The sequence below is a fragment of the Ptychodera flava genome, chromosome 3, assembly GCF_041260155.1.
Source record: "Ptychodera flava strain L36383 chromosome 3, AS_Pfla_20210202, whole genome shotgun sequence".
Classification (NCBI taxonomy): Eukaryota; Metazoa; Hemichordata; class Enteropneusta; family Ptychoderidae; genus Ptychodera; species Ptychodera flava.
The window spans coordinates 10,075,687-10,136,634 of NC_091930.1; the positions used below are offsets into that span (position 1 = coordinate 10,075,687).

Here is a 60,948-nt window from a genome sequence, read left to right on the forward strand (position 1 = left end):
TTTAGAATCATGCTAAATTTTCACTTGAATATCAGAAACTGTGATCATTCCCATCAACACAAAAACTCGTGTGCGAAAATGGCAAGATAGCATTGATGTATTCATGAGATGCTGTTAAAAATTTTTCACAAGTCATGAACTATTTTTTTTTATTTATTGCAGTGTAATAAGGATTAGCTATGAATATGATTTGGATTGTAGGTCATTCTGTGATCTAAAGTAATTGGGGAATTTTTTTCAGACATTTTACAGTATTTTCTAACTTTTGACTGTGGATTGCATATCACTTCTAGATGCTCCAGGTTTTGACTATCTTAATTCACCAGAAACCTGTGATCCAGGCTAGCAACAAACCAATATTTGTACACTGTTTGAAATGATACTGATGGAGATTTGATTGTATTATCACATTGTGCTGTGTATATGTTAAAAGCAGTGTTTCTTATAGGAATGACCATATTCTGTTAGAAAGCTTCATGTGAGATTCGGCTTTCACACTTCCTCAGACATACATTGTTTTAATGAAAATTTTGAAGATGAAATGGCCTTTTTCATCTTTTCAACAATCGTAACTTGAATATTTTATTCACACAGAATGGATTTGATATATTTGATGGTGGCTAGTCAAGGAGTGGTAGCACAAGAGATTACAGAATTCTATCAGGTACAAATTTCAATGTCAGTATACTTGTATGTCATGCTTCCGTAGCATGTTAATATACCGGTATGTACAAAACCAGCATAAAAGCTACAGAGTAAAATCACGATCTTCCTCAACCCTTTGAGAGCTATACTTTTCCAAGCAAAATTTTGGTGCAACATTTTACCAATTTTTTTGGAATTTTTTGGATAACTTTTGACCAAATGGACATCACATTTCATTTGCTGCAGCACTTAATCAAAATTTTGGCAAAATTCTGAAAAAAATGTGATTTGGTATTTTTATGAAGGCAACAAAACTTCACACAAAAACTCAAAGGGTTAAGGAAATTTTAACTTGTTCGAAATAAATAATAAAATCGGGGTCCATTGTGCAAAGATTTGTCCTAGGGAGCTGTCATTATTTACGGCCTAGGAGGGCTGGAGGTACCCCCCCCCACCAACCATGATGAATTTGAGTAATCCCCCTCTCTAACTCAGAAATTTTTACAGACCCCTCCTACTTATTTAGAAAACTTAAATACCAACACAGTACATGTATTTGTAAAATTTACAAAAATACAGCAATAGTAAAGACCTTTCAAATCCTGAAGTACCCTGCTAGATTATCATCGGTTATCTCAAAATCTCATTGTACCATCTCTGAAAAAGGTGAAACCAACAAAATGAAATTAAAAGTGAAAACAAAATACAGATAAAGAGCTTATGCTATAACCAGTGCTAGATTATCATGGGCTATCTCATGATAGTTGAAAAAGGTGAATTTTACCAAAAAAATGAAATTCAAAATGACAACAAAATACAGATATACTGGTAAAAGCTCACACTATATAACCAGTATCCAACCATATAGCATTTTTTAATTTGGATTGGTATCATAGCAGGGTTTTCACTAAGATATCTGAATGCATGGGCAGAATTTGAAAGTACAGGGGGTGGGGAGAATACGTGAGAGGCTGAGGGGGGAAAGCGTATGTCAGAGGCAGCTTTCCCCTGTATTATGGAAAACTTTGAGAAATTGATGTGTGCAATGGTGTAGTCAGGTGCAATCTGAGAGGTATTTATTAGTCCCGCAGACATAGTCCAGGGGGGACTATTAGATTGGGTTCCATCCGTGTGTCCGTGCATCCGCAGCTGTAACTCAAAGGTGCAAGACCCAATTTTATTCAAACTTGGTACAAGAACAATGTACTCTGGAATACATACACACGTCAATTTGTTTTGCAATAAGATCCAATATGGCCGCCTGGCAGCCATGCATGTTTAGAGCTTTACTCAGACATGCACAGACTTGTTTTGTTCAAACTTGGCAAAAGAACAATGTAATGTTACATACAATGTACATATGCATGTCAATTTTTGTTGCTATACGCCCAAATATGGTTGCCTGGTGGCCAATTTGTTGCATTTTATTGGCGCTATTATGCAGACATGCCAAAACTGATTTTGTTCAAACTTGGCACAAGAACAATCTATTGTGACATACATATGCATGACGGGACGCTCGCATCTAAGAAACTGTGCACTTTTGGGGCTCTTTCTGCACTGATAATATGCAATCCAAAGTAGTTATATCAGATATAATCAGACATTACATAACGCTTAGTCAACAACTTCAGATACCAATAGCTTGGCCGGTACTACTTTATGCCAAGGTATTGTACAGTGAAGCGGCACAAACTCAGTCTTGTGTAAACCTTGACAACAGTATTATCATTGCAGGACATCGGAATCTGTTCCTACTTTTATCAATTTGAACTCACATATGGCTTGTAGTATATTTATAGGTCCTATTCTGTGAAAATTAGGGTACAATGTTCAAAGAAGTCCAAAGCAAACGATTATCTGTATGAGTGAAGTGTGTAAGGCAGAGATGTGTTCCCTGTACACCCACTTAATCGCTATCTCTAATCACATATTGCAAACAGCTTACGAGATTGCAAATAACTTTAATTAGGAGCTCCATACCCCTTGAAACCCCTATTTCAAGGGTGAATGTGCATTGAATATGCATTGTTTTTTAGACGGAAAAGTCCCCTAATGGCATGTCAATTTTTGTCGCGACACGATCCAATATGGCCACCTCATGGCCATTTAATTGCGCTTTTTTCATGTTTAGAGCCTTTACTCAGACATGCACAGACTTGTTTTGTTTAAACTTGGCAAAAAGGACAATGTAATACCCGTATTACATACATATGCGTGTCATATTTTGTTGCTATATGCCCCAATATGGCCGCCTAGTGGCCAATTTGTTGCGTTTTATTTCGTGTTTCGCGCTATTACGCAAACATGCCAAAACTGATTTTGTTCAAACTTGGCACAAGGACAATGTACCTGTATCATGCATATCCACATTGATTTGATTTTGTGATATGATCCAATATGGCCGCAATGCGGCCATTTTGTTATGTTTTTGTAAATGTACCGTGCCATAACTCAAGCACATCTCAACCGATTTCATTCAAAGTTGGTACAAAGATATTGGCCTATGTCATGCATATCAACATTGATTTGATTTTGTGATATGATCCATTATGGCCATTTTGTTACAATTTTTTCATGTCCTTAGCAATAACTCAGACATGTATCATCGGATTTTATTCAAAGTGGTACAAGGACATTGACCTATGCCAAAAATACGGATGTCAATAAGTTTCACAATCCGATGCAACATGGCTGCCTTGTGGCCATTTTCTTTTGATTTTGTAATGTCCTGAGCCATAATTTGGATATGTATCAACTGATTTTTTTTTCAAAGTTGGTACAAGGACATTGACCTATCATGTCATAAATATGCATGTCTATTGGTTTCACAGTCCAGTGCAATATAATGGCTGCCTGGTGGCCATTTTGTCAATTTGTTTAATGGCATGTAGCAGTATCATGTCAATTATTGAATTTTCGTAATTAGTTTGATATATCAAGAAATACTGCATCAAATTTCATGAAACTTGGTATAGATGTTAAAGAGGCACTCCCACTTGGTAACATTTATAAAACACATTTTTTTAATGCCAACGGTCGATATTTGACGTGGCGACTCCGCGTGGATCGCGAGATATCGATAAAAACATGTCATTTCCCGAGCGTATTTTTCACATCCCGAAGTTTTACGATCGTTTCTGGTTATGACCCGAAATCCCCCGAAAGTGTGTTGTTGTGCTGATTGACGACATTCTAAGGAGTCCAAAAACGTTCGAATGACACAATTAATTTACCTCCTACTGCGATGACTTTATATACATCATTATCAATGCCTTTACCTCTGGTAATTCTTTTTTAAAACTTCTCCTTAGTTTTTGTCGTTTTCATTATTCTCAATCAGTTGTATTAAATTTTCAAACAATACCACATAGATATCAGTTTTTACGTGTAAAATATTAGTTGCCTCTGATGACTACATTTTGTCGTCTGCCACACAGTTACGCGTGGTTCGATACATAGCGGCCGCCGCGTGTGGTATGCGCGCATACCACGCGGCGGCCACTATGCATACTATGTATCAACCGCACCTATCTGTGCTAGTCACCTATGCGAATTCTGGTGGAATCAGCAAACTTTGCTTTTCGTTTTTTGCAGAGTCAGTAGGACTCGGCTTTCTCCCATGGAACATGACCGCTCACCGACGCGAGTGGTACTGCTGTGGTACAGCAGCGTCAGCGTAGACTCGTACTCCATAGCTTAGTTGACAATGGCCCCAGTGCTGAACATTCTATGTTCGGAAGCTGAATTCAGGTGGGCCACCGGAATTCAATCTTTACTTTTTTGAGGACATGTTTAATCGATATCTCTTGATCCGTGCACAGTCGCCATGTCAAATATCGACCGTTGGCATTAAAAAAATGTGTTTTAAAAATGTTACCAAGTGGGAGTGCCTCTTTAAGCTCACATTGCTTTAACAGTGAAAAAGACATTTATCAGTGTCAAGTTAATTTGTAATTGCATATGCAATGAACTTTCCTAATTAGAGTGATATATCCACAAAAAATGCGTTAAATTTGATGAACCATGGTACAGATTTTGATCTCACAGTGTTGTAAATACAAATCAATGACACTTTGTGGTTGGCACGATACATTTAAGGCAGGGATGAGCCAATGTCTAAATTCAAAAACACACTGACCCCTATTGGGCATGTCAAAAATATGGTGACCCCCAATCAGCAAAGTCAAAAACAGGGTGACACCCCCCTATAAGTCCAGGCCGAAGAAACTGACCAGTCCCTTACCCTTTGCCAACAGTTTGTTGTGTGGTCTAATATAGCCATTTTGCAGTCATTTTCAGCTACTATAGACTATAGTCTAAAGAGCTATTTGGATGGGTATCCGTCCGGCATCAGTCTGTATGTATGTATGTATGTATGTATGTATGTATGTATGTATGTATGTATGTATGTATGTATGTATGTATGTATGTATGTATGTATGTATGTATGTATGTATGTATGTATGTATGTATGTATGTATGTATGTATGTATGTATGTATGTATGTATGTATGTATGTATGTATGTATGTATGTATGTATGTATGTATGTATGTATGTATGTATGTATGTATGTATGTATGTATGTATGTATGTATGTATGTATGTATGTATGTATGTATGTATGTATGTATATGTATGTATGTATGTATGTATGTATGTATGTATGTATGTATGTATGTATGTATGTATGTATGTATGTATGTATGTATGTATGTATGTATGTATGTATGTATGTATGTATGTATGTATGTATGTATGTATGTATGTATGTATGTATGTATGTATGTATGTATGTATGTATGTATGTATGTATGTATGTATGTATGTATGTATGTATGTATGTATGTATGTTGATGTATGTATGTATGTATGTATGTATGTATGTATGTATGTATGTATGTATGTATGTATGTATGTATGTATGTATGTATGTATGTCCGTTTGTGAGGCGTCCGTCCACTCAAATATCTTGAGAACCGCAATACTTACTGATTTGATATTTGTTGTGTAGATGAAAAATATGATTTTGAGAAACTTTTTTTTTTAATTTTTTGATATTGTTCAAAATAGGCAAATTAATGCAAAAAAGGCGTTTTTGGTAAAAAATCTTCTTCTTCTTAATCGCTAGTCAGAGACCTTTGTTATTTGGTATACAGGTCCCTTGGGATAACCTAACTTGGATTTGTTCAAATTGTGATGAAATATGCAGATCTGTATTTTTAAGGAATTTTTTGTCATTTTTGGTCAAAAAAATTTGACTTACATTGTATGTAATTCTTGTACTGTATAAACCTATCAATTCACCCAGAAAAAATAATTAATATGATTTTAAATAATTGAATTAATTAGGAAATCATCAAAGCCAAAATAATTTTAGTGTAGAATTATCAGAAAGTTCAACTCTTTTTTGACAGTTCAAAGTGAAATGCTTACCATCTGGAGGATTAAAACATATAAAGGCAACTTTCCTGAATCCCAACTTTGACATAATCTGAACCGTCATTTATTGTGCCCTGTATGTTATCTAAAAGAAATAGCTCAAAATAGTTTGTCATGATAGGATGTTCAAATAAATAGATATAGAGAAAGTTCTAATTTCCATTTATGGTTGACTTGGTATGGATAAAATAAAATTACTTTTTGAGGAAAAAAATAGAGTGGTCAATTAAAAGAGTGGTCAAAGTGATAGGGTTTTTATGGTAAAGCTGGGCTGTAAGATTCCTCATGTGCTATTTATAGCAATTATGCAATCTGTGTAAACAGTGCAATGAAAGTGTTACATGATTCTTTATAATGCTTTTGATGACCTTGAACTTCTTAAGTTTCAAACATTTGTCTCTTCAGTGTGCTTTCTCTGAGTACGTACAGTCTCAACTTATTCAACAGAACTTACTTACCATGTTAATTTGAAAGTTAAAATGTGCTTGGTTAATAGGATAAAAAGAGTGATAAAAAGATAATCAGCTTAATATTCTTTAAAACCTGACAGATATGCTCTTTTTATGATGGAAATCTTGATTTAAGCAAGTCTTGTTCTTAATTAGAATGTAATTAACTCTCGTTTATTAGCTATCATAGACTAATAGTCTATAGAAGCTATTGGGGTGGGTATCTGTCTGGCGTGCACTGTCAGTATATGTATGTTTGTGAGGCGTCTGTCCACTCAAATATCTTGTGAACTGCAGTACCTACTGATTTGATATTTGTTGTGTGGATAAAATATATGATTTTGAGAAACTCTTTTTATTAATTTTTGATATCGTTGAAAATGTGAATCTTCTTCTTCATAACCACTGGTCAGACAGCTTTGTTATTTGGTATACAGGTCCCTAGGGATAACCCAACTTAGATTTGTTCAAATTGTGATGAAATATGCAAATCTGTATTTTTGCGGAATTTTTTTTCCCATTTTTGGTCAGGCCATCCTGTAATGAGCTATCAAAGATATCCATCTTCTTCATCAATACATGTGTCACAAAGGTTATGCTTTATATAACACAGCAGAGCTCTGTCAACTGTTGAGTCGCTTGTTTTTTCAAAACCGCTGGTCAGCCAGCTTTAATATTTAGTGTACAGGTCCCTAGGATGACCTTAGTGAGATAATTTCATACAGTCAGGAAATACTTAATTTTGTATCCATGTCTATAGTAGCTTCAGGGACTTTGGCCCTATGTTTGTAATTTTGTCTTTCCAGACCCACTACTAGAAATTCTTAGAAGAGTTTCAGGAAAACTTGGTACTAGCGCAAGGCACCTGGAAGTAAAGATGCACATGTGATTTTTGCCAATATGGCCACCTGGAGGCAATTTTGTTTTGATTTTCGTCAGGCTGGAGCTATTCCTCAGATATGATAAGACCTGTGCTCAAAGGCAAGATACTATGACATACAACTCTGACTATAAGTGTCTGTGCTTATCAGTCACACATAGTAATTGCTAGATTATTTGAATTCAGTTACATTTTTACTTCAGATGATACGCTGTCTCTCACGAAATATATTACAAACACTATGTTTCCCCCAGCAGCTCCAGGTAAAGACATAGACAACAATGTTTTATGCAATGTTTAGTTTTGTTCTTGCTATACTGCACTTTCCGAAGTGTGTTGTTTGCAATAAAGTGATTAAAGTGTAATCAAATCACCATAATTACACTTGATGATATTTAAACTAGTTGTTACTTGAACAATCTAGAACACAGTTTATTTTCTCCTCTTTTAAAACGATGATGAAAATGACAGATTTGGACTTACAACAGAATGTGGCAGTGTACAATGTTCAATGTTATTGTTGGTGAATTCAGTCATCAACTATAGCATTCGACAAAATCAACATAGAGGCTGTGTTGACAAATTGAACATTCGGTATTTCCATGTGATTTAAGGATGGAACAAGAAACTTTGTAGAAGAAAACAATAGTACCATAAATACATAAAAATTGAAATAATACTTGAGCTCTTAATTTGCATCACTTGCGATGAACCATGCAGTCTAAATAATTCAAAGGCTCAAATACTCCCAATGTAATGTTAAAGAATGCCAACTGTCTATTTCAATTTATCATAATTCATCATTATTAAGCTGAGAAAAATAAGGAGTTTTTCTCATCCTGGCGCGAGTCGATTCAGACCAGCCGCGTCAACCTTTTTCTGCTTACGGGGCAATAAAATGAAAAAAATAAACGCAAAAATACGCGACGATGGCGCGTAACACGGGGCTGTATAAAACAGAACTGTAAACAAAATAACTGACACTAACATTCCGTTCAAAACTGTACACTTATGTCACTGTTATACTAGCTGTCAAAACTGCGTATTGCTGCACTAAAAGTCAAACCGCAGAACATGTTGCTATACAGAATACTAAAGCAACACTGTTGTGCATTTATCTGTGCGTGCATTCCTATGTTGTTTTCATGTTTTTGCACGTTATTGTTGGTTGAAGAATGAAACAAAATTGGAAATAAAAAACCGCGTCACTGCATCGTTTTTGCAATATGTCTAGGATGAGAAACAAACTTTTTATTTTATTGGTCTTACATATGTATTATTTTCAGTCTGATTTATATTTTAGTACTAGTTTTTTAATATTCACTGTTGTGTATCACTTTACTGAATCAGATACATTGATTTCACGAAATAAATGAAAGAAATTCGGCAAATGATGTTGAATTATTGCCCCAAGGGTAGTTTGTTCCATATAAAACTTATGGCCACATGGCAGTACCGACAAGTCACTTTAGGCAGTATGTATTTAAGACAACAAGAAAGTATAGTTGCATTAATTTAGAAGTCAGCTCAATGAATTGTATATACTTTAGCACAGTAGAGTATCTTTTTTTCTCTCTATTCAATGTCACAGTTTGGTGAACCCACTAATCACGATTATCATTATTTTCAATTTTATTGTCTTTATTGTAGTATCATTCTCATTTTGATACATAGTCATTGACATCATATCACTGTATCAATATAGCTTTCATCACCCTAAGTTTCCCTAGTAATATTATACAATTTCTTCTGAATTCTCAAATTTTATGCTAAGATTTTCATCGTTGTTATTATCATCATCTTTGCCATCATCACCACAATAAACATGATCATCATTATCATCATGATCATCAGCAACATTTTGGCTTGAATATTCTGTCCACTGAGAAATTCATGGAAATAGCTTTGTATCAGCCCCAGTCTTATTTTGTATTTTGTAGAGTGACCTTGCTCAGCTAACAATGTATAGCTTTCATTCGCTAAAATGACTTGTGTGAACTTGTATAAGCTATATACTAATAGATAGATAGATAGATAGATAGATAGATAGATAGATAGATAGATAGATAGATAGATAGATAGATAGATAGATAGATAGATAGATAGATAGATAGATAGATAGATAGATGATAGATAGATAGATAGATAGATAGATAGATAGATAGATAGATAGATAGATAGATAGATAGATAGATAGATAGATAGATAGATAGATACCAAAAGAGTTTGGATTATCTGATCGAAACAAAACTTATATATTTTACAGTGACAAGCTTTCGCCTTGTTTATCATATATAACGTGAACATTAGACAGTTTCACGCTAGAACATGTATCATCTTGTAACTATCACCAGACAAATATTGACCATTTTCGTGCAAAGTCAACAAAGTTTTATCCAATTTATAGCGTTAGTACAGAGTACTGTCCTTTGCATGCTCCTGGAAAACATGTGCACCACACGTACAGAACTTGAGACATGTTCAATGGGTCCGTTGAAACTGTTTCGCAGTGAACGTGCAGAGGCAGCCACAGAATGCACTGCCTTGAAATGGTAAATCTTATGGAACAGGTGTACCATGTATCTTTTTTAGCACAAGGGCAATTTTATTCTTCTAAATTATAGATCTACAATATTTATTACACCTCGCGTTTTATCTAGTTACCGTGATTTGCAGAGCCTCAATCACGTGATATAGAACAACAAATGATAAAACAAGGCTTTGCAATATTACCCTGTCGCGTGCACTGATATTGCCCGCTACTACGTTCTGGAATACTGCGCGCGGTTTCTGTGTGTATCGAATCATTGCCTACATTCCTGCGGAGCAATGGCGTTTGTAACTTAAGGTACAAGACGTTAGTTTGACTTCTTGAATTTGACAATATTTTCTACATTATTTAACAAGCATTATTAACGGCAGGGGGAAGAGAAAATGGGAGGGCACAAAAACCCACGATGTTCGGGGGCCTTGAAAATTCCAGAGAACCATAGGGGGGCCTCAACGTTTCACTCAATGCATATCATACCAATAAATTCTGAACAGGACAGAAAACAAATCTTTCATTGACCATTTTTATGCAATCCAACAAAACAGCTGTGTTTTAGTATGACTGGTGATCATTTAAAGTTTCTTGTACACAATAGTTTTCACCATAGACAACGATACATAGTTAGTACAATGACACTTTTGGGAAATTCTGAAATCAAATTTCTTGTACACAATTGCCCTTTTAATCATCATGTTCTAGTGAAATGCATTCATACATTCATATCAGTTTGCAAAGATACATAAATGCACAGATATTGCCAGTTTGTATTTAAACAAAATCATAGTTTTTACCATATAGAACTATGTATAGTGAAACAGCATTTTTGGGTGAGATTCAAAAATCAATTTTTTGTCAATGTACACCATTGCCTTCACAATCATCATATTCTAGTGATTATATCCATATCAATTTTCAGAGATACTTAAATGCAGATATTGCCATTAAAATAATTTTTTATAGTTTTCGCCGTAGACAATCATGTACATTATAGTGAAATGACACTTTTGGGTGAAATTCCGCAATCAATCTTTTTGTACACAATTGCACTCTTAATCACCATATTCTAGTGAAGTACATTCATATCAGTTTCCAAAGATACATTAATGCACAGGTATTGCCAGTTTGGTTTTTGAAAAGATATTGTTCATAGTTTGTGCCAGAGAAAACCGTGTATAGTGAAATAACACTTTTGGGTGAAATTCCAAAATCCACTTTTTTCACATATAGTTTTCTGATCATCATATCATAGCAAAGTACATTCATATCAATTGTCAAACACATATAAAAGCACAGACATATCTAGGTTTGTTTGGGACACCACCGTTCATAGTATGAACAATAGACTACCACACACAGTAAAAAGGACACTTTTAGGCGAAACTCAGTTATCAATTTTTAGCTCCGCTGTCAGTGACGCCGAGCTTATCAAAATAGGCTGATTTTCCGTTGTTGTCCGTCGTCTGTCGACAATTGCCTTCTCCTCTGAAACCGCAAGTCCGATTGCTTTGAAATTTGATATGCGGTTCACTAGGGATGATGTCACGTGAGTTTGTTCAAATCATGGTGAAATCTGCATGTGTGTAGTTTCGGAGCATTTTTGTTGTTTTTGATAAAAAATCTCCCTCTCTGAAATTTCATGTCCGATTGCTTTGAAATTTGACATGCAGTTTACTGAGGGTGTCGTCAGTTTGATTTGTTCAATTGTGGTGAAATTTGCATATTTGTATTTTAAGGCAATTTTTGTATTTTCTGGTCAAAAAATCTTTAAAAATCTACTTCAAAACTACACGTCAGATCGATTTGATATTTGATACATAGGTTTCTAGGGATGATGTATTTTAGATTTGTTCAAATTAGGCAGAAATATGCAAATTCGTATTTTTAAGGCAATTTTTGTCATTTTTGGTGAAAAAATTTGTTTCACCAAAACCCTTGTCTGACAGCTTGATATTTGGTATACAGGTTAATAGGGATACATTCAAATTATGATGAAATCTACAATTTTGTATTTTGGGGCAATTTTTGGTCTGATGAAATCTGCAAGTTTAGTTTTTAGGGCAATTTTTGCCATTTTTGGTCAAAAAATTTGATTCTCAAAAAACTACTAATCTGATGGCTTTGTTTGACAAATCTTTAGGGATGATCTTCATGTGATAAGTTCAAATTATGATGAAATCTTCAATTGCGTAATTATGCAGCTATTTTTGCCATTTTTTGTCTTGCCACTGAATGAGCTATCGAAGATTTCCACCTTCTTCATCAACACTTGTATCCTGTATATATCGGCCGCTCGTTTAGTATACAAATGCGCTTGAAATTATTGTACCACTGTAGGTACATTTATGTTGAAAATAAGATAATACTAGTTTATTTCATATGTGTATATGGCTTTATAAGCTTCTGTTGTGTGTCTGTGCAGTACATCCATACATCCATAGACATCTTTATATATATATATATATATATATATATATATATATATATATATATATATATATATATATATATATATATATATATATATTATATATATATATATACAATTGGGGTACCAACATTTACTTGCAAATGGAGGGGGCTGAGACGGTACCCTCTAACATTATGGGGTCACAAAAAAGCTGATAGCACATTTTCTCCTCATGCCCCCACTGCTGTTGATAATGCTGTTTCTTTTATACAAGGAAAGCTTAAAGAACATTCTCTTCGTGTTATACTTTAAGTTGACCTTCAACTTAATCTAGCTTTTCGATCGTGCAAGAAATAGAACAGTGGCGAGTCTCGACACGGGACTACATTGTGTGCAAAGTTTCGAAAACAAAAGTGTTTGTTCGGTGTAATAAAAACACACTGGCAATGGCGAGATCACGATTTGTTGCCTGCCCTTGGGCTGGTGCTCATGAGGGTAACAGTGATGATACCAATGCCTTCTGAACTCGGGCATCATCAATGTTACCATCATGAGTACCACCTCTTTGACGGGCAATATATCTTCATCTTTCCATTGCTATTGTTTTTATTGAAATATTATAGCTTAAACATGGGATTAATGCCCCAAGGGTAGGTGACCATTTGCTCGACGTAAGGAGGGCAAATGGTCTCCTGCCCAAGGGTACCTGAACCCTTGCCTGAGCTATGATGTTTTTGTTGCATGCCTCTCATACATAGTTTTCATGGCAAATTTTTGGGCTTACATACTAATAACAATCATATGCTTTATTTCCATGTTAGACAAAAATCTCATGAAAAAATTAGAATGTATTTCATCTTTGATTGGTGCACAGATATATTTAAAATCATTGTAAATGAGTTTTGGTGAATTTTTCTCAGAATTTTTTTAAATTCGTTTTTTCTGTGCAAACCAGAGAATTTATGATTTTTAAATTCCGAAATTGTCAAGTTGAAAATGTAGTTCTGGTTCACTCTGGAAAATGTAGTTCTAGTTCACTCTCAGTCAAGTGATGGCTATGCGGCCCGCGACGTCATCAACTATGTTCGATATATGAGGCATGTAACAATAATCTGAATGTGATGGTTAAGATACACCAACGAGGAAATTAACAATATTACCAAAAATTTAAACCAACCTTTCTCAACTCGTCTCACATCCAGGTACACTTTCTTTGTTTCTTCAGGGATTTCTGCTTCACGGACAATATGATCTGCATACGCTGATAACTTCTCAGCTTTCATTACCACTTCAGGATGGTTGATCTCCAAGTCTCGGGCCTCCGACTTCACATCTACAAACTCACTGAAAATAGTATTTAATTTACGTTCCTCTACTCTGTCTCCCTCAGCCACCACCGATTGTAAAATTTCCCTTCCTCGACCCCTGTCTCTATTTTGTGATCTTATCAACCCACTACTTATCGTAAGTTCGTTGACCTTTGCCTCAAGGTCTTCATTCTTCTCCGTTATTTCTTCATCCGTTAGCAAATGCACATTAGTCACTTCTGTGAAGTAAGAGCAATTTGTAAGTTGTTTTTCCTGAAATTATGAGTGGAATCTGTTTCAAGACGGGATTTAGAAGACTATGAGATGATTCAATTTTGTTGGTGCTTGTATGTATGTATGCATGCATGCATGCATGCATGCATGCATGTAGGTAGGTATGTATGATGTGTGTATGTATGATATTGTGTGTGTGTGCATGCATGTATGCAAATGTTTATCCATCTGTTTGTGAACTTAGCCATCCCTCTGTCCATCCGGCCATCAATTAATAAATCCATCCATCTATCTGTCCCTCTATATATCTATTCATATATCTAAGTTTGTCTGTCTGTGTGTCTATCTTTTATCTATATATTCATGTACTCAATGCTCTAATCTTCGTACTCGATGTTTACATATTTAAGTATGTATATAATTAGGGACATTTTAATGTCTGCGTCCGTAAGTGTGAGAGTATAAATCATCATGATTTGTCATGAGGTTCTGCTTCTCTCTGTCTTTCTCACTTGCCTTTTGCAGAATCCTGTAAACGTTGCTGGTGATCCAACTGTCGTTTCTTTGCCTTTTCTTGCAAAAGCTTGTCAAGCGTATTTATCTGTGCCTCAGTCACCTTGTCTCCCTCCATTTCAAATTCTTTCAGAAGGTCTCTGGCTCTGTTTACTCTGGTGGGTATATTGTCAACATCAATCTCCTGTGACTCCATAGATCGACTTTTGTCAGTATCTTGTTCTTGCTCAATTGTCTCAGAAGGTAGTCCTGCATTCATATGAAAAGACATTCACAGAGCTGTAAATACCAAAACTGCACAATTTTGTTGAGAATCGATGAATTTATATTATCGCTGAAATATCATAGATTACGGAATTTTAAGGAAGGAAAACACGTTGACATAAATAATCGTCAAAGAAGCACTCAATTCAAACAGGAAGTTATATTGCACAATCAGATGAAATTCCTGACAGTGAAAATGCCTACAACCGGTAAGTTACTGTTCGAAATGGCGATCTATGATATTTGCTACGGATTATTTTTAGACTACTGCTGCGAAAGTTATCCCTTACTGTAGGATACAAGATTACCTGCATTGTCCAAAGTTGGCCACCATCGTTTGAGGTAAAAAGAAATATTCATGGCAAAATAATATGAGCTAGTTCTGCATGCTCATATGAGTTCAAATTGATAAACAATCTAAATAAAATTAAATCAAATACTTAGATATGAGATGCATTCTGAGCATTAATGAAAAGTTTGAAGACCCATACACAACAATTAAATTAAAAACGCCTGTTGACTTATGTACCATCAATAAGAGCCCCTGAAATATATGAGCCATTCTTTAATGAAAGTATTTTAAATGTTGTTTGGAGGGCTGATACAAGGTGCGAATGTAGAGGTTATGTCTTATGGTAATAATGACTGTTTACCATATATCTTGATTATCTCCTTCCTGCACATCAAATACTCCTCATAGTCTATGGTTACATCAATCGCGAGGTAATACGCCCCAATTTTATCGAGAAGTTCATCTGATAGGAATTCATCTTCCATCAGATCTTGTAGTTTCCCATTCTCATATTGTACCACCAGGCATTCTAGTGCATCAATCGACTTACAGGACATTGTATATGAAATACTTCCATCCCCAATGCCCTTCACGTTCATCTCATCATGTTGTCCATCAAGCGACTGACCGACTTCTTCCGTCTTCTTCTTGACTTCATCACTTTTATAAAAGTCCTTCTCAACATCCTGGACTGTTCTTCCTCTCTCTGGAACTACTTCGGTCACTGTCATCTTCACTTTCATGTCACCTGCAAAGGTAAGAGGAAATTTATACGCTGGCTATGTTAATAAAAGACGACGAGCAGGGTCTAATGACAACAAAACACTAACAAACATAATTATACACGCAGGCGTAGCAAGAAAAATGATATTTAAGAGTACTAAATATAATATTCCTTGAACGAATACAATTACTCCGTCAGGTTTTAAATTCACTCTTACCTTCATCACGTTCTTGCGATTTCCTTTTCCTTGGACTCATATTCGATTCGTTTCTAACCGCTTGCTTTTCTTTGTCCTCTTTACGACCTGTAAAAGTACGAATAACATCAGACATTTTAATATATATCTGCTTGTTCCATCAAATATAATATTTATAGCCGTGTGATCTCGATACTTTTTCTTCTCTAAACTCAAAAGCATTTTTAGATTTAGAATACACATAATGACGATATCACGATATGATGCGGTGGCCAGATACTCGTGTGACTCAGAAAAGTTGTCACTTAATTACCGACGTTGGTGACATTTGCAGTCCATTGTTAAATTACAAACAGCAATGTTAACCTGTCACTTAAGTCATTTACTCTCCTTGAAATATTTGGGTTAATTTGTTTCTAAAGTAACGTTTAGGGTTTTTCAATTACTTCGTAGTAGGAGAAAACATGTGAATAGTTAATACCCTCTTGCTGTTCCTCTGGTGACTGCTGTCTTTGTAAGGTAACGCCATGTATGACCTCTGCATCTTCTTTCACCACTTTAAGGAATGTTTCATTGATGTTTTCCAGCTCTTGCCTAACTGTATTCCACACTTCCTCCTTAATTTTCTTGGCTTTATTGAGGGCGACATTGTACTTGCAGAGGAATCTCATGATACCTTCCCTTAACGCGACAGACTCGTCCATATCGACAACAAGCCAACTTTCATAGTGACCCATACATTGCTTAATTAAGTCATGGCTAAGAGAACCCCAGGGGATAATAACAGGAACAGCAGCGCACATTGCTGCTAGTGTTAAATTGACATAATGTGTAGATGATGGAGGAACAAGAACAAGGTGGCACTGACAAAGCTCATCCTTAAGTCCTTTGTCTGAAGGCATTCGCGCAAACACAACATCTAATTTAGAATGTAAATTCAAACGATTTCGAAGTTCAGATTCACATCGCTTTGGAACTCCTAAAATTTTCCAAGTCGGTGGTGATTTCATGTGTTTATAATAGGACTTAGCCATCGAGTTCATAGCCTGTACAACAACGCTGTTCCTTTTAAGATTTCCTAGCTCATATTCTTGGAACACGGACAGTATTTGGAAGCTTTCGTCCTCCTCGAGGGCTTCTGGAGAAGGAAGTTGAAAGTCATTTTTATCTACCATTGGTGATAATCTGAAGTGTTTTATGTTTTTGGTTGCCGAGCGGTACAATTTCTTGTACTTTCTGAAGACACTTCCTCCAACAGAAAAGACAGAGTTGGCATCTTGTCCTTCTTTTGTTAAGTCTTCCAAACGAATGTCAAGGTCAGAGTCACAGCAATTAGCAATGATAGGGGTGACACGATTACTGTCAAATAGATTTATCAAGTAGAATGCTGCTCTCGGGAAGAGGTCTCGTTCAATTTCAAAGGCCGCCTCTGATGTTACCATTCCGATTCCAAAAACGAATCTGACATTTGCCAACTCTTTCAAATCTGTGAAGTAGTGTTTGTGGTGATACAACCAATCGGAATCAGGTGTGTCATTTCTGGCTTTGAATTTTCGAGTCGGTGATGGCACTATGAGCTCAACGCCAATTGCTTTGGCTTCCTTGATTTCTGCTTCTGTTGCCGTGAGGGCGGTGCAGTAGACAGATAAACCCATTTGACGAAGTAGACGGGTTAAGAGGTGAACTGAATCAGTCACTCCTCCCTGGATTGAACCTCCCCAACTGTGGTTGACTATCAACGCCTTATTTCCCATATTCTTTCTGGAAAAAAACAAAAACAAAAACGCAATGCATAGGCAATACTGACGTTTGGGAACGAATAGCTGAACGATCGCTTGTGAAAATTAGATAAGTAAGAGACTGTGCTGATGCTTATTACCAGGGAAAAGGTCAAAAGTTGAATGTATTACTCGTCAGTCATATTATTAAGGCATCTTCATGTATAATGATGCATTTAGCGTCTTAAAAGCAGTCATTGCATAGCAAACGCTATTGCCTTCGACAGTGTCTTTCTATTGATGTAATCTTTGACACGGCTCTTCAGCGTTATAATGCCTGTGTTCTGACTGTTTGCCATGGTGGAGAATCCGTAATACCGGCAGACGACAAAATCAAGTTCTGTTATTAACGTAAAACTTCCTGCGTCCTTAGACTTCCAAGGATATTTGGTGAGTTGCATTTTAAATTGCAAGTTCATGGTTTATCTGGTTTCATCCACAAGAATAACAATGGAAACACTTCCATGCAAATATACATGAGTGAGCATGCACAAACCAAAGTCTTTTATAACTCACGTGTACAAACACGGGGAAATTTATTCGTGTCGCTATTCATGGTATCTTCTGTGTTTTGTCTTTTGTTCATTCAATATTGGACTATCCGTTATTATATAGGAATATTTTTTTTGGTTAACAACGGCTCTAAATTTTACCTGATCAATATTCAGAGTGTTGTTTCGTTGCTGGCATTACACTTGAATAGTTTCTTGAATTCTTTGATATATTATGCAAATATTGTAATTGTCATGAAGTAGCTATTGTTAGTGTTAGCCTTTCTGTTTGTCCAGTAAATCCTCTCTCTCTGTATTGAAACCAACGAATGGGAGTTTCGGAGCCCAATTTCATTTATTTTTTTCTGAATATATTTCTCTTCTGTGAAATGAATATTAAAGCAAAGTCCACCAGAGTCGCACGACGTGGAGAAGCCAATCACTAAAACGAGGTCAGCAAACATGACGGTTCCACATTAAGGTGAAGCACTACGAATTACGTCAAAATTAGGTTGTGGTGTCATTTTCTTGAAACTTTGCACAAATATTCTTGGAAGTTGTGCAGCGCAAAAATGAAATAAAAAATGGGGGTCACCACGCTCGTTTCCATGGAAACGGAAGTTAAAATGGCGTCGTTAGAAATAAATAAAAATGATATAATTCACTTAAACTAAAGAAAGCAATTATAAAACGCTTAGCAAATGAGTTACTTTCAATAAATACCAAGAATTAAGAGCCATATCTATCGAATGTATAGTTTTCATGATGTTTGTAAAGAAATTTTAACATAAGTATCGATTACAAAATGACGATACCGAAATTATATCACTACATAATTTTCGAACTTTCTTCCTGTCGCTTTGAATGGTGTCATTTTGACCAAAATTGGCGAATAAAATCCTGACATAATACCATTTAGTTTACACTTTTGATAAAAGGGTGTCACCACGCTACTTTTTACAATATCTCCAGGTGAATGGGTAATATGCGCCATGTAAATGGGAGACAAATGTTAATTTTGCGCTCATATTGAATAAAAACCAGCTTCCTAAGGGGTCAAAATATGACAAGGTTAAAGGTCACATGTATTTCTAAGAGACTGGGTCAAAAAATTAGGTAAAAGCGCAATTTCAACAATGACAGGTGATGTTAAATACATGCGCTACAAAATAACCCATTTGCGGCAGGCTGGAGCTAAATCTGCGCAGAAACGTTCAAAAGCGTGTGCGCGTCCGAATTCGTCACCCTTTACCTTAAATGGCACGTACGCTTTGGTAATACCACAGTGTAACCCGATAAGGCTCTTTGAGCACAAGCTGCATTCATACATTCTTCAGTTGTCATGGTACAGCTTAGAGCTAGTCACCTAAAATTACCTGAATTTAATGTACTTACTTTGGCTTGTCTTTCTCGACAGGAGTGTTGGAAGCACTCTGCCAACTTTGGTCAGTATGTGGCCTGATTTCGTCGTCCTTGTTGTCAGGCAGGTGACCTGTTGCGAATGCCGAAGGGCCCATGGCGCGAACGTTTGCAATGGAAGCGTCGGTCTCAGCAGCAATTCGCTGACAATCACGGTCACTGTATTTATCGCCACTTCCATTGCCACTACTGTCAGTACTTCCCCTTCGACTGTAATGTTGTGTACTCGACATGGTGCTAATGAATTCTGGTCCAGGAAAACGCTTTGAACAGTACGACACGGACGGTGGTGAGCTGCTGTGTAGTGTTCTTGGTTGTAGAGAAGTGGCCGACTATAACTACGTCACATTTAGAGGTTACAAATGGCGAGCGAGGGTATGTAAGACCTTTGGGGTGAAAATTAGCATATTTGGCGGGAAATAATCACCGAGTGAAACGAGGTGCCCTCGATGTTAAACAGTAAATAAAAGTTCCCACCTTTGCTATTGGCTTGTTTTGTTGTCGTAAAATTCTGAATTGCCTTTCCAGCATGCGTGTCTCTGATAGATAAGGAAATATTAGTTTCACCTTCAGTTCAGGTTCAGGTTCAGGTTTTGTTAAGGAAGAAAAAATTAGACAAATTCTAGACCCACTGTTCCGCATCATGCCAGTTTTCCCGTTGTTATGACTTACGATGTGCAGTATCATAACTATTCTGTGAATGTGTACTTATGAATTTTTTCGCAGACTTGGGTTTCAATAAAATCATTACATTTTTTTAACTATGAACTATTGATACTCTGTTAAAAATTACAATCTTATGGAGAACGTACATTAGTGTATAAGAGACAGTCTTGGGTTAGGCTCCAGGATAATCTTTCTGACGTCAAGGCATTCTTTATTTGTCCAAGAGAAGGGTCTCCTTCAACCGATTCACTTGGCCAATGACAATGAATTAGTAGAATCAACGTATTTCTTCGTTTCGTTCAATCACTCTGCCACACAACTTTGATTATAAATTGCAAAGTATGGTTGAATAAAGAAAAAAAAAACATACGTGAACCGTATTATGTTTAAGAAACAAGAAACAACTTAAGACAAAGCTCGCAAAGAACATGTACGATTGAGTCAACCATTATGTTAATACAGTTTAATTAATTTTTCTCCAATTTTTTCCGCAGTTTACATAGAAATTTATTTGACCTTTAATGAACGAACCGCCAAACAATAAATGATGTCCTATTCCAGAGGTGCACTGAACAAGAATAAGCATTACTGCCTTCATCAATAAATCAAGCCCAGGCCCGCATTTTAGTATTTTTTAAATAATCGTAGCATGTATATATTGTATTGAAAGTTTGGTAAGCCGTAGCTCTGTATGCCATTTGCGGTGTGCCATTGTAAATGGAACTCGTGAAAATAACCCATATTCGATTTCTGTCCAAAGTAGAGTGCAACTAAAGCTTTATATTTCTCCCACAGTTCAAATGTCTTTAATTACAGTTAAAATTCTTCAACAGTTCAAACATTTTTCACATAGTGAAGCAAGTGTATACGTTCGATTGATATGATTTGTTATCATAAAGTGCACGCGCTTAATATACATTCATACAATTTACATAATATACACTATTTTGGTTGGTATATTCCAAAGCTCTGAGTCTTCATGTGAATAAGGAACACGAAGAGCTACTTGTATTTCGTGGTCCTCAGCTTTCTATACGGTTCCCACAACAGCATTGCAAATCAAGCGATAAGTATAGGTTAATTACAATCTGGTCATTAGTAAAATCAACGAAAGATTGGCACATCGCTCTGTTGATCACTACATCAGTAGCCATGTGTAGAGTTGGAATAATGGCAAAGTTGACGTGCACAGCAGCATTTATGCTCTCCTCCATGAAGACTTCATTTAGTATTTCGGATAGCACTAGAGAACTGGTCAATTTCCTCGGCCGCCGGGTGGCAGTTATTTTGTTGCGGACATCAAAATGTGGTTTACACCCTGATGGAAAATATTTAAACCTTGTGATCCCCATCCTCATGCCAACTATCGAAAACAGGGTGACCCAAAAATGTTGAAAATTTATGTGAAACAGCTCCTTAAAATCTAGGTGATTGGATACGTTGTATGTTCGAACCCGACTGGAAAAACTGTATTTTTGTACCCTGGGCTGATATCTCTGCCGTAGGACAGAATTGTCCAAAAGGTTGTCTTTCGCCCAGTGTAGGCGACGTATTCATTGCTTCGATAGAGTTTGTGTGCGATATGTTGTAGGAGTGAGTGCTTCATGAACTCTACAGCGTGTGGAGGGGAGACAGTCAGGAAAAATGGTGACAACTATAAGCTCGGTTATTGAACCACTCTCTTTTGAGGGTAGGAATTTGGCCGAGCGGCTCTGTCTGATACTTCTCTGCTAGGTGACAGGATACCGTATGTTGTGAACTCTCTCTCTCTCTCTCTCTCTCTCTCTCTCTCTGCGTCGATCCCCGATCATGTACATACCATTATGCGTCTGACTCGGTATCTTAGCGTCAAAAGAGCACACTGACCCCGTCGAGCGTGCCAAAACATAGGAAACCCAATCGCCCCGGCCGAAGAAACTGACCAGTCAATAAGCAATAAATTAACTGAACTTGGATTTGTATTCACATTGTAAAGCTAGCATGAGACAGGCGTCGCAATTTACAGTTTTAATGGATTTTTATGGTCTCTCATATAAATCCAAAGTAATGTCATAAAAGGGAGTTTCTAGCGTTGACTTAAGAAGCCAGTCAGTTCACCCGCTAAGTAAACAGCTCAGTTTTGGACCATTAAGTGTAGTCAAAGAATGGTTATATGCAAATTATGAGAGTCGGTATTGTGCCAACGCTGTCTGTTAGTAAGGCAGGTCAATAGACCCTTTATGGTCTATGGGCAGGTATTGTCGGCCACAGTTTTATGTCCACGTTATAAGTACCGTACAATAAGGGCACCGGTCATGTGAGGTCATGAAATAAGGTGTGTTTGCGTTGACGTCATTGTGACTGATACAGACTCTGCTTCCACTCAGCTGCACTAGAGTTTCACAAAGGGCATACACCGTCGTGTAAACAACTGCGCTTTGTATGCAATGTTCTCATGACTTCTAGGCTAGTGACAATCACAAAGTTCGTTGACATCACACATAGTTTGTAGATGCAGAAAACATCTAGCCCACAATGCTGGATAATCGGATGCATTATCAGTAATGACCTGAGGGTATGACGTCACGAAATTCACTGGTATTGACAAAGCTATAATATATAATTAAGCAATAATGTACCCCTCTCAGCCAAAAATGGATGAAAGCAAACTTTCCACAACATATAACAATCCGTAGCTGCAATAATTGTAGCTTTGGTGGGCTGCAAGTGCTTGGGCCACTGTCGCATGCATCGCGCAAGCTGCACGACAGCGGCCCACGCCGCACGGCCCAGCCAACCAAGTCTGCAATTATTGCAGCTACTGGAGTTGTAAAATTGTGAGAAAAAATGTAGCGTACAGCGTAGTCTGTTATCATGAATGAATACAAATAAATGCAGGCAACGATCAATTAATGAAATTATTTTTCAATGTTCCCCCATTGCCCGGTATTATTGATACCAGAAATATAATAATGTATCCAGAAATACCAAGTTTACAAATATAATGTAAATAAATTTTGCATCTACTTGAATGTGTTAATGTAGGAAAGCCTAAATATAAATATTTTATTGAGATTATTTGTTGCCTGGTATGCTTTTTGCAATACATGGTGGCGAATAAATGAATAAAAGTCAAAGTGCGGACGTTTTACTAGCCATAGTTACATGATCTTCACCCATGACCGCAGACACAATAGACACAACCTAGATGCTAGGGAACAGAGGCGTGTCCTGGCTGCGTTCGTGCGAAAACCAAGTGAAGACTGATTTCTATAATTTTTCATCATCGGCCGTTTTCATTATATTTCGCTTCAGTCCAACACTAAGCTAAGAGTCCATCTTGCCAGCAAAGTCAATCAGCCTATGTTTGGTATATTTAATATATTAGTATTATGTTTGGCTGTTTATTTAAAGTGTTGATAAGCCATGGCATTCACACGAGCATACACAAACACAGCCAGACCGAACCGTACACATTCAAGCTACCCTTTCTGAAGAAGAAACTTCAGTGCAGCAACACGGTAATCAATCACTCCACACGTTTCACCAACCAAAAATGAATTTTAAGCGACAAATAAAAAACGCTTTGTTCGAAACGTAGCGTCAAAGGATCGCAATGTCATGTTAGTCTCTACGCTCCAGTGCGGGTTCAGAGCAGGACGCGTAGATACCGAGTACGTCTCGCCATGGCAAACCAACACTTTACATAAAACAGCCAGACATAATTTACATTATACACAATATCATTCATCAAATGGAAACAACTAAGATATAAACGATATGTGGAGTTGCTTTTCCTTTGTTACTACGGGATGAACGACCAAAGCAACGGGTCAAAATTTGAGCAAATTGTTCTTCTCAGGACTATGATTTCTCGCATAAGGGAGCCGTCATTGTTTACGGCCTGGGGGCCGGAGAAATTTCATCGGATACTCCGCAATTTTGAGAATCCCCCCCCCGCCAACCATGGGACTGATTTGCTTAATCAAAACACTTCAAAAAAAGTCCCCGCTGCCTAAACACTTGTAGATCATAAAAGAAATATTAAAATCTTAGACTTTCAAAATCAGTCCCCGGGGCAAATTCCATTTTAACATAATACCATCACATATCCTCCAAGAAGAATATTTTGGCTCTAACACTAGATAAGATATCCACAAGAATGTGTTTCGTGTTGTTCTGATCGTAATCTGAACGATTTAATCTCATTTTCGTGCCATTTTGTTCACAAGGCCAGTCACGTAGAATCTGACGATGCTGTCAAGTTTCGAATTCGATTTGAATGAATTTTAATAGCTTATTGGCTTGTTTCTCATCACAATATGTTGAATACAATTATCTCCCCATCAGTCTCATGGTAACCTTACATCTCGACAATAAAATGACGTGACAGAAATCTGACGTCAGTAAATTTAATCATTGGAGTGTAACCTAGCCCTAGTAAGTCGAAGCCTCACATACCGTAAATTATAGACCGACCAATCAAAACATTTACAAACATGCAGACGACTCAGAAAATATGACGAAGACTTCAAAATCACTAAGTCTGACGATAACTTTATTCCGTTTATGATGCAAAGAAGACTGCTTAACTTCCTGATAAAATTAGCCTATAGCCTAAGTTAAATGCCTCATCGTAATTTACGACACGCACGTCCCTGGTAACTTGTGGTTTTCCATTCCTCAATATAGGTAAAATGTAAGATAATGTTACGTCTATTGTCAGCATCAAACAACCATGGCAATTCACATACCGTCTCGTTTCATTGGCCGATTCCAAGTGTACATAGCGAGGCCCTTGCGTGTGTACACAATCCAGTCAGGTCCCCACCTGGCTAGGCCATTCTCGAACGAATCTAAGTAAGGTGAGTCGTTGGTGGCGATATACATCATTAGCTGCAATAGAATCAAAATTCCTTGCGGATAAGTAATAAAACAAAATCTGCAGTAAAATACGTTTGAGTTCCCGCACATCAATTTTGGAAATTATGATAGACAAGTCGGGGACTTTTTATTTCATTATTGTAGGGGTGATTTTTTTACAAATTCGCCCAGATTCGTATGACTCTGCTTTAATCCAAAGAAACTCCTGGCCGACATGCTACAGATGTTGTAAGTTTGGCTTCTCCGGTCACCTTACTGTGTCATCTGTTGATGTTACAAACATAAAGTGATCATGATCAAAGGGTATTTTCTACACCAGAACATCATCTTGTAGCCAGTTTAACGTCTAGGCGACAAGTTCATTTTGCTAATTCAATATACAATATTACAATGCACGTACGAAAAATAACGCAGCGGCCACGATTACACACAATATATTATGTCTATCCATCGTTATTCAGCGGCTTACCTGAAGACCGTTTTGAACTCTCTTACGAGAAAACAGGGGACTCTTGTTGGACATTGCGTACTGGTCATAGTAACTTTTAGCCTTGTCCAAGTAGTGAGTGTCGTTGGTAGCCCCAGGTACATCCACAGAGCTGCGTTCGTAAGGTCGTCTTCGTAATCCCCGCTCCTGATGTCGGTGGAGGTTTTTTCAATATCTTTAGGTGAACGAAGTCAAAGGATGTTGATATTCCTTATATCCTTTTGTTAAAAAAATATCTGGTTCGTTTACATATTTCAGCTGATTTTCCAAGGACTACTCAAGATTTTCACTCTGACAGCGAACTCTGACTTCCATTGATATGCTAATAAGAACGTCATGCGTTCGAACGTGAACAGAGAGAGGGCCGGTCAGAGTTCAGGCAGATACAGGTCATTTTATTGAATTACGCTCACCTTGGTTTATTTTGCCGTTCGAAGTCCCGACCCAAGTCGGGTCGTCGTAAGTTACCCATTTCGCTGCCAGGTGGCCCACAGCTATCCGTGGCGGGGTTGACCTTTTGATGACCCGCATAGACGCACGCTACCCCACCAACAGATAGCTGTGTTTCCAAAGCAAGCTGAAAAGTATTAGCGATGGGTATACATGCAACCGTCAAAGCACATCCGACAACCCAAAGGTTTGAGTTATATTGCAGCTTATCCAGGCACTGGCAGTTATATTTGTACGTCAAAATGTAACTATGGGTATTCAGCCTAACACTGCTCTTGGTAGCCGGCGTGTGGTTGTGAACGGGATTTTTTAACCGGTGCATCATCATCACGGCTCACGGCTTCACTGTGACGCTGATCCCCTGTTGTTGTATCGGCGACAGCATGGCAATATGTCGTGGATTCCGACACGGGTTCAATTTCACTGCGCTTCTCGGCCATGTTCTCCATGTTGGGTTGCCAAGAAGTGTCCTTTGATTGACACTCTGAATCATTTTTTTTCACGGACTTGTGGAGCAAAGTTGAAAGAAAGTAGAGGTGTTTGCTTCGACGCCATGCTGTAGGTGAGCTTTCATCAAATTTTGGGAACAGCGAGACACGATGACGATGGACGGTTGGCATTTAATTTGTGGCAACATTTCTGTTATTCACTCATTTTGTGTAGCAAGTTTCAGGAACTATCGCTCGCCTGAAAATTAGCAACGTAGTTCAGTGGTTTCGAAAACATTTTACTCTTTTCCTTTGCGTTTAAAAAACCGCATTACAATGAAAAAAATGCGTTGAGTCAATTTCAATGCGTGATACACGCATTTTTTGCGTAAACCACGCATTTTTTGCGTAAACGCAAACACTGTTATACATACATACATACATACATACATACATACATACATACAGACATACATACATACATACATACATACATACATACATACATACATACATACATACATACATACATACATACATACATACATACATACATACATACATACATACATACATACATACATACATACATACATACATACGCAGGCAGGCAGGCATTCATGCCTTCCTAGCAACCTAGCTATATCTACCTACATACATACTATTACATACATGTATATTTTCCTGGGTTGTGATGTATGCCAAGGTCAACAGCTACAGCTGTCCGTCAATATACTTTCTCGGCATTCCCTTTAAACCGTAGACAGTAGTTTTCTACTGTCTATGTTTAAACATTGTAACTGACAATACAGTACGAAATTGTACTTTTAGTATTTACTATTAGTTATTTATTTATTTTAGTGACAAATATCGCGGCAAAAGCTAAATGCCTGTTGCCTTTTTGTGCTCCAACTGCGTTCAGCAATGGAAGGCCCTTCAGTCACCGTACCTCATACACAATATTTCTAACGATATTTGTACTCCAGGGCCGGGTTACGAAGACGAACTCACAAACGCCGCTCTCTGGATGTACCTGGCCACCAACGAGACGAGTTACCTGGACGACGCAAAGAATTTTTCGATGAGTTTAACCTGAAGAAGACCAACGCCCTGTTCACGAGAAACAGGGTTACAATCGCCCTCCGGGCGCGAGTGATATGCGCTGAGGAGAGTTTATAAAACAAAGAGGGAACCGACAAAGAAGTTTGTAAAGGTATTCACAAGTAGATTCTTAGCGGGCATCATCACCGGCGGGCAGAGAAATTTTACACCACTGTGGAAAGCCTGGCGAGCGAGCATGGCGCAGTGTTGGTTGGTTAGAGAACGCAAAATGGTTCGGTTTGGAAAGGACTTTTGCGTATTATAAAATGGCAAGTGTTGACTTTTTGTGGCAGGGGGTTAAATTGAGAGGGGGAAACTTGTAACTTGGAGGGAAGGGAGCATAATTGAGAGAGGGGAAAACTGGTAACCTGGAGGGAATATCTTTAGATCACATTGCAGAGTTGGAAATATTTTGGAAAAGTAAATTCAATAAGCAAACCTTTGGTCATTTTTTTTTCAAAATGTACTGGATAGTTTCACAAAGAAATATACATTGCAATCATGTTTTTATTTTTATCCATAGTTAATGATGTACCTGACCACGAACGACGATCAATACTTGGAACCATTTGTGGATGGTCTTTCCCGATGGGAACGAGATAAGTGTACTTACACCAGGAAGGGGCTGGCGATGTATACTTGGAACAGACCAATGAAAAGAGCCGGTATGTTGATTTTCTTATCGTGTTTTAGCCACCAAGGACGACTAGCCCGTAACGACGATGACGACGACGACGTCGACGGCGCCGACAACGATAATGATTAGGACGATGAAAACATATTGACTTTACAAGTGATGTTCATGATGATGATGATGATGATGATGATGATGATGATGATGATGATGATGATGATGATGATGATGATGATGATGATGATGATGAAATCGATGACGGCGCCAACGACGACGAAGATGGTCGGATGGCGCTCTCAGACAGATACTCGGCCTCTCAGAGTTTTAAAATACTTTTCTGATCTACCATTTGTGGTGGCCCATTTTGAAGCTCTGAAAGTAAATTAAGTTGTGTAATTTGGTTTATTTGGTACAAATCTTGCATCACCACCATTTAAATGTACTCGGCCCTTCTATTCCAGGGGACATCAGCTTCCTGGCTCTGACTGCTGCTAAACACGGAATTCACACCGAAGAGTACTTCGACTTTGCACGTGGTCAAATCCACTACATGCTCGGAGATGGAGGCAGAAACTACCTGACCGGCTTCGGACGATATCCCCCCGTCCGACCGCATCACACAGGGCGCGTAAGTGGGAGATATATTTGCCTAATATTGGAATGTGCGAAATTCATGTTGAAAATTAAGTTGCAATTAAGCTTATATCGACTCAAGTATCAGCCTACAATGCAGCGTACTGTGCATGTAAACTTACTATTGTTAAACATCCAAAAATCCTCATAAGTCGTACATTTCCATGTAACAAATTTCATACAAGTTACCTCTATGACCTGTAGTCGCTTCACTGTTTAACAATAATGTACCATTTAAAAATTTAAACAGTTTTATTTAAATTGTCTATCTCAGACTTCTCTAAATTCTCTGTGACTTATATTCTAGCTGACTGTCTGTCTTTCTATTTACTTTCTTCTGTTAGTCCATTCACCTTTACAAACTCTCTCTCTCTCTCTCTCTCTCTCTCTCTCTCTCCTCTCTCTCTCTCTCTCTCTCTCTCTCTCTCTCTCTCTCTCTCTCTCTCTCTCTCTCTCTACCTCTACCTCTCTCTCTACCTCTACCTCTACCTCTCAACCTAACAATTGCACCCGGCCCGTCATTCTATACATCAAGGCATCGACCCGTGCGTTGTTGACATATATCCACTAATATTGTTGTTAATTTCTTAAGGTAGAACGCACCTCGGGGACAGACATTCGGACTCTCAAACTTTTACATGATGATGATGATGATGATGATGATGATGAAATTGATGACGGCGCCAACGACGACGAAGATGGTTGGATGGCGCTCTCAGACAGATACGCGGCCTCTCAGAGTTTTAAAATACTTTTCTGATCTTCCATTTGTGGTGGGCCATTTTGAACCTCTGAAAGTAAATTAAGTTGTGTAATTTGGTTTATTTGGTACAAATCTTGCATCACCACCATTTAAATGTACTCGGCCCTTCTATTCCAGGGGACATCAGCTTCCTGGCTCTGACTGCTGCTAAACACGGAATTCACACCGAAGAGTACTTCGACTTTGCACGTGGTCAAATCCACTACATGCTCGGAGATGGAGGCAGAAACTACCTGACCGGCTTCGGACGATATCCCCCCGTCCGACCGCATCACAGGGGCGCGTAAGTGGGAGATATATTTGCCTAATATTGGAATGTGCGAAATTCATGTTGAAAATTAAGTTGCATTAAGCTTATATCGACTCAAGTATCAGCCTACAATGCAGCGTACTGTGCATGTAAACTTACTATTGTTAAACATCCAAAAATCCTCATAAGTCGTACATTTCCATGTAACAAATTTCATACAAGTTACCTCTATGACCTGTAGTCGCTTCACTGTTTAACAATAATTTACCATTAAAAAATTTAAATTTTTATTTAAATTGTCTATCTCAGTCTGTCTCTAAATTCTCTCTAACTTATATTCTAGCTGACTGTCTGTCTTTCTATATACTTCCTTCTGTTAGTCCATTCACCTGTACCAGACTCTCTCTCTCTCTCTCTCTCTCTCTCTCTCTCTCTCTCTCTCTCTCTCTCTCTCTCTCTCTCTCTCTCTCTCTCTCTCTCTCTCTCTCTCTCTCTACCTCTCTCTCTACCTCTACCTCTACCTCTCAACCTAACAATTGCACCCGGCCCGTCATTCTATACATCAAGGCATCGACCCGTGCGTTGTTGACATATATCCACTAATATTGTTGTTAATTTCTTAAGGTAGAACGCACCTCGGGGACAGACATTCGGACTCTCAAACTTTTACAATTCTCTTCTGATATACCACATGTGGGGGGTTCATTTTAAAGCTCTTGGTGAAAGAAAACTTTTCACCGGCTTAGTTTTTTGAAATTCGAAAATTTTTATTTTTCGCCATAGAGTTAACACAGGGATGGCGGCCATTTTGAATTTCTAATATCGGTAAATCTTGGGTTATTTGTTTCTCTAGTACCAAAATTTGCACGGTGACCCCCTATTTTATTCTTGATTTTGAAAGAGAATGATTGAAAGTTTCACTTAGGAAAATTTGAGCAAAAGTTTAAGTCTTTCACTTTCGAGGTGCATATTACCTTAAGCTTGCTTCATTGACCAATTACAGTCGCCATGTATTGCAATTAATACTGAATAAAGTGACGTGTAAAACACCAAAAGTGTTACAATTCATTTCAATTTTCCCCTCGAACGAAGATCCTGTCTCGATTTACCCGCACCGTGTGGTAAGCAAGAACGTGACTCGCCTGGCCCCAGTCCACAGACGTTGTACGGAGGGTGGTAGGCGGACCGGACGAGAGGCACTGCTATTTCGACCACCGAAGGAACTGGATGCAGAATGAAGCTGGTATTAACGTGGCATCGTTCAATTGACTGAACACATGCAACATTTTCAAGATGCAACGTCAGTATCACTACTCAATGTGAGTAGTGATACTGACGTTTTGACAGTCTAGATGAGGAATATCAAATTTGGATATAGTTGGACTGATTTTATGAGATAAAACTATGCATGATGATTTAGACTCTCTCACAGCCCCTCGTCCGCTACGCAGCTCTATCCACAACCATATGGTGATGCGCCCTCAACGGTTTTTTAGCAAGTGAGTCTCACCGAGCCAGCTTGGTTACAGCGTAGTGGAACCGGCTTCGCCGGCTTAAATGCCGAGGGCGGTATTATGGTCTGAGGTGAAGCCGGCGAGGGGCTGTGAGAGAGTCTAATGATGATCAAGCGAGACACATCTCCTTTCATACAGATTTTTTCATGTTACATAGTAAAAAGTACCTTTCGATGCATTGGCGTTCATCATTATAATACAAACAAATGAATACACATAGACAAAACACATGAAAACCGCCGGTAAGATTAATATTCTGCAGTTTTATTTCTTTTAACACTAAAAGGGAAACAGAGAGTAGAAATCTGCAACAGAAATTAACAGACATTACATTATGTGTCAAATAATCTCAACACTCCCACAACGGATCTTAAATACTTGTTCATTACAGTATTTATCCACTTTGTACTAAACTTTGAAATGAAAGACATTTACAACGTAACTTTATATACATATTTTATGCACTAATATTTTTTCGAATAAATAGTGTTTTACCTGCCAAGTACTCAGGGTCACTGTGCAACCAGGAATCGACATCAGTCCATTCTGTATGTACCTGTTGGCCATCTTCATAGTTTGGCGGTCCATAAAAAGGAAATATTCATCGATGACGGGCAGTAATCTGAGTTTTCCTAAATATTATGTATTCATTAATTACCACAAAAGCCCTAAACAAACCCTAAAAAACAAAACAAAGATAACTTCGACAGAATCTAAGAACACTATGACCTTCGACTGCAAGATCTGCACCATTTTTATTTGAAAAATGAATTTATTCCAACATTTATAAGATAGAAAGTCAAATCTACATAACTCTAAATAGGCAGTAAAGTACAGTTCCACCCTGTCAAAAAACAATGATTCAATGAATAAAAACATTCCAGGAAATAAAAGGTGATTATCCGTGTGTCTGAAGTCAGTACACTGTGGTCAAAAACAAGTACATGTGATTTCTGTCTTATCAATTTCTTGACTTGGCAAGTCTATACAGGTTTGTATTACAACAACTTTTACCAGCAGAGTGGCTATGACAGTTAATTGCTATGCTGTGGTTTAAGTTAGGTGCAAACTATAAGACATGGCTTAGCATATACTTTACACATTGATCCATGTATCATTACAAAAACATATGATACTAGACACAGCTGTTATTGCATGATGTATCGGTATCAAAGTAAGATCAATCTATTTGAATAATACATTTATTGCACTAATATAAGCAGCTTTCTAATAAAGGTTTAGAAAGTGAATACCTATGGGGTATGGCTTTGCTTTGCTCTGCCTATACCCTATACATGCACCAATATTACGTAAAACATTTGACAGTTGACTGAAATTATTTTAAGTTTATTCCATGGTTGGTGTGTCTTAAGGAAAGAGCATATTTCAGAAATATAACTTTGAAGTTTCTATATAAACAGTTTCATAATACACTGTATATATATTTGAGAAACAATTGCACTGTGTGATGCAGGTATACTGATTAAATAGGCCTATACAACACAAAACATGAAGCCCTTGATGTTCCTCTCAACACAAAGTATTATATTTATATGTACAGACACTGACTAATATATTGCTCATAGTTCAACTTAATTCTAGTCTAAGATTAGATAGACTTAAATTAATATATCCACTGTGATTCCACACCCGGTAATGCTCATTGTAACATATGTGTATATAAAGGATAAGTAGCTGTAAGTTTTGACAATGGGTTTTCAGGTTTTCGTTGCATGTGTCAGCAAGACTTTCTAGGTGTACTTCCCACAGTGTATTGAAATACCCAGTACTCAGCTTGTTGACATCAACTGTATGTTTGTGTTCTGCAGTGTTGGTGGTCAAATTCAGGTCCAGACTTGAACATTAGTTTTAAACAATAACAATTAATGCACATGGCACACTGACAATTTAATCGACAATACTGGGTATTTCAAAACGTAGGCCTAGTGACTGTAGTCGACATATGGAACATAAATACCGAAAACTATCAAACGATAGAGTTATTGAAGGTTTCACAGAAAGAAACAAATACGTAGATATCAAAATAAAAAAAATCCTCTAGAAATAATGGGAGGAGAGCTGTGATGAAACTTTTATCACCCTGCCCGAGATGTGGGGGTGGGGGTGGGGGTAGTGGTTCATATTTGTTTTCTTTTTTAAGTAAGTAGGGGTTCTGTTATTTTGATGGAGGTACAAGGCGAATTTACCGACCACAAACCCGGGTATAATAACTGAACATTAGTTTTTTGGTCAAATCTTACCAGGCTTGAAACCATCCTTGACTTTATATTCATCATCTCATAAATTAGGTACACTGTATTCATCCATGAGGATAAATAGCATTTGAGTTTCATAACATAGGATTGTAGGGTAAACTTTATCATCCTTTAAACAGTAGCTAAATTCTTAGATTCCAAATTTTGCAGTTCATATTTTAAATATTCCTCTTTTTTGAAAAAGATATATTCCAACAAAAATGGCAAATGAAGTCAAAACGACATGCAGAGTTGACGCAAAATATTCTCTGATAGCGTTATTGGTCATAGCGCCCTCTTGTGATTCGATGTTGAACTGGCCATTCAGTTGAAAGATGGCGACCTGTCTTCATGGTCGCAGTCCGCGCTCCCCATGAAATCCATGAAAACTGCGGATATTATACTCGCTTTGAAGTAATCAAGGCGTCGCTACATACAAGAAAGTCATTGGAATGTCCAGGTATGTTTTCGCACACACATCTCTGTGAAAAATCGTCAATTTTTCGGATAAGTTTTTGCCAACACGGTGCAACGGGCTCTCTGTGTATCACGAACGATCCGAAATCTGCTGCCGGATTTATCATCCAAAACACGTAAATGTAAAAATTTGTTTATTTTTCACATCAGAACGAGCTATTTTAGTCATTTAAGGGATAAATCTTTGGGTTTGATCCAAAATTGATCGAAGAAACCAAAAAATTCAAATTTTACAGCAAGCATTCAACATTTTCAGCCCATCCGTAGCATCGTGTTGTGTAAAACTAGTCTGGAAAGTTGTAGATTTTCACCAGAAATATACCTGCAGACTTGACATGTTATATTGTCATGTCTGCTTCTATGTATGTTTCTGTACACTCATGCACACATCTGTGAAAGTCAACAAATTATTCTGACAAATATTTCACAAAATATTGCAACAGGCTGCTGAAAGAAAAAGTTGAAATTATACTAAAAAATATACAATTGACTGCATTTTACAAAACAGTTTGATATAACAGTCCGTTGAAGTGAGAGGTTGATGTTTGATCCAAAATTACCATTAAATATGCAAATTTTTGAAACGACAGCAAAAAATACACATTTACAGCCTGCCAGTTGCAATGAGTTGTGTAAAATTTGTCAGAAAATTTGTAGATTTTCACTAGAGATATCCCTGCAGAGTTGACATGATGTGGTGTCATGTCTGCTTATATGTACAGTAGTTTAACACAGCCATCATACTGTGTTACAACTAATCTGTATGGATTATCCTTACACAGTGCAATGTAAAGGGGATCCTTTAACTGACCTTGACCTTTATAGCTGAGAAATTCACCATCACAATTGAAGTGAACCACTCTATGCCCACTAGCACTCCAATCACAAACATATATGCCATCTTGTTGGTGATCAAAACACAAACCCCAGGGTCACTCTAAGTGTTCCTTGCCAATGTCTCTTATACTTTGCATCTGGTGATTCAAAACATGAACACATTTCCTGCCAATGCCATCATCTGATACAAAAATACATTTCTTATTCACAATCAGATCCAAGGGACCACTGACTTGTCCTTCTTCAGTTCTTGCAATGTGTTCACCAGATTTATTATATTTTCTCACATATCCATTCCAGTCACCAATGAATATAAAACCATCAGGACTCAAGCAGATACCGGTTGGTTCAATTCCTTCTTTGTGTCCAAAACAGTTTAAAATCTTGCTTTGTCCAGAACTCACCACAACTTGACCATTCCCTCGGTCACTCATAAAGTATTGGTCATTGTCTTCATCCACTGTGACATTCCATGGTTTAAATGACTTTGGGAATGCATGGAATTGTAAGATGAGATCACAGCAGAGTTTGATTGGATCAATAACCTGAACTCTATGATTCTCTCTATCACATATAACCCATTGACCGTTCTTCTTGATGTATATTCCATTGGCCCCATTAAATTGTCCTGGCATTGATCCAGACCCAAACACTTCAAGGACACTCCCCTTGACCGGATGGCCTAGGGAAAAACAAAAACGTAAACAAAGGTCAAAGGTCGGGTTGCAAACTACAATTTCTATGAAGTCAAATATTTTCAGATCTCACAAATTTTGACTGAATGCAAACTTCTTTTGTTTACACAAATACATGGAACATTTAAAGGAACAACTGCCTCACATGTTAATGTAACTCACATGTTTCCATGGCAACATATTTGCATTTTATTGATGGAAATGTGATTTTCAGTCCATAAGGTAAGTCATTGTATTGCTAATCAGCTCATGTTTTACAAATTGAGTTGCCAGCTTTATGAACGTTTTTTGTTGTTGTTTTTTTTACCAAAGTCAAAGATACATGTTCATGTAAGCCACATGTTTCCATGGAAACATATTTGCATTTATTGATGGAAATGTGGTTTTCAGTCATTAAAGTGAGTAATTTTATTGCTGATTGGCTCTTACTTGAGAGATGATTGCAAGGCTGTAAATTGTTATGTTGTGTTTTGATATCAATCACAGATACATGTTGATGTAACTCACATGTTTCCATGGCAACATATTTGCATTTTATTGTTGGAAATGTGGTTTTCAGTCCATTAAGTGAATAATTTTTTTTGCTGATTAGCTCATGTTTTACAGATGAGTTGGCAGGTTGTAAATTGTTTTGTGTTTTGGCCTCAATGACAATTATAGATACATGTTGATGTAACTCACATGTTTCCATGGCAACATATTTGCATTTTATTGTTGGAAGTGTGGTTTTCAGTCCATAAGGTTGGTATTTGTATTGCTGATTAGCTCATGTTTTACAGAGAGAGTTGCCAGGTCATAAATTGTTGTGTTGTGTTTTGACCTCAATCACAGATACACAATGTTTTTGTATTTCTTTTTTGTTTTCTGTAAGGAACGTATTTTTCCTTTCTTCTGTATTTAATTTTTGTTTTTCTTAATGCCTTCACCGAAATTTCCCTGTAATATCTATCTCCGTCTTTCTAAGTGTGTTTCAGTTTTGAAATACATGTCTGCTCATTAGTCCATTGTTCTGTCTATGCCGTTTTATTTCGTTAGGTTTTCACCCGCTTTACACGTTTTCCTACAGTGTGTAGTGTCATGTTTCTCTACAAATTGATTTTGTAAATAAAATTTTCAAATATAATGATTGCTTCAGATGTCAACTTGTTTGTTTTGTTGTTTGTTGTGTTGGCCATGCTGAAATTATTTGTTTTAGGTATTTTAGGTACTGTGTTTTTCAGTTGTTTTTACTATTAATCCTGGATTAATGTTTACTTGTGGGATTTGTCTGCCATTACTCAATTGTTTATCAGTTTTTAATAATGTAATGTTTTTGTTCTAAATCATAACATAGAAGTTCTATTTCTTTTCCTGATTGGTATCTTTTATTTGTTTGCATACTGTGTGCAATAAACATTTTGTTTGTGCACCATTTCCATGTATGTTTTTGGAAACTTCATTTTGAAGCTTAGGATATTTTGTGTTCACCCTTTGACCTTTGTGATGTAGTAATGTAGTAATACACTTCTTCTCATTGAATGATTCTGAAGGCCATACTAAAATCAGATTTTGTTTAGCATTTTCAATTTCTCTTGCCATATTGGCAACTGTGATCCGGATTTATTTTACATGTATTTCATGAAATGTTGACAGTTTATTTAATTGTTCATTATCGTTCTGTTTGGTTATGCTTGAGGCCACACTCAGATTTTCCACTGATTATAGTTCATTGATTATGTCAAATGTTCTTGAAGATGGTTCGGACCGTAAATGAACATATGTTGACCAATTTTTTTAGTGCTTTTGATTTTTAAATTTGGCCAAACTGAAAATCCATTTCTTTAATTTTCTGGCCCTTTTCATTCTTTCTTTATATGATAATTGTTGCAATTGTTTATGGTTGAATGTCCTCTTTATTATGTTGGCCATTGTGAATAATATTTTTGTTTCACATTTTTCAATTGTTCTCTCAGATCAACACGCCCTCAAAACATGTAATGATGCATTCTGTTGTTCAGTGATTATTTTCTAAAGCTTTGTGAGCTGTCAAAAAAATATAATCACACGTGTAATTTTTGTTGTCTCTTGTAATAAAATGGATTGAGTTTTTGTCCTTTTCTTTAATATTATCCTATACACACTAGTCTTTTGAGCTTGCTGTTTGAGACATTTCATGTATTTATAGATGAATATTTTGATCCTCACAAAATTTTGTTTGGTTGATCATAATTATTGTAAGGCCACAAAGTTCTTCAACTTTAAGACGAAGTTTGCTTATTGGCGATGAGACGTTCAAAAAGTTACTTTGAGCGTGAAAATGACTATGCTAGAAATGACTGACCCATATATGAAAATGTTTGAACATTTCTCATTTCTCATTTTCCTATCCCACAAATTGGTTTCTTTGCCCCATCTTTCCACTGATGAAGAAAATAACCAAAGATTCTTTCTAGATATTCTGATCTTGGACATCAGACTACTGGCAGTGTTATCTCCATGTGAATGTGTTGTAAGGTCTATCTCGCTATCCTAGTGTCACCATACCTTAGTAACTGTTATTGTGTTTCTGTATTTATCTGTCTCTGCTTTCCATCAACACTCTTTTATCTTTCATTTAGTTACAAAACTTTCTTCACCATGCACACACTCTCACACTGAATCAGTGTTTCATCCAGGATGGCATCAACAGGGGTGATTTTCTTCCTTTACCAGAATATTGAGGGGGATTTCACAGTTCCCGTGTTCTTTCTCTGAGATGTGACTGGCACCATTTCATGGGGGAAGGGGGAGTACCAGGGCATACTAACAATAGGGGGAATCCCCCAAACACAGTTGAATACTTTCAGTGTGTCATACGGTTGTTGGTATACATTTCATACTGGTGCATTATGCAAGGTAGAAACATGACAATTTACCAAGCTATCTCAGATAGCTTGGTAAATTGTCATGTTTCTACCTTATATTATAACGCAATATTTATCTGGCTGTTTACATAATGTTGTCAAAATTGTCTCTCTTAGACTATGTATTTCCAAGATTTTCTCTGTCATGGCTGTGGTTTAATTTTATTGTTGGCATTTTTTCCCACTGCAAATGAAGAATGGATTTTATGAGAAATTGGACATTTGCAGAAATATAATGACAAGCCACATCATGTTCTTTATGATGTAAACCATGAATATCTTCTATTGTCATCTTGACACACTGAACCAATCAGATTTAGATTATCCACTACATGCCTGGATTTGTGAATTCTTTCTTAATCATTGTTTTTTCGATGTTTACATTTTATACAGATTATTGAAGATCGTTTTCAGTCAGATTGCTGAAGGCCATAAAAGTGAAATCAGGTTGGCTGACAGAATGAGAGAAAGATATCCCGGACAAAGATCAACAATCCAGCACGGTGAAGTAGTACCTTTGATGCCGGCATTGGCTGTATGACTTACTGAAGATGTCAGAGTTTATGAAGACATGAAGACAGATGAATAATGCAATGGAGATGTCATTCACCAACCCAGATGTGGAAACAGACCCTGAAGATGTCTTTGGGTTCAACTGAGCCTGAAATTTTATATCGTGTACATATTGTACACACAAACCAAACGGCCCTTTTCAGGGCCATCACATCCTCCAAAAAGAGAACTACCGTGTACCAAAAATATTTGTCTTGTATTTATTTATTTATTTATTTATTTATTTATTTATTTATTTATATTAAATTTTTACTCATTTATTTATTTGTTTTGTTTTGTTTTTTCAAGTTATTGCTATTTTCATTTTTTAGCTTTTTTTTGCTTCTTTTTTCATAGTGTGATGCAAGCCAACTGAAACAGGTAAGTTGCAAGTTAGAAGTTATGGTACATGTACCGTACATTGCACATGCCAGAACAGCCCTTGGAACAGAATTTTCCTGTCAACATGCACATTCCGCATGTCAGGTTTTGCATTGATCAACATGCGCCAGATTTTCAGTACCTGCACACTGACTTGGCCATACATGTAGTTTATCAATGAGATATTCCAAGCACCCTCCCATTATTCTATACAGGGTCCTGTTTGTGTTAGATATACATGTACCTACAGATTATTGTTTCATATGAGACATATTAATCTAAAATGACAAACAGCTTCATATATTTCAACTTTCTGTGTTTTTGAATGTCCTAGGCGTTTGTAGTCAGTCTGTCACTGTCAGTGAAGTAATGTTTATTGGATATAAAAATTGAAAGTGTCGTCTGTGTCAGTGAAAACAACCAATAAAAGAAGATTGGTCATTTTCAGTTGCAAGTTAGAATACATGCTATTTGTCATTCAACATGTATGGTGTGCATATTGGTCTGGCAAAGCCTGCATAGTGCATCATACAACCAGGTACTACAAGCTCTGAACAATATCATACCAGTAGATGGTTACATAGAAACTAACACAAAGACAATACCATACATGTGGTATATCAATATACATTTAGGTGACTCGGCTAATTTTATTTCACTGTATGTTTGGAGCAAAATTTTGAAAATATTGTGTGAAAAGTTGGAAGGAAGTCTGATGACTTAGAATGCGTTAGAATCATGTCAAAGTGTCACTTCAATTTCAGAAACTGTGATCATTCCCATCTACACAAAAACTCTTGTGCAAAAATGGCAAGATGGCATTGATGTATCAATGAGATGCTGTTGAAAATTTGTCACAAGTCATAAACTAATTGTCTGTCTTGGGATTTATTGCAGTGTAATAAGGATCTGTTGTGAATATGATTGGGATTGTAAGTCATTCTGTGATATAAAGTCAATTGCTTTCGGAATCATTTGTTCAGACATTTTACAGTATTTTCTAACTTTTGACTGTGGATTGCATTATCACTTCTAGATGCTCCAGGTTTTGACTACCTTAATCCACCAGAAACCTGTGATCCAGGCTAGCAACAAACCATATACCCAGATTATCAAATGAAGTGCAGTGTTTAGATCTAGTTCCCAGTTGACTGGTGTGATTTTCACTGACTGTCCCAAACGTAAAGCCCAGTAAATTGAAATTATTAAGAGGTAGAGGTAGGTTCAGCCTGTATCCTTAATGATATTAAATGTTCAATCAGCAGACTGCCTGACAGCAAGTTACTTAATATGGATGTATGTTAAAGACTGACCACAGACTAAACCTTTAACCAAGACATTGAGGGTGTGCTGTACTTTAAACCACACCCCCTACATAACAGTATTGTTCTCAGCAATGTCCATTATTTCAACAAACTCCTCAATTTGCAGTGTTCCGTCAGAAACCAACGGGCAATTCTATCAGAACCAGTCTATCAGGAGATTTGCAGTGTATATGAGTATGATTCAGGTTTGAGAGATATGAAAAGTTTTGCATCAATTTTATAAAGACAGTGATACTTCCCATCCACTCAGTCCCTGTTCACTACTTGCCTACGGCGTTTTTATTTCAACCTAACCAAACCTCCAAACTCTACATTAAAACCACCTAAACAATGCATGCCTACCACCAGAGTTCAAACCTACAGATATTTGCTTGAGCGCCCTCACGCTAAATCACAAACCACAAAGCGATTTCTGTATACAATGCAAGATACGAGGTACATGAATATTCCACATTGATTAAGGGTCATTAGCATAGAATTTTAATACCGAAACAATGCTCATTAATGTAATCTGCATATTTGAATATCATTATACCTCGCATCTTGCACTAATAGGATTTCTGGCAACATGTTTTGGGAAATCAACGATGGATATTAGGAATGCAAAAACATGACTTTGCTCGCAGTGACCAGGTGACACTTTCAGAATATGCATATCATTATTGATCGCCATTGAATTTTATCTATTGACTTCAAACAATGGACGCAAAGATTGGTTGTTTGTCCAGAACCAAATGGTAACAATCATTGTCTATTTAGGTACGTTGCGACTGGGACAGGCTATATCCAGTTGGCTGTGTGATAACTGTGTCTGTGTGGTTTCAGTCAGATAACTATGCATGGGCAGCATGCCCCTTTAGAGTTTCAGGTTTTCAAACCAGAAATTTCTCGGTGTTGGTGGTTACCAGGTAACTATTACAGAATCCCCAAATTAATGTGGACAAACTTCTACAATCTTAAAGCTCTACCAGACCTATCGGTGTCCATGATCCAGTCAGTCCCTTGTCAACCATGAACACCAAACTGATGACATTTTAAATCACACATTTTTATTTATTTCATCATATGATGTACAGTCAGAGTATACTTTTATGTAATGGCCATGACTTGAAGTGGTGTACAACAAAACTAAAGCACATGTACACCTTGAATGCAGAACTCCTAGCTTACTGTAAGAGTAATTTGTTTTCCTATGAGAAATGGATGTCTTTCACAAACTCAGGACACCTTTATTGACATATGGAAGAAACAAAGACACTTTCTCTGAAGGTCTGAGTCGATGGAACATATTTAGCTCAAACAAAAGTGAAATTCCAGTTTTCTATGAAAACCCCATTCCTAGATCTGCATGCGAAACGTAAAAACAGGAACGACCTTGGCAACACATACTCTTATGATTCCTCTATGACAGACACCCTCCAATATGAGACAGGCAATATTTGTACACTGTTTGGAGTAATGATGATGGAGATTTGACTGTATTCATCACATTGTGCTGTGTATATGTTAAAAGCAGTGTTTCTTATAGGAATGACCATATACTGTTAGAAAGTTTCATGTTAGATGCTGCTTTCACACTTTCCTGAGACGTACAACATTGTTTTAATGGAAATTTTTGAAGATGAAATGGCCTCTTTTCATTTTTTCAAATATCGTAATTTTGAATATTTTATTCACACAGAATGGATTTGATATATTTGATGGTGGCTGGTCAAGGAGTGGTGGCACAAGAGATTACAGAATTCTATCAGGTACAAATTCCAATGTCAGTATACATGTACCGGTATGTCATGCTTTCATAGCATGTTAATATACCGGTATGTACAGTACCAGCATAAAAGCTCTAGAGTAAAATCACGATCTTCTTTAACCCTTTGAGAGCTGTAACTTTACCCAGCAAAATTTTAGTGCTGTAATTTTTCCCGGCAAGATTTTAGTGCAACATTTAATCAATTTTTTTTGAAATTGTTTTAATAATTTTTGACTAAATGGACATCACATTTATTTGCTGCAGTTCTTTATCAAAATTTTCCAGTGAAAAAAGATGTGATTGGGTATTTTTTATGAAGGAAACAAAAATTGACTTTGGCACTCAAAGGGTTAAGGAAATTTTAACTTTTTCGAAATAAATAATAAAACCAGGAGCCATTGTGCAAAGATTTGTCCCAGGAGCCGTCATTATATATATATATAAATATATATATATATATATATATATATATATATATATATATATATATATATATATATATATATATATATATATATATATATATATATATATATATGGGCACTACGGGTCACAAAAAAGCTGATAGAATATTTTCTCTTCTTAAACAACACTCTCCTCGTGATATATACTTTAAGTTTACCTTCAACTTAATCTAGCTTTTTGATCGTGCAAGAAATGGAACAGTGGCGAGTCTCGATACTGGACTACATTGTGTGCAAAGTTTGGAAAACAAAAGTGTTTGTTCGGCGTAATAAATACTCACTGGCACTGGCGAGATCACATTTTGTTGCCTGCCCTTGGGCTGGTGTTCATGAGGGTAACAGTGATGATACCAATGCCTTCTTAGCTCGGGCATCATCAATGTTACCGTCATGAGTCCCATCTCTTTACAGGCAACACATTTTGATCTTTCCATTGGCAGTGTTCTTATTGAAATATTGTAGCTCAAACATGGGATTAAATGCCCCAAGGGTAGGTGACAATATGCTCGACGTAAGGAGGGCAAATGGTCTCCTGGCCCAAGGGTACCTGATCCCTTGCCTGAGCTAGGATGTTTTTATTACATGCGTCTCTTACATAGTTTTCATGCCATATTTTTGGGCTTACCTACAGGTAACAATCACATGCTTTATTTCGATGTTAGACAAAAATCTGCTAAAACATTTTGTCATCTTTGAACGGTGCACAGATATCACTGTAAAGCAATTTATTGATTTTTTTCACATAATTTTTTTAAATGGTATTTTTTATGTAAAACTGTGAATTTATAATAAATTCCGAAATTATCAAGTTGAAAATGTAGTTCTGGTTCACTCTGGAAAATGTATTTCTGGTTCACCCTCAGTCAAGCGATAGCTATGCGGCCCGCGACGTCATCAACAATGTTCGATTTATGAGGCATGTAACAATAATCTGAATGTGACGGTTAAGGTAGAACGCGCCCCGGGGACAAATGTTCGGACTCTTAAACTTTTACAAATTCTTGTCTGATACACGACTTGTGGGGGTTTATTTAAAGCTATTGATGTAAAAAAGCCTTTTATCGGCTTATTTTCCCGAAATTCGAAACTTTTATTTTTCTCTATAGAGTTAGAACAGGGATGGCGGCCATTTTAAATTTTAAATATCTGTAAATCCTGAGTAATTTGTTTCCCTAGTACAAAAATTTGCACGGTTACTCTCGATTTTTATTCTTGATTTTTGAAGAGATTAGTTGAAAGATTACACAAGGAAAGTTTGAGTAAAAGTGTAAGTCTTTTACTTTCGAGGCGCATACTACCTTAAGGTACACCTATGAGGAAATTAACAATATTACAAAAAATTAAACCAACCTTTCTCAACTCGTCTCACATCCAGGTACACTTCTTTTGTGTCTTCGGGGATTTTCGCTTCACGGACAATATGATCTGCATACGCTGATAACTTCTCAGCTTTCATCATCACTTCAGGATGGTTCGTCACCAGGTCTCTTGTCTCCGACTTCACATCTACAAACTCACTGAAAATAGTATTTAATTTTCGTTCCTCTATTCTGTCTCCCTCAGCCACTACCGATTGTAAAATTTCCCTTCCACGACCCCAGTCCCTATTTTGTGATCTTATCAACCCACTACTTATCGTAAGTTCGTTGACCTTTGCCACAAGGTCTTCATTCTTCTCCGTTATTTCTTCATCCGTTAGCAGATGCACATTAGTCACTTCTGTGAAGTAAGAGCAATTTGTAAGTTGTTTTTGCTGGAATACACGAGTAGATTGTTTCAAGACAAAACTTAGAAGAATATAAGATGATTGACTTTTGTATGTATGTATGTATGTATGTATGTATGTATGTATGTATGTATGTATGTATGTATGTATGTATGTATGTATGTATGTATGTATGTATGTATGTATGTATGTATGTATGTATGTATGTATGTATGTATGTATGTATGTATGTATGTATGTATGTATGTATGTATGTATGTATGTATGTATGTATGTATGTATGTATGTATGTATGTATGTATGTATTTACGAAGGTATGTGTGATGTGTGTAAGCATGATATTGTGTGTGCATGCATATATTCAAATCTTTATCCGTCTTGTCAGCCTAGACATCTCTCTGTCCATCCGGCCATCAATTCATCAATCCATCCATCTATCTGTCCGTCTATCTATCTATCTATATATCTATGTTTGTCTGTCTGTGTGTTTATCTGACACGTACTCAATCTTATAGACGAACCCAATGTTTACATATTTAAGTATGTATGTAATTAGGGACATTTTAATGTCTGCGTCCGTAAGTGTGAGAGTATAAATCATCATGATTTGTCATGAGGTTCTGCTTCTTGTGTTTTTCTCACTTGCCTTTTGCAGATTCCTGTAAACTTTGCTGGTGATCCAACAGCCGTCTCTGTTCCTTTTCTTGCAAAAGTTTGTCAAGTGTTTTTATCTGTGTTTCTGTCACCTTGTCTCCTTCCATTTGAAATTCTTTCAGAAGGTCTCTGGCTCTGTTTACTCTGGTGGGTATATTGTCGACAGCAATTTCCTGTGACTCCATAGATAGACTTTTGTCAGTATCTTGTTCTTGTTCATTTGTCTGAGAGGGTTGTCCTGTATTTATATGGAAAGACATTTACGGAGCTGTAAATACCAAAACTGAACAATTTCCTATTCAAACAGGAAGTCATATCGCTCAATCGGGTGAAATATCTGACATTACAAATGCCTATAACCGGTAAGGAGGATACTTTTCAAAATGGCGATTTATGACATTGGCTAGGGATTATTTTCAAACTAATGCTGTGAAGGGTATCGCGTATTGGGTGCAAAAGTACAGGCATTGTCAAAAGTTGGCAGCCATCGTTTGTGTAAAAAGGAATATCAATATGAAATGTAATATGAGCTGGTTCTGCATGCTTAAGTTCAAATGTAGAAACAATATAAACTATTTAGATATCGGATGCAGTCTTAACATTAAAGGGATAGTCGAAGACTCAGACACAACCATTTAATTCAGCAAGTCATCGTTGATGACACAGTCCCCACTTGTTAATGGGTACTTTGATTACAAGTCCTCAGAGAGGATAGAATCCTCTTCATTAATTAGGTCTGTGATACAAATACTTTAATACAGATGGCGCTCAATGGCCAAGAATGAGTTCCATGGTGATGAAAACATAAAACCAATGTAGGCCACCATCCAAAAGTTCATTAAATGAGTCAACTAGGAATTAATCAACAGGATGTTGCAAAACATTTTTGCATCCTATCATAACACTGATAGATTATCACTGGTACCATATTTTATAAAGTTTGATCCAGTGCTTCTGGACATTCACCCTAAAAACAAAAGTTCATCATGTAAATGCAAATTGGCAACTCATTTAATTTATTGGATTGTATCACAAAACAAATCGATGTGCATATGTATGACATAGGTCAATGTCCTTGTACCAACTTTGAATAAAATTGGTTGAGATATGCCTGAGTTATGGCTTCGTACATAAAAATCGTAACAAAATGGCCGCACGGCAGCCATATTGGATCGTATCACAAAACCAATTGACGTGCATATCTATGACATTGGTCAATGTCCTTGTACCAACTTTGAATAAAATCGATTGAAACATCACTGCATGAAAACGCAATAATACAGATAAATTCACATTAATGAGTCGACTGTATTATTGAATAATACACGTGAATTCACACGAATCCACGTGAATACAGGCTTGCTGAATACAAGCAATGGATTATTGACTGTATTCACCTGTATATGCACTCTTCAGCTAAAATACAGGAAATAATCCATGCAAATACAGTAAGTATTATTGGCTTTTTATGCAGTGCATGTCTGAGTTAGGTCTCTGTACATGAAAAAATCGTAATAAAATGGCCGCCTGGCAGCCATATTGGATCGTATCAGAAAACAACTCGACGTGCATATGTATGACATAGGTCGATGTCCTTGTACCAACTTTGTATAAAATCAGTTGAGATATGCCCGAGTTATGGCTTTATACATGAAAAAATCATAACAAAATGGCTGCACGGCAGCCATATTGGATAGTATCACAAAACAAATTGACGTGCATATCTATGACATTGGTCAATGTCCTTGTACCAACTTTGAATAAAATGGGTTGAAACATGTCTGAGTTTAATGGCTCCGTACATGAAAAAATCGTAATAAAATGGCCGCCTGGCGGCCATATTGGATCGTATCACAAAACAAATCGACGTGCATATGTATGACATAGGTCAATGTCCTTGTATCAACTTTGAATAAAATCGGTTGAAACGTGTCTGAGTTAGGTCTCTGTACATGAAAAAATTGTAATAAAATGGCCGCACGGCAGCCATATTGGATAGTATCACAAAACAAATTGACGTGCATATCTATGACATTGGTCAATGTCCTTGTACCAACTTTGAATAAAATCGATTGAAACATGTCTGAGTTATGGCTCTGTACATGGGAAAATCGTAATAAAATGGCCGCCTGGCGGCCATATTGGATCGAATCACAAATCAACTCGACGTGCATATGTATGACATATGAAGTAATCCTTGTACCAAGTTTGAATGAAATCGCTCCAGGCATCTCTGAGATATCTGCGTGAACGGACGGACGGACGCACGCACGCACGCACGCACAGACGCACGCACACACGCACGGACATGACCAAACCTATAAGTTCCCCCGGACGGTGTCCGTGGGGACTAAAAAGCATGTTAAGTTATTGTATGAAACATTTCCTTAAGGAAAGTATTGTCGATGGCTTTTGGAGGGTTAAGACAAATATGCGACTGTAGAGGTTACGTCTTATGGCAATAATAACTGTTTACCAGATATCTGGATCAGTTCCTTCTTGCACATCAAATACTCCTCATAGTCGATAGTTGCATCAATCGCTAGGTAATACGCCCCAATTTTATCGAGAAGTTCATCAGATAGGAACTTATCTTCCATCAGATCCTGTAGTTTCCCATTCTCATATTGTCCCACCAGGCATTCTAGAGCATCTAGCGACTGACAGGACATTGTGTAAGAAATACTTCCATCCCCAATGCCCTTCACGTTCATCTCATCATGTTGCCCATCAAGGGACTGACCGACTTCTTCCGTCTTCATCTTGACTTCATCACTTTCATAAAAATCCTTCTCAACTTCCTGGACTGTTCTTCCTCTCTCTGGAACTACTTCACTCACTGTCATCCTCACTTTCATGTCACCTATGAATGTTGGGGGAAATTTGTATGCTGATTATGTTAATAGCAGTTGCGGGCAGGGTCTGTTCACAACAAAACACAAACAACCATAATTATACGAACAGGCGAAGCCAGAATAGTGATATTTAGGAGTACAAAATATAATATTCCTTGTCCAATTACGCGCCTTCAGGTTTTAAATTCACTCGTACCTGGATCACGTCCTTGCCATTTCCTTTTCCTTGGACTCGTATTTGATTCATTTGGAATCGCTGGCTTTTCTTTGTCGTCTTCACGATCTGTAAAAATACGAATGACAATCATATATTTTATCACACGCCTTCTTGTTCCCTCAAATAATGATATTTAAAGCCGTATGTTCTCTGTATTTTTTTCAATACTCAATGGTATATTAAGATTTAGAATACATACAGATAATGGTGATATCACAATAGAATGCGATGGACAGATACCAGTGTGACTAAGGAAATTGGTTACTAAATTGCCGTAGTTGGTGACATTTGCAGTCCCTTATTAAAATAACTTCGTGGGGAATTATTGAAACGATAAAATAACAGCATATGTAAACCTGTCACTTAACTCTTTTACTCTATTTGAAATATTAGGTTAATTTGTTTCTTAGGTAGCATATAGAGATGTTACAATTCTTGGCAGTCGGAGAAAAACGTGTGAAAAGTCAATACCCTCTTTCTTTTCCTGTGGTGACTGCTGTCTTCGTAAGGTAACGCTATGTATGACCTCTGCATCTTCTTTCACCACGTTAAGGAATGTTTCATTGATGTTTTCCAGCTCTTGCCCAACTGTATTCCACACTTCCTCCTTAATTTTCTTGGCTATATTAAGGGCGACATTGTACTTGCAGAGGAATCTCATGATACCTTTCTTAACGCGACAGACTCATTCATGTCGACAACAAGCCAACTTTCATGGTGACGCATGTGTCGCTTAATTAAGTCATGGCTAAGAGAACCCCAAGGGATAATAACAGGAACAGCAGCGCACATTGCTGCTAGTGTTAAATTGACATAATGTATGGATGATGGAGGAACTAGAACAAGATGGCACCGACAAAGCTCATCCTGAGTCCTTTGTCTGAAGGCATTCGCGCAAACACGACATCTAAATGGGAATGTAAATTCAAACGATTTCGAAGTTCAGATTCACATCGCTTTGGAACTCCTAAAATTTTCCATGTCGGTGGTGATTTCATGTGTTTATAAAAGGACTTGGCCATCGAGTTCATAGCCTGTATAATAAGGCTGTCCCCATTAAGGTTTCCCAGTTCATGTTCGTGGAACACGGACATTATTTGAAAGTTGTCGTCCTCCTCGGGGGCTTCTGGAGAAGGAAGTTTAAAGTCATTTTTATCTACCATTGGCGATAATCTGAAGTGTTTTATGTTTTTGGTTGCTGAGCGGTACACATTTTTGTACTTTTTGAAGATACTTCCTCCAACAGAAAAGACAGAGTTGGCATCTTGTCCTTCTTTCGTTAAGTCTTCCAAGCGAAGGTTTAGGTCCGAGTCACAGCAATTAGCAATGATTGGAGTGATACGATTACTATCAAATAGATTTATTAAATAGAATGCTGCTCTCGGAAAGAGGTCTCGTTCAATTTCAAAGGCCGCCTCTGATGTTACCATTCCGATTCCAAACACGAATCTGACATTTGCCAACTCTTTCAAATCTGTGAAGTAGTGTTTGTGGTGATACAACCAATCGGAATCAGGCGTGTCATTTCTGTCTTTAAATTTTCGAATCGGCGATGGCACTATGAGCTCAACGCCAAATGCTTTGGCTTCCTTGATTTCTGCTTCTGTAGCAGTGAGGGCGGTACAGTAGACAGATAAACCCATTTGACGAAGTAGACGGGTTAGAAGATGAACTGAATCAGTCACTCCTCCCTGGATTGAACCTCCCCAACTGTGGTTGACTATCAACGCCTTATTTCCCATATTCTTTCTGGAAAAGCAAAAAAACAAACAAAAACAAAACAAAACAAAACAAAACAAAAAAGCAATAAGCAATACTGACGTTTGGGAAAAAATAGCTGCACGATCGCTTGTGAAAAGTAGATAAGTAGGAGAGTGTACTGATGCTTATTACCAGGGGAAAGGTCAAAAGTTGAATGTATTAAAGGTCAATCACATTAGTAAGGCATCTTCATGTATAATGATGCATTAAGCGTCTTAAAAGCAGGCATTGCATTGCAAACGCTATTGCCTTCGATAGTGGCTTTCTATTGATGTAATCTCTTGCACGGCTTTTCAGAGTAGTAATGACTGTGTTTTGACTGTTTGCAATGGTGGAGAATCCGCACTACCGGCAAACGACAAAGTACTGTTATTAACGTTAAACTTCCTGCGTCCTTAGATTTCCAAGGGTAATTGGTGAATTGCATTTTAAAATTGCAAGTTCACTTTTTATGTAGTTTCACCAACAAGAAAAACAACGGAAACTCTTCCAAGCAAATATGCATAAGTGAGCATGCACAAACCAAAGTCTTTTTTTATCATGCATACCGGTATGTGCAAACATAGGGACATTTATTCGTGTCGCTATTCATGATATTTTTGTGTTTATGCTTGTGTTCATTCAATATTGGACTATCCACTATTATTTCGGAGTCAATTTTCAAGAATTCAAACATTTATTAATTTAACAGCGGTCCTGCATTTTACCTCGTCAGTATTCAGACTGTTATTTCGTTGGTGACATTACACTTTAATAGTTTCTTGAATTCTTTGTTTATATTATGCAAGTACTGTAAATGTCATGAAGTAGCTATTGTTTGTTTTAGCCTTTCTGTTTGTCCAGTAAACCCTCTCTCTATGTACGAACCAACAACCAATGAGAGCTGTACATGTGGAGCACAGTTTAAGCAAAGTCCACCAGAGGCGCACGACGTGAAAAAGCCAAACACTAAAAAGAGGTCAGCAAACATGACGGTTCAGCGTTAAATGGCACGTAGGCTTTGATAATACTACAGTGTAACCCGATAAGGCTTTTTTAGCATAAGCTGCATTCATACATTCTTAAGTTGTCATGGTAGGTCTATCACCTGAGGTTTATTTTAGTCACCTAAAATTACCTGAATTTAATGTACTTACTTTGGCTTGTTATTCTCGACAGGAGAGTTGGAAGCATTCTGCCACTTTTGGTCAGTATGTGGCCTGACTTCGTCGTCCTTGTCGTCGGGCTGATGACCTGTTGCGAATGCGGAAGGACCCATGGCGCGAACACTCGCAATGGAGGCGTCGGTCTCAGCAGCAATTCGCTGACGATCACGGTCAGTGTATTCATCGGCACTTCCATTGCCACTACCGTCAGTGCTTCCCCTTTGACTGTGATGCTGTGTACTCGACATGGTGCTAATGAATTCTGGAAAATGCTTTGAACGGTGCGACACTGTGGTGAGCAACTATGTAGTGTTCTTGCTTGTAGAGAACTGTATGGGTTTAACTACGTCACCTGAAGTTAATATTTATACAATATTTATGGCTGGTATAAGAGAGAACATTTAGAATGACCTCATGGGCGTCACAGCATCGAAAAAGTCAGACTTGGTCAAATATTATATCGGGGTTACGTCAAATGTATCAAATAAAAATTTACTTCCAATTTTAAATAGAAATATTATAAGAAAGACGGTGCAAGTATAGTGTCTCAATACCACCCTGTTCTGTTATAATTCGACAGCTTGTTACTCGAATTGAACGTATAGGCTCATTCGAATCGCTTTTATGACAGTCTATGCAGTGCTTTGCTTATTCGACAAGCTTCTATCTTTGTAGCGTTGTATATCGATGACAAACGTATTTGAAGCAGACTACATTGCAGTGGCAAATAGTTTACACTTTGAACTGTTGGAAAAACAAATACATAAAGTAATAGGATAAAAATGGCGTAAATAAGCGAACAAAAATCGTGACGGCGTCGAGCACAATCAAAATGCACACCTTGAAAATGAGGTGGTGCTGAAGCAACTGCTGCCACTGATGATGATGATGATGATGATGATGATGATGATGATTACAATAATGAACGTTGTGGTGGCAGTGAGAATTTCTGCTACCCTTGTTACAGGATGTACTTAAGGTAGTATGCGGCTTGAAAGTGAATGACTTAAACTTTTGCTCAAAATTTCATTAATGAATCTTTCAACCATTCCTTTTCAAAATCAAGAATAAAAATCGGGGGTCACCGTGCAAATTTGGTACAAGGGAAATAAATAACTCAAGATTTGCCGATATTTAAAATTCAAAATGGCCGTCATCCCCGTGTTAACTCTATGGAGAAAATAAAATTTTCGAATTTCGAAAAACTTAATCCGGTAAAAAGTTTTCTTACACATAGAGCTTTAGAATGAGCCCCAACAAGTGGTAGATCAGAAAAGAATTGTAGACATGTGAGAGTCCGACTAGCTGTCCCCGAGGCGCGTTCTACCTTAATGGATAAAGTGACGGTCGTGGTAGACAAGAGGGTGGATTAGAGTGGAAGATATCCCCTACATATTGCATGTGTTCGCTCGCCATAAGTAACAACTGAAGTTGGACTCGGGAAACGATATGTTTTTTTGTTGACAAAAATGTTCAAAATTTACCACAAATCATCACGCAAACTTCACTCTCTTCAAATTATCCTGTTTATATCTTCGAGGATTGCTGAAGTAAGTGGCTTACAAATTTGACAGAATATTCTCTTGTGAATAGCTTTTCTCCCTGGCTTATCTGTGAGCACACAGATAAGCAAGGGTATGAAAGCTTTCCCAAATATTCATTTATTTGTCATAATATTTCCGATATGTCTTGTCATTTAGACAGAAGGTCCGCATTTTTTACATTTGAGCGATGTTAAACAGAAAATCAAAGGTCCCACCAATGCTTTTGTTGTCATAAAATTCTGAATAGCCTTTCAGGCATGTGTGTCTCTGATAGACAAGGAAATATTCTTTCACCTTCAGTTCAGGTTTCGTTTAGGAAGAGAAAATTTGACAAATACTAGACCCACTGTTCCGCATCATGCCGGTTTTCCTGTTTTTATGACTTACGATGTGCAGCATCATGACTATTCTATGAATTTTGTCGCAGACTTGGGTTTCAATAAAATTATCACACTTTTTGAACTATAGATTATAGATACTCTGTTAAGAATTATAATCTTATGATCTTATGAAGAACGTACATTAGTATGTAGGACAGTCTTATGTTAGTCGCCAGGAGAATCTTTCTAACGACAAGGCATTCTTTGTTTGTCCCAAGACAAGAGTCATCATTCTTCAACCGAGCTGGATATTCACTTGGCCAACGACAATAAATCCGCAGAATCAAACGTATTCCTTCATTTCGTTCAATCAAACTTTCACGCAAGTTTAATTATAAATATGGCAAACTAGGATTAAAGAAAGAAAACAAAACATACGAGAATAGTATGTTTGTAAGAAACAAAAAAAACTTGAGACAAAGTCAGAAACAAAATGTACTATAGAGTCAACCACAATTTAATACAGTTTATTAGTGTAATATTTCTTCATTTTTTTCATTATACATAGAAATTTATTTGACATCTGGTGCACGATCCGCCAACAAATAAATAATGTCCTATCTGAGGATGCACTGAACAAGGATACGTATAACAGCCGTCATTGTAAAATAATTCAAGCGAAAATAAAATAAAAACAAGCAAACAAAACCGGGCCCCCATTTGAGTCATTCTTAAACCATAATAGCGTGAACATATTGTTACTAAAGTTTGATAAGCCGTAGCTCTATATGCCATTTGCGGCGTGCCATTGTAAATGGAACTCATGAAAATAACCTACATTCGGTTGATGTCCAAACCAGAAGTGCAACTAAAACTTTATAATTCTCCAACAGTTCAAACGTCTTTCTTAACTGTTAAAATCCTTCAATATTGGAAACATATTTAATTACAGCCAATGTTTTAACATAGTTCGCGGACCGAGGCAAGTGAATACGTTACATTGACATGATTCGTTATCATCAAATTTACATGTTTAAGGTTGTATCCGCCTCGAAAGTGAAAGACTTAAAGTTTTACTCAATTTTTTCTTGAGGAATCTTTCAATCACTCTCTTTGAAAATCAAGAATATCTGTTTTCGAAGCGCATTCTGCCTGATACACATTCATGCAATTTGCATAATGAATACTATTACATTGCACTTTGGTTGATATTTTCTCAAGCTGTGAGTATTCATTTGAAATATGAACTCACTACACACAAAGAGCTACTTGTATTTCGTGGTCCTCAGCTTTATCTACGCACAGTTCCAACAACAGCATTGCAATGCAAACTATATATAGGGCCTATAGATTATTTACAAGCTGATCGGCAGTAAAGTCAACAAACTCTTGGCACATAGCTCTGTTGATCACTAAATCAGTACACCCTTTGTAGAGTTGGATTATTGCCAATGGCGACGTGCACAGCAGCATACTTGTTCTCCTTTATGAAGACTTATTAAGTATTTCGGATAGAACTAGGGGACTGGTCAGTTTCTTCGGCCTGCGGGCGGCAGTTATTTTTTACAGACATCAAAAAGTAGTTTACACGCACCCTCATGTAAAATATTAAAAACCTGGTGACCCCCGCCCTCGAAAACAGGGTGACCCAAAAAAAGTTGAAAATTTGGGAACAGCTCCTTAAAAACTAATCCGTTAATCCCCCCCTCTCCCCTCTCTCTCTCTCTCTCTCTCTCTCTCTCTCTCTCTCTCTCTCTCTCTCTCTCTCTCTCTCTCTCTCTCTCTCTCTCTCTCTCTCTCTCTCTCTCTCTCTCTCTCTCTCTCATCTACATACAACATAAAATTATGTGTCAGTATCTTACTTTCAGGAGAGCACACTGACCCCCGGCGAGTATTTAGAAAACATAGGAACCCCAATCCTCCCGGCAAAAGAAACTGACCAGTCCCTAAGCCATGAATAAGCTGAACTTCGATTGTTTTTCACACTGTAAAGGTGGCACGAGGCAGGCGTCGCAGATATCGATCAAGTCGAATTGACCACAGTGTGTGGTTGTAAATTAACGTTGTAAACGGACTTTTATTGCCTCTCATATAAATCCAAAATAATGTCATACAAAGTAGTTTCTAGCGAGGATTTAGCGAGCCGGTCGGTACGTACAATTCTGCCAAACAGCTCACTGTTGAAACATCAAAGACAAGGTATCGTCAATAAATGGTTATATGCAAATTATGGGATTCTGTACATGTATTGTGACAGCGCTGTTTGTTAGTGAGGCAGGTATTCTCGGCCAGTTTTATGTCCATGTTATCAGTACCGTAGATTAAGCGGGGCACCGGTCATGTGAGGTCATGAGATAAGGCGTGTTTGCTTGTGACTGATACAGTCTCTGCTTCCACTCATCTACGCTATAGTTTCACGACGGGCATATATCGTCGTGTAAACAACAGCGCTCAGTACCGTAGATTAAGGGTACCGGTCTTTTAAGGTCATGAGATAAGGTGTGTTTGCGTTGACGTCATTGTGACTATACAGTCCCTGCTCCCACTCATCTACGCTATATTTTCACGAGGGGCATATATCGTCGTGTAAACAACAGCGCTCAGTACCGTAGATTAAGGTAGAACGCACCTCGGGACAGACATTCGGACTCTCAAACTTTTACAGTTCTCTTCTGATATACCACATGTGGGGGTTCATTTTAAAGCTCTTGGTGAAAGAAAACTTTTCACTGGCTTAGTTTTTCGAAATTCGAAAAATTTTATTTTTCGCCATAGAGTTAGAGTTAACACAGGGATGGTGGCCATTTTGAATTTCTAATATCGGTAAATCTTGGGTAATTTGTTTCTCTAGTACCAAAATTTGTGCGGTGACCCCCTATTTTTATTCTTGATTTTGAAAAAGAATGATTGAAAGATTCCTTGAGTAAAGTTAGAGCAAAAGTTTAAGTCTTTCACTTTCGAGGTGCATATTACCTTAAGGGCACCGGTCATGAGATAATTGTGTTTGCTTGTGACTGATACTGTCTCTGCTTCCACTCAGCTACGCTATAGTTTCACGAATGTGGCACACAGCGCAGTGTGTTATTTCAAATAGTAAAGTCATGAATGAATACAAACGAATGCAGGCACGCTCGGACCCTTCCGCCGTGTAACTTCGGCCTGCAAAAACGTATCAAGGCCATAATACCAGACAGGGGCGTGCCCTGGTTGCATTCTTGCGTAAACCAACTGATTTCTCGAATATTTCATCATCGGCCGTTTTCATTATCTTTCTCTTTAGTCCAGTACTAGAGTCCATCTCACCAGCGAAGTCAGTCAGCTTTGACTTTGCCTTTTTGATATCGGTGATCGTTGATCTACCAACACCATACTCTGCAGCCAGCTTGCTTGCTGTCTCACCACCTTCTAGCCGGTCGATGATTGACAGCTTGGTGTCAATCACTATGTTCACATTCACAATATTTGGATCGGCCCTGGGTCAGATTAAAATAATCCTCTTTGGGAAAAGATCAATCTCCGTACAGAGATTGTAGCGAGGCGTGGATAATTATAACCTAGCTATGGAGTCTCAGCAGTAGCTATACTAATCTCTGCCACAGGCGACTGGTTTCACCCACTTTAGGGGTAATGTACATTTTCCAAAATATATATTTTCTGTCTTTTTATATATATAATATTATGAACAAAAAAATTAGATAAATCAAAAATACAGCAATTTCAATATCGATCCTCCATCTCGTGAACACTTGCAAAACATAGCGCCCTTGCTCCAAGTTACATGGATGTGAATTCAAAATGTATGCCCCAACGGCTGTCAGCTTTGCAGACGCGATTGTCAAAGTTTTAGCAGATTATTTACTATTTTTACTAGTGTATCATGTATTTTTTGTACCAGCGTACGAAAAGTGCGATCTCTAGCTGGACAGCTTCTATCAAAATCTTAGCTGTCCGCCACGTTTATTAAGCCAGTAGGGCACGTGCAGGACTGAAATAAGTCACAGTTTGGAACATGTAAATTTGCCTGCAGCAGAGAATTGTTGGGGCGAGCGATGTGCGACTAGGAACCCTCTAGCTTGATTAAAATTATCCGCACCGCACTCGCGTTCACATTTCACAGGATCCAGGACCGACCTGGATCGACCTCGGCCCTGCTATTCTGTTTCCTGGCGGTTTACGTGCAAGACAGCAAGTCTGACTGCTAACCGAAATTTGAAATAGTTGAAACATCTTCAATGTCTCCTAGATGAACTTACGAGACAGAATAGGACTTGCAGACGGCACAGAAATAACCTGTGCACGGCACGGTGTTTCTGTTTGCCCAACTAATGCCTGTCTTACAAGTGACGTTAATCGGATGACATGGTCACGCTTGCGGAGCAAAACCTGGCGAGAAATATCGTTTTGAGAACATGGGATGATAAAGACTCGGATGAAATCATCGGTTCGGTAGGGCATCATCTGGGTCAAGGGTCGGCCTGATGCGTTCAGACACACAATTTGGACCCTTCAAACATGACCGTAACAGCTATTGCGTCCCAATATTTTTTGCTGTTAAAAGTGTATTTCATATTTGTGGCATGTCCTTTCAGCAAATAAAACAGATTCCATACAAAGCATTGGCTTTTGTACAATGTCTGGGTAAAAATATAAATTATGCGATATAAATTTTGGGCCATGGGGTAAGTTTTGGTCGTATTTCATGAAAACCATAAAAGATATCGCATATTACAATATGTCATCTTATAGAGGAATAAAATGATTTCTAATGATACCCCACAAGCCAGGCTGTGTTAAAAAGTAAGCTCACCAGATGACTTACAAGAAGACAAGTTTGACAAACATGCAAATGGGTCACAAATTTGGGGTCACAAAAGCGGTACTCTTCAAAACATGGCCGTAACAGCTATTGCATCCCTATATTATTTATGTTGAAATTCCGTTTCGTATCCTCGGGATCCCAAGGCTTCTAAAATACAAGTTTGTTATCCTATGGGGGGCACGTAGACCCCTCTAGCCCACGGCCTCGTTAGGGATCGAGGTGTACAAGCGATTGCCAGTCCATGACTTAAGACCCCACAACCTCGTCGGACTGAAGACGATTCTGACTCGAGAAAAGTCTTGTTGTCCACAACATTTTGCACACTCCCTGCAAGTGTCGTTTCAATCATTTACAATCGCAGTCGACTTTGCGTGCTTCGACACACTTCTACTGAACAGCTATCCATGCATACATAATCAGATTAAAACATCTTCCATGATAACACACAGTGTCAGTCAAACACACGACCAATGCTATGATACTATATTTTGTGGAAATAAAACGCTACAAATAATTGGCATTCCCCGATCAATGTAAACACCCCATGTCGAAGAACCTCAAGGGTAAAACGGCACGGTTAGAGCAGACACTCGACCAAACATTTGGTTTGTTCTATGTTTATTCATTTACGGTTCAAAACTCGGCGCAATGCAGCCGATGTATGAACTGTGACGGTCTGCATAACATGGTACAATGTCACCTCATGTGGAACAGCCCGTGACGTCACGCTTTTAGGTAGCATTGCTCCTTCTCATCCTGAAGTGAGACAGACCTGTTGAAGACAATATACCCAGTGTCAGTCAGTCAATGAATGAAATTCCATAAATTATTGGCATTTGTGGTTACTACCCTGTAAGCTTACATTACAATATCCCTGACGACAAAAATTGTTCCGTATGGTGCTGACCAGGCCGTTTGTCTTGTACGAGATGGAATAACGCCAATAAAAGTGTAGTGAAGTATATCTCTAATAATTTTGAGTCGTTGTCGGACTATGCCTGGCACTGAGTCTCAAGCATGAGAGGGCGCCTGTCACTGGATGTATTTGAGTATGTTATAGTCATGCGTTTTGCAATGGCGTCTTTTCCGATACCCTTGACGATTTCAGCATAAAGTGCCAAAGAAAACCTTGTGATTACTACTTGATTATAATTCTTGACTGTATTATGCGAATAGCAAGCCCGCCCTCTATACCTGCAACCGCCCCTTGGAATGCCGCCACGTTGATACCAGCCTCATTCTGCTCATAATTGCGCCGATGATCGAAATAACACTCCCTTTCGTCCGGTCCGCCTACCAACCCTCCGTACAGCGTCTGTGGACTGGGGTTAGCCGTGTTGCGTTCTTTACCACCACACGGTGCAGGTAAATCGGGACAGGAACTAATAGATAGTAAAGTTAAAATAGATTTCAGGCATTCAGTGTTCTGGGCATCTTACCTCAGTTGTATTAACTCAATATTAATTTGATAGGTGATTAATTGTGGGTGATTGATTGTGATTGATCAATACTTGGAGGTCGATGAATCGCACTAGAGGAAGATGTTTATGCCAGATGAGTGGCAAAGTACGGTCAGAAGGAAAAGAGGATATACAGACAGACAGACAGACAGACAGACAGACAGACAGACAGACAGACAGACAGACAGACAGACAGACAGACAGCAGGCAGAGACAGACAGAGACAGACAGAAAGACAACACAGACGGAAAGACGGACAGCCACAGACCGACAGATAGACGGCCACAGACAAACAGCCACAGACAGACAGACAGACAGACAGAGACAGACAGAAAGACAGCCACGGACAGAAAGACAGACAGACAGACGCTATCGAATGGCGGGTTTGACAAATAGACAGATGCCTGTCGATCTACTAAACCCGCCATGCGGGCAGGATATACAGATGTTTATTAGAAAAGCAGAAAATTGTGTTCAGATGGATTAAATAAATCAGCTTATGAATTGAAACAATCAGGCTCACACTAAGTTGTATAATAGTTGTAGCACTGGCCAACACAAATTCTGACGATTTTTAAAATTGCCATTTTTCTGAAGTTTTCCATCGGGCATGCGAATCTCATTTTTCCTGTTCTGCCATTTGATCTCGACAAATAATATAAAGTGGTTCACATACTCCAAAATTAGGCAAATCTGTTAGCACTTACGCGCCCCTGTGATGCGGGCGAAGAGGAGGATATCGTCCGAAGCCGGTCAGGTAGCTTCTACCGCCGTCTCCCAGTATGTAGTGGATTTGACTCCTGGCAAAGTTGAAGTTGTCTTCGCTTTGAATTCCGTGTTTGGCCGCAATCAGAGCAATAAAGCTGATGTCCGCTGGAATTGAAGGGCCGAGTACATTAGATCCATGGTAGTGATACCCATGGTATCACCACCATCACTTGGTAACAATGCGAAATGCTTGTTGGATGCGCTCAGATAACACGTGTAAATACAATGGCTTACTATGCACAATATATTAATACATTTTATAGGTATACAAAGACAGCAAATTCTAAAGCTGATGTTGTGATCTGGACCTGTCGTCGCTATACTACCATCTTCGTCGGGGTCGTCGTCGTCATCATCATCATCATCGTCGTCGTCGTCATCGTCGTCGTTGCCACAATCGCCCTCGTTGAAATTTCACTTACAACAAACGAGGACACAAGTTTTCCTATCGTGTTTCCTAACATGCAAATGACAAGCTTTTGTCCCATTCAGTGCATGTCTCGTCGAAATTTTGCTACATACTCTGACATACAGATGGTCAAGTTTCCGTCCTTTTTATCCTCACCGTATTTTCAGAGAGGTTTTTGATCGTCATCGTTATAAATATCATCGTTATAAATGCTGTCACAGTCATTATCGATGTCGTCGTCGCCGTCACCATGTGACAGTCGTCCTTTA

At 37.8% G+C, this 60,948-nt stretch overlaps 4 protein-coding genes and 1 long non-coding RNA gene across 5 annotated transcripts in view; all 5 read right to left on the bottom strand.

Annotated features, from left to right (window-relative positions):
- Positions 1-14,053, bottom strand: part of LOC139129541 (E3 ubiquitin-protein ligase TRIM71-like) — a 24,666-nt gene extending 10,613 nt beyond the window's left edge. The window contains exon 1 of the mRNA XM_070695191.1: positions 13,554-14,053. Coding sequence (XP_070551292.1) covers positions 13,554-13,659 — 106 coding nt within the window. The 5' untranslated portion in view covers positions 13,660-14,053. The remainder of the gene's footprint in view (positions 1-13,553) is intronic.
- A 372-nt stretch (positions 14,054-14,425) lies between these two features.
- Positions 14,426-19,915, bottom strand: LOC139127255 (uncharacterized). The gene is made up of 5 exons (XM_070693170.1): positions 19,571-19,915; positions 16,388-17,667; positions 15,928-16,014; positions 15,348-15,734; positions 14,426-14,679 (listed from the first exon to the last, which is right to left on the bottom strand). The coding sequence occupies exons 1-5, from the start codon at positions 19,825-19,827 to the stop codon at positions 14,426-14,428; spliced, it is 2,265 nt and encodes a 754-aa protein (XP_070549271.1). The 5' UTR covers positions 19,828-19,915.
- A 14,047-nt stretch (positions 19,916-33,962) lies between these two features.
- LOC139127265 (uncharacterized) lies at positions 33,963-49,306 on the bottom strand. The gene is made up of 6 exons (XM_070693179.1): positions 48,925-49,306; positions 48,433-48,519; positions 47,858-48,244; positions 45,370-45,619; positions 44,352-44,788; positions 33,963-35,634 (listed from the first exon to the last, which is right to left on the bottom strand). The coding sequence occupies exons 1-6, from the start codon at positions 49,112-49,114 to the stop codon at positions 35,048-35,050; spliced, it is 1,938 nt and encodes a 645-aa protein (XP_070549280.1). The 5' UTR covers positions 49,115-49,306; the 3' UTR covers positions 33,963-35,047.
- Positions 49,290-51,701, bottom strand: LOC139127274 (uncharacterized). The gene is made up of 2 exons (XM_070693190.1): positions 51,351-51,701; positions 49,290-50,202 (listed from the first exon to the last, which is right to left on the bottom strand). Exons 1-2 carry the CDS (start codon positions 51,605-51,607, stop codon positions 49,290-49,292), a joined length of 1,170 nt encoding a protein of 389 aa, XP_070549291.1. The 5' UTR covers positions 51,608-51,701.
- A 7,036-nt stretch (positions 51,702-58,737) lies between these two features.
- Positions 58,738-60,405, bottom strand: LOC139124897 (uncharacterized). The gene is made up of 3 exons (XR_011550087.1): positions 60,210-60,405; positions 59,237-59,424; positions 58,738-58,814 (listed from the first exon to the last, which is right to left on the bottom strand). It is a non-coding gene; the product is annotated as an uncharacterized lncRNA (long non-coding RNA).
- Between the last annotated feature and the right edge of the window lie 543 nt (positions 60,406-60,948).

Coding starts and splice junctions, on each gene's coding strand:
- LOC139127274 (XM_070693190.1), bottom strand. CDS start 51,607: ATGTCGAGTACACAGCATCACAGTCAAAGGGGAAGCACTGACGGTAGT. Junction 50,203..51,350: donor GTCGAGAATAACAAGCCAAA/GTAAGTACATTA, acceptor TTGCTTTTCCAG/AAAGAATATGGGAAATAAGG.
- LOC139127255 (XM_070693170.1), bottom strand. CDS start 19,827: ATGTCGAGTACACAACATTACAGTCGAAGGGGAAGTACTGACAGTAGT. Junction 17,668..19,570: donor GTCGAGAAAGACAAGCCAAA/GTAAGTACATTA, acceptor GTTTTTTTCCAG/AAAGAATATGGGAAATAAGG. Junction 14,680..15,347: donor GGAGATAATCAAGATATATG/GTAAACAGTCAT, acceptor ATATGAATGCAG/GACTACCTTCTGAGACAATT.
- LOC139127265 (XM_070693179.1), bottom strand. CDS start 49,114: ATGAGATTCCTCTGCAAGTACAATGTCGCCCTTAATATAGCCAAGAAA. Junction 45,620..47,857: donor GGAACTGATCCAGATATCTG/GTAAACAGTTAT, acceptor ATATAAATACAG/GACAACCCTCTCAGACAAAT. Junction 35,635..44,351: donor TGTGAGACGAGTTGAGAAAG/GTTGGTTTAATT, acceptor GTTTTTCCCTAG/GCCATCCGGTCAAGGGGAGT.